Below are 72,089 nucleotides of genomic sequence, written 5' to 3'. Positions count from 1 at the left end.
CAGGAGGCGGTTATCTGGTCCTAAAGTAGTAAAGATGAAGATGTTGGGAGAGATGCAAGAAAGAGCAGCAAGGAGTAGAAGGGGCACACTGCAAAGTGCGATCCCCACATACCTAAGTTAGTATCAATAAATACTAACAAAACTCGGCCAAAACTCTTTTGCATTCGTTTTGTTTCTCTCTTTTACCCTGATTATATTAAGAAATACGACAGGCCTGTGACTCACTGATTAGACCACCTTAGTCACTTTGGGTTGTCCCAGCAACAGGGGACTTAACTCTGACCGTAGGTAAGGAGCCCAGAGGATATGAGAGCAGGGATTTCTGAGGATTTAACAAATGCTTATAAACACATGATATCACTTTGAACAAAGTAATCAAAGTATCAAATGCTATAAACACCACAGTTAGGGCAATGTGTGAATCATGCTTGTGGTGAGGCATACATAGGTCAGCTGCAAAGAGGAACTCAATTCTACAGAACCTCAGCTGGAGTAACTGACATGAAACATGGACAGGGAAATGAAGGAAGTCAGTGGACACGGAAACTCTAGGAACTGAGCTTTGACAAGGAACGCCCTCCATAACCCCAAGTCATATGTCCTCATAGAAGAATAGAAGCCTAGTGGAGCAGAACAGGGCCTCAGAGACGGGCTGGGGCCTCCCTGAGGGCTGGGGAGTTCGAGAGGGCTTCCCTTGCTAGTAAGGAACAAAACCGGGTCTGAGGTTCAAGTGTGTAAAGCTAATTTCATATATTTGCAGCAGATGCTGTCGGTGTCCCTTCCAAATCCCCTTAGCACTCAGGATGTTCATAGACATCCTCATCTTGCAAACAACTGAGTCTCTCTTGATAAGGGTTCTGTTGGCCTCAGAGCAGACCAGGGTACCAGGGAGCACAGCCCTCAAAGAAAGATGACGGGAGTTGGTGTAAATCTCATGGCTTTCATGCTACTCTTTGGGGGACCAATGCTGAGGCATGCTCAGCATGATCCCCTGTGAGACTGCACCTCAGGTATCTGCGGCCACCGCCTGTTCATTAGTGTGACATGCACGGGCTTCCTTCCGTATCCCGGCTCCCTTCTCTACTTCCCAACTGTGCTTCCTGAGACATACTCAAATCCTTGTCTCACAGTTGGCTTCTGGGAGAATCCAGTTGCGAATGATATGTTTTATTTTTGTATTTCTGTATTTATTTGGAGACAGGGTCTCCCTCTGTCACCCAGGCTGGAATACAATGGCACAATCCTAGCTCACTGCAGTCTCAAACTCCTGGGCTCCAGTGATTCTCAGCCTTCAGGAGCTGGAACTACAGTCAGGCACAGCAATGCTAGCTAAGGTTTTCTTCCAATTTTTTGTAGAGTCAAGATCTCACTATTTCAGTCTGGTCTCGATCTCCTTTCCTCCCAAAGTTCTGGGATTACAGCACTTGGCCTCCCAAAGTGCTGGGATTATAGGCGTGAGCCACTGCATTTGGCTGTTTATTCCATTAAAATGATTTAAGGAGTCTCTTGCTTCGGGAATTTTGCTCTTGTGGTAAGAACACTATGGGAATGACATCTCAAGTATGTGGCTCCTTCGAGTGAATTTAAAATGGTCTTCTATTTCTGTCCAGTGGTTACAATAGCTGATGGGCTTGAGGCAAGGAGATGCTAGGCTGCCACTCTCCTTCAATCCATGGCATTTACTGAGCTTCTAAACCAGTCAGGCCCTGGGCTGGACCCTGGGCATGCAGACTGAATCAGAGCCTTCAAGACTAGCAGGAGAGACAGGTGTATATAGTGGCAAGGGCAATATTTATTCACTCATTCATTCTTTTTCCTTTTTTATGTGCCAGATCTTTAATGAGGGCCTACCTTGTACTCAGGAATGCCAGGAATACAAAAGAAAACAAAAGATATCATTTCTGGACTCAGTTCACCATCTAGAAAAGAAAAAAGACCTGAAATGGACAAATACAGTACTATTTAACAAGTGTCACGTAAGAAGAAGCCTGTGGTACTGAGGATGGTACAAGAGGGGTTGTACCCAGGTTGAAGGGGTCAAACATGACAGCTGCGGTGAGAATTACAATCAGAAAACCGTGACCAGGATGCTTATCCTATTCATTGCTTGAGCCTGAGAACACAAACACATAGGGCATGGCTGAAATTCCTATGAAATTGTATTGATTTGAGAAAACTGCAATCTTGTGTCAAAACGTGAATCATACACAAGGACGCAAAACAGTTACCATTGACCATAAATCTAGGCTATCAGAATGGAATCTGATGGCTTGTTTACCAGACGGCATTGTGAAACCAGTCAAATGGGAGATAGACTCACCACTTACCAAGTACCTCTGAGACACCAGGCACCCTGTGGGGTGCCCTACTCATCATCTTGTTTAACCAGTTGATTGGGAATGGCTCCATTTTACAGAGAAAGACTAAGATGGCCCTAATTATTCCCTCCTTCTGGTAATCCCCTTCCTTTAAATGTGGGCTACACTTAATTACCTGCTTTTAACAAAGAGAATATAGCAAAAGTGATGGGATGTCAGGAGACTGAATCAGTAACCAAAAACCTCCAAAGAAAAGCCCAGGGCCAGAGGGCTTCACTGGTAAATTTACCAAACATTTAAAGAAGAATTAGCACCAGTCTTTCTCAAACTCCTCAACAAATTGAAGAGGAGAGAACGCTTCTAAACACACTTTATGAGGCCAGCATTACCCTAATATCAGAGCCAGACAAAGACACAAGAAAAGAAAACTACAGACTATTATTTCTAATGAATCTTGATGCACAAATCCTCAAAAAAGAAGAAAACATACTAGCAAACAGAATTCAGCTGCACATTAAAAAGATTAAGCACCATGACAAAATGGGATCTATTCTTAGTATGAAAGGATATTTCAACATAAAAAAGTCAATGTAATATTTCACATTAATAGAATGATGAGAAAAAAATCCACAAGATTATCCCAATTGATGCATTTAACAAAATTTAATACTCTTTCACGAAAAAAAACACTCAACAAACCAGGAATACATGAAACTACCTCAACATAAAACACAGATGAAAAGCTCACAGCCAACATGATACTCATGGTGAAAAGCTGAAAGCTTCCCGTAAGTTCAGGAATGAGAAAAAGATGTCCACTTTTGAAACCTCTGTTCAACATAATATAGGAAGTCCTCACCAGAATTTTCAGGAAAACAAGAAAAAAAAAGAAAAAAAAAAGCCAGTCAAATTGAAAAGAAAGAAGAAAAATTATCTTTGCTCATAAATGACATGATCTTATAAAACTCCTAGAATTAATAAATGGATGCTGCAATGTTGAAGGATACAAAAACCAACACACAAAAATCAGTTACGTTTTTATAGCTAACAATGAATGAGCTAAAAATGAAATTAAAACAATTCCATTTACAATAGCATCAGAAAGACTAAAATACGTAACAATAAACTTAACGAAGGAGATAAAATGCCTAAGTATTTAGACATTAAAAATTATAAGGCCTGCACGGTGGTTCATGCCTGTAATCCCAGCATCTTGGGAGATGGGTGGATCACTTGAGGTTAGGAGTTTGAGACCAGCCCGGACAACATGGTGAAACCCTGTCTCTACTAAAAATATAAAAAGTAGCCAATGTGGTGGTGCGCACATATAATCCCAGATACTTGGGAGGCTGAGGCAGGAGAATCACTTGAACCCGGGATTCTTGGTCACTTGAGCCAAGATGTCACCACTGCACTCCAGCACAGACAACAGAGAGAGACTCCATCTCAAAAAAAAAAAAAAAAAAAAATTATAAAACATTGCTGAGGCCGGGCGTAGTGGCTCACGCTTGCAATCCCAGCACTTTAGGAGGCCGAGGAGGGCGGATTACGAGGTCAGGAGATCGAGACCATCCTGGCTAACACAGTGAAACCCTGTCTCTACTAAAGAATACAAAAAATTAGCCGGGCGTGGTGGCAGGCGCCTATAGTCCCAGCTACTTGGGAGGCTGAGGCAGGAGACTTGCTTGAACCCGGGAGGCGGAGGTTGCAGTGAGCCGAGATTGCGCCATTGCACTCCAGCCTGGGTGACAGAGCAAGATTCCGTCTCAAAAAAAAAAAAACATTGCTGAAAGAAACTAAAGACAATACTAATAAATATAAATCTATTCCATATTCATACATTGAAAGACTTAATATTGTTAATATGTCAGTACTACCCCCAGACAACCTACAGATTCGATGCAATCTCTATCAAAATCCCAATGGTGGTTTTTTTACTTTTTCTTTTTTTCTTTTGAGACAGGGTCTCACTCTGTCACCCAGACTGGAGTGCTACGGCAAAATCTCAGCTCAGTGCAACCTCCACCTCCTGGGTTCAATCAATTCTCCTGCCTCAGCCTCCCAAGTAGCTGGGATTACAGGTGTGCACCACCAACCCTGGCTAATTTTTTTGTGTTATTAGTAGAGACAGGATTTTACCAAGTTGGCCAGGCTGGTCTTGAACTGCTGACCTTAGGTGACCCACCCGCCTTGGCCTCTAAAAGTGCTGGGATTACAGGCGTGAGCCACCACACCTGGCCCCAATGGTGTTTTTGTTGTTGTTGTTGTTGTTGTTGTTGTTGTTGTTTGTTTTTGAGTCAGGGTCTCACTCTGACACCCAGGCTGGCCCGATCTTGGCTCACTGCAACTTCTGCCTCTCAAGCTCAAAGGACCCTCCCACCTCAGCTTCTCAAGTAGCTGGAACAACAGGTGTGTGCCACCACACCTGGCTAATTTTTGTATTTTTTGTAGAGACAGGGTTTCCCCATGTTGCCCGGTCTGGTCTCAAACTCCTGAGCTCAAGCAATCCACTCTCCTCAGCCTCCCAAAGTGCTGGGATTACAAGCATGAGCCACTGCACCTATCCAGATGGCGTTTTTGGCAGGAATAGAAAAACCCAAAATTCATATGGAATCTCAAGGGATGCAAAATAGCCAAGATGAAATGAGCAAAAGACAAAGTTAGAGGACTCACATTTCCTGATTTCAAAACTTGTTACAAACCTACAACAATCAACACAGTGTTGTACTAACATACAGACAGACATGTAAACCAATGGAATGGGATAGAATAGACAGAATTGAGTCCTCACGTATATGATCGCCCTTCCACAGGGTCATCAAGATTATTTAATGGGAAAAAAGACAGTCTTTTGAACAAATGGTGCTGGGAAAACTGAGTATCCACATGTAAAGTAATAGAGTTAGATCCTTACCTTACATCATAAACAAAATTAACTAAAAATTGATCAAAGACATAAATGTAAGACATAAAACTATAAAACTATTAGAAGAAAATATAGGAAGAAAACCTCATGACATTGTGTTTGGCAAGGATTTCTTGGCTATGAAACCAAAAGCAAAAGACAACAAAAGTGAAACTAGACAAATTGGACTACATCAAAATTTAAAACTTCATCAAAAGACACACTAACAGAGTAAAAAGACAGCCTATGAAATGGGAAAAGATATTTGTAAATCATACATCTGATAAGGAGTTAATATCCAAAATACATAAAAACCCCTAAATTCAACAACAAAAAAACCAAACAATCCAATTGAAAAACGGGCAAAGCCAGGTATGGTAGCTCACATCTGTAATTCCAGCACATTGGGAGGTCAAGGCAGGCAGATCACTTGTGCCCAGGAATTTGAGACCAGCCTGGGCAAAATAGGGAGACCTCATCTCTGATTTTAAAAACAAATTGTTAATTAGCCAGGTCTGGTGGCACACACCTGCAGTCTCAGCTACTGTGGGGGCTGAGGGGGAAGGATCACTTGAACCCAGCAGGTCGAGGCTGGAATGACCTGTAATCACATCACTGCACTCCAGCCTGAGCAGCAGAGACTATCTCAAAATGAATAAGTAAAATAAAATAAAATGCAAATAGGCAAAGGATATGAATAGCCATATTTCTAAAGAAGATATATGAATGGCCAGTAAGCACATGAAAACATACTCAGCATCACTAACCATGAAAGAAATGCACATCAAAACCACAATGAGATACCACCTCATACCCATTAATATGGCTACTATCAAAAAAAAAAAAACACACACACACACACACACAGAAGAAAACAAATGTTGGTGAGGATGTGGAGAAATTGGAATCCTTGTACACTGTTGGCAAAAATGTAAAATGGAGGAAAGCACTGTGGAAAACTAATAGAATTACTGTATGATCTGGTAATACTACTTCTACATATACACCCCCCAAAAACTAAAAGGAGTGTCTTGAAGAGATATTTGCACAGCCATGTTTGCAGTGGCACTAGTCACAATAGCCAAAAGGTAGAAGCAACCCACATGTTCAAAAGGTGAAAGGAATAAACAGAATGTGGCATATACATACAATGGAATATTAGCCTTAAGAAGGAAGGTAATTCTGATACATGCTACAACACAGGTGAACCTTGAAGACATTATCTTCAGTGAAATAAGCCCTTCACAAAAAGATGAATACTATGTGACTGTATGTATATGAGGCACCTAGATAGTCAAATTCAGGGAGACACAGAATAGAAGGGTAGTTGCCTGGGAATCGGGGGAGGTGGGAATGAGGAGCTGTTGTTTAGCAAGGACAGAGTTTTAGTTTTACAAGATGAAAAGAGTTCTGGAGATCAGTTGCAAAACAGGAGTGTACTTAACACTACTAAAGTATACCTTTAACGATGGTTAAGATAGGAATTTTTGTTGTGCGTATTTTACTACAATTGAAGATTTAAACTACATTATTTGTTTTTGAGACAGGATCTCGTTCTCGTTCTGTCACCACCCAGGCTGAAGTACAGTGGCACGATCATAGCTCACTGCAGCCTCGACCTTCCAGGCTCAAGTGATCCTCCTGCCTCAGTCTCCTGAGTAGCTAGGACCACAGACATGCACCACTGTGCCCGGATAATTAAAAAAAAATTTTTTTTTTTAGAGATGGGGTCTTTCCATATTGCCCAGGCTTGTCTCAAACTCCTGGGCTCAAGTAATCCTCCTGCCTCAACCTCCCAAAATACTGGCATGACAAGCATGAGCCACTGCACCCAGCCTAAACAATTTTTAATATAAAAAAAAAGACAACATAAGAAGAAGAAATTCACAGAAAACAACAACAAAACCCAAAAGAGATGGGATGTTATTTCTGAGACCTAAGTTGTAAAAGACTGAGACTTTAGTCTTGCTCCGGCTTGCTTGCACAGAGGAAGCCAGCCGTCACACTGGAGGGGCCCAGGTGGCACAGAAAAACAGGGAGGCCTCCAGCCAACAGTCCTTAGGGAACTGAACTTGCCAGCAGCCACATAAATGAGTCCGCAACCTTAATCCCAGCCTGGGAGGAACCCTGAAGCAGGACAAGACTAAACTGCAAAGGGATTCCTGATCCACAGAAACTGTGAGATGACTGATACCGTCATTTTAAGGTACTAAGATTTGGGGTAATTTGTTACACAGAAATAGATAAGTCGAGGACACCAAGGCTGAAAGAAAATAAGCATGTAGGCTGGGCACAGTGGCTCATGCCTGTAATCCTAACACTTTGGGAGGCCGAGGTGGGCAGATCACCTGAAGTCAGGAGTTTGAGACCATCCTGGCCAACATGGCAAAACCCCATCTCTACTTAAAAAAAAAAAAAATATATATATATATATATACACACACACACACACACACACACAAAAATTAACTGGGTGTGGTGGTGTGCACCTGTAATCCCAGCTACTTGAGAGGCTAAGGCAGGAGAATTGCTTGAACTTGGGAGGTAGAAGTTGCAGTGAGCCGAGATTGTGCCACTGCACTCCAGTCTGGGTGACAAGAGCGAGACTCTGTCAAAAAGAAGGAAGGAAGGAAGGAAGGAAGGAAGGAAGGAAGGAAGGAAGGAAGGAAGGAAGGAAGGAAGGAAGGAAGGAAGGAAGGAAGTGAGTGAGGGAGGGAGAGAGGAAGGAAGGGAGGGAGGGGAAAAGAAAGGAAAAGAAAAGAAAAGAAGCATGTAGCAAATGGGAGGCATCTGAAGCCTGTCTGGCTCCAAAATTCCCCTATACACCACTCATGTCCTTCCCTCAGAATCATCTTCCCTGGTGGGGTAAAAGAGCTGACAGAGATCACATCGCATTCCAACCTGTTCCACACACATGGGTCTGCCAGCGAGGACACACGGTTCCTTGATGTTCAGCTTTTGGCACATCCAAATACCAACAATAATAATAACTCCTCACATTTATTGACAGTGAGGAGTTATCGTTGAGTTGTTATTGCTCTTGGGGGAAGGACACCAGTGGAGTAGGAAGGGGACTTTGGAGCCTCAAAGGCTTCAGACACCTCCCACTCACTACACGCTGATGCCCTTTCAGCCTGGTGTCCTCGCCTTAGTTATCTATTCCTGTGTAACAAATTACCCCAAAACTTAGGAGCTTAAAATGACCCTAAGAAAATCCTGCTACTCAGAAGTTTAGCCTTAAATTTTTTTGTTTCAAAACAAAAGTGAGGACTACCCACTAAGGACAAATAGAGACAAGCATGCTGCCGGTCATCAGCACACTGGCCAAAGCTGTTCCCAGGCAGCTCTCAGCAGCACTGGCAAAAGACACCTGATCACATCATCTGTGGGCTGGTAACACTGACCGTGGTAATGACGATCATAACCACCCTGTTCCAGGCACCTCAATGTACCAGGTTTTGTGTCTGGCCGTTGTGTGATTTGACCACTGTGCTGTCAGAGGCAATGCAGTGTCATAGTTACAAGTGTGGGCTCTAGAGTAAAAGACCCCAGCCACAACCCAGGCTTTGCCACTCCCAGCTGTGTGACTTTGTTTTGACCCTTCTTTGTTTCCTCACCTGCAAAATGATATTACAGTAATTACCATCTCATAAGGTCATTATGAGGATTAAATGCGGTAAAGCACATAAATCACACAGAACCATGTGCAAACAGTCAATAAATGTGAGGAGCTATTATTGTTGCTATCATCACTACTGCCTTTGTTATCCTCTATAATCAGGACAATAATGGTAGCTAAGATTCGGGAACTGGGTTTTCTGTGTTCCAGATGAGGAAATGGAGACTCAGAGGGCCCACATAACCATTTCCAAGGTCACATAGCCTCAAGGATGACTGCGGATCCACTCTGGGTGTGTCTGTCTTAAGGTCAGTGTGATATTTCCAATATCCCAGGCTCAGATGCCCACATCTACCATTTCTCCTCACTCACCCGGATCCTGGTCCTCCTTGTTTTAGGATATCACTTGACACATGTTGACTCTGGAGGTCCGCTGCCTTGTGGCTTAACGAGAAGTCAACATGGGGACAAATAAAGGGTTTTAGGAAACCTGTGTAGTGGGAGGAGGAGGGATGCTTTGTGTGATACAGGAACAGCTATTTTACAAATGGCTTGCCTTTAAATAAAGTCTACGTATGGATTTGTGAACCTTCATAACAACCCAAGGAAATGTAAATTATTATGCCTAGTTTAGGGTAAAATTTTCTCATTTGAGTGAATGAATGAATTTTCCAAGGCACAGAGAACTCCTTTCCCAGAGTCTCACTATTTTGACCTAGCAAAACTTGTGCTTGAACTCTGCTCACCTGACTCCAAGCCCAGGGTGCTTTCGTTCATACTACAGCTGGAGTTAATCATCACAGTGGCTAAATGTATTGAATTTCCATTACCTGCAAGTTTCATAGGCATTATCACACCCAATCCTCATAACCAACCAATCAGGTCATTATTGTATTAGGTTGGTGCAAAAAATAATTGCAGTTTTTGCCACTTAAAAGTAATGGCAAAAACCACAATTACTTTTGCACCGACCTAATAATTATTCCCCCATTTTACAGAAGGGAGAACAGACTGCAAGAGGTGAAAGGACTGACTCAAGGTCATGCCACTGGAAAGCAATAAATACAAGGTTGAACAAGTTACCCCAAAACTTGTATTTATTGAAGCAATAAATGCAAGATTGCATGTATCGAAGACAATAAATACAATTGTCTGGCCCCAAAGGTATTGCTCCTTATACAACACCCAGTGGAAGACATTTGGTTAAGTGGAGGTTCCTTCCTTCTGATCTTCTGTCCTGTTACTCAGACTCTACATCTGGCAGCATCTCTACTTAGGGGCCTTCCGGAAGCCAGCAAAGCTACTTGCCAGGGCAAAAGTCCCTTGCCCATCAGAAGTTGGTGAGAGTAAACGCATATGCACTCTGACTTTGGACGGCTTTTCTTTCTTCTTTGCCTTCGGTCATCATCATCTGAAAGGATTACTTGTTTGTTTGTTGTCTGCACCTCCTCCACCAAACCCCTGCAAATGAAAGTTCCATGTGAACAGAAACTGTGTTCTGTTCATTCCTGTATCTCCAATATCCAAAGGAAGCCCTGACATTTAGGTGTTCAATACATTTTTCCTGAATGAATGAATGATGAATTTACATGAAATTCCATGCCAGATGGAAAATTGTTCAATATAGAAAGAATATATTCTAGCTTTATCTGTGGTATGGATTGTCTCAGCACTGCCAATTCCTCTGGCTGGATGGGCTAGCTCTGCTCCTGTCATCTGTCTCTCTGCTTAACTTGGCAGAGTCCTTAGACAGAGATTTGAAGAATGGTCAGGGCTTCCCCCAAACAATACACAAAGACACCTCTAGTGAAGTGTGGTTTTGCCATAGTGGGCAGTTTCCACCTTCATTTGCCTCCTATAAATTGGAGTCTTTGCATTTCTTTCTGTAGCCTTTGAGGCAAGGCTGTATCTAGCCCCTGTGTGACTTGGGGCTGGAATTTGTTTCACCTACATATGACTTTAGGGCTGAAAAGCCCTTGGAGGTTATCTAATCACAACGTATCACTTTGCAAATAGGTAAACTGAGTTCACAGAAAGGAAAGCTGAACTCACAGAAAGGAAGATACTTGCCCAAGGTCACTGTTAGCGGTTGAATTGTGTCTTTTCCAAAATTCATACTTTGGAGTCCTAATCCCCAGTATCTCAAAATGTGGCTTTATAAAGTCTTCATAGAGGTAATCAAGTTAAACTGAGGACATTAGGGTGGGCTGTAATCTAGTATGACTGACGTCCATGAAAAGAGAAAATGCGGACGCAGACACGCACACAGGGAGAACACCGTGTGCGGATGAAGACAGAGATCCGGTGATCTACAATCCAAGGACTATCAAAGATTGACACAAGCTACCAGAAGCTGGGGGAGAGAGCTAGGGGACCTGTCACAACCCGCAGAAGGAGCCAACCCTGCAGATACCTTGCTCTCTGCCTGCTGCCCTCTAGGACTGTGAGGCAATAAATGTCTGTGGTCTAGGCTGCCCAGCTGGTGGTACTTTCTATAAGGACACCAGTCATATGGGATTTGGGCCCAAAATGTCCTAAGTTTAACTTGATGACTTCTGCAAAGACCCTGTCTCCAAATAAGCTCACATTTCGAGGGACTGGACGTTAGGACTTCCATATATGAATTTAGCAGGGGGGACACGATTCATCCCTTAACTGTCACTCAGCAAACGGTGAGAATGGAGAAGGCAGGGACCCACTGTCAACCTGGCTTCCATGAAGATGCTTCCCCCACCTGTACTCCATACCCTCCCCGAGAGAAGGAGGGCTCTGGGGGCCTGCAGTTCATCTCTTTCCACTTGTTTAAGGATGTGACATTGTGGCTCCTTGGTCTTTTCTCATTTCCTCTCTGTCTTGGATAGAGAGGCCTGGCACACAGATCTCAGGGCCATCGCCCTACACCCCACCTCCTGCCCCTGCCTCCCACCGCAGGTTCTTGGCAGGACACGGGAAGTCCAAACAACTCCCCAGCTCTCTTCAAAGCATTTTTCTCCCACCTTTGATTTTTATTGGTTTGTGTCTTAAATGTTTTGTCTGTAATTACACAGTTTGCTGCATGTCTTGTTTCATAATGACTAACATGAAGTTCATATACAGGCAAAGGGAAGCACATAACTAAATGAACATTTAATAATTAGTATTCATTAAGGCAATTATTTTAATAAATTATGCTCAGTTAAGTATAACCATTTTGTCTTGATTTAAAAACAAAACAACAACAACAAAAAAAACACTTGCCTAGTCTAACATTGCAGCAAGGGAAGAGAAGTAGGTGAATGAGAGGAACCAAAAGCTAGACAGAAACAAGAAGGGACTGGAGAGAGTAGAAAAGATGCACATGAATGTCTGAAGAAGTTTAGAAAATCTAGTTTATCCATTCATTATGTACCAGGAATGAAAGGAAACACTTATAAAGTGCTCACTAAATGCTAAGTTATTTGCCTGTGTTACCTTATTTAGTCTTCATACCAAAGCAATGAGGCAGAGTCTTTTATTCCTATTGCCATTTTACAGATGAAAGCTGAGGTCTGCCCAGGCTCACACACCTGGTAAGTAATGGAACCGGATGTTGAACCTAGGCAGCCTTATCCAGAACCTGTTCTCGCAACCTCTGGACTCAAGACCTTTACATTTCAGGCGTTAGAAAACAGGAGTGAACCATCTCCCTTGCAAGGCTGAAAGATGGGCACATGACTTTGTACTCTGCTGTCACTGTCTTGAAATTCTTTAATCATTTTTTTCTTTTTCTTTTCTTTTCTTTTTCGAGATGGAGTCTCGCTCTGTCATCCAGGTTGGAGTGCAATGGCGCAATCTCGGCTCACTGCAACCTCTGCCTCGCGGGTTCAAGCGATTCTCCTGACTCCACCTCCTAAGTAGCTGGGATTACAGGCACCTGCCACCACACCCAGCTAATTTTTTTTATTTTTAGTAGGGACAGGGTTTTGTCATGTTGGCCAAGCTGGTCTTGAACTCCTGACCTCAAATGATCTGCCTGCCTCAGCCTCCCAAAAAGGTGGGATTACAGGCATGAGTCACCACACCCAGCTTAAATTCTTAATCCATTTCTAACAAGAACCTCCATATTTGCATTTTGTACTGGGCCTTGGAAAATAGGTAGTCAGTACTAGGTACAAGTTTTGCTGTTGTAACAAAGAGATCTAGAAATACGGCGACTTAAACAAGAGTGAAGTTTTTTTCTCTCTTACCTAACAGCCCAGAAGTAGGCAGTTCAGGTAGTAAGATATCTTTTCTATCTTCAGCATACAGTTTCTGCATTTGGGTCCAAGAGGACTGTCCCATTCTCACTACCTCCTAGTCAGTGGCAGGGGAAAGAAGGCAGGGAAGCATATACCTAGTCTTTAAGATCAGGGCCTGGAAGTGGTACCTGTCACTTCTACTCTATCCCATTGAGCAAAACAAGATCACATAGCTACACGTATCCCCCAAGAGAGTTCAGACACATACCCTTTAGCTGGGCAGTTTTGTGCTGAGATGAAACTCTGTGATAACCAGTACTTTGGCACACTACCAAATCTTCCTTAGTTCTGACATTCTCAGGCTGATGCTCTTATGCCAACCAGTTGTACCCATCTCTGCAGTTTCTAGAAAGCCAAGATGCATTCATGGAGCTCTTAAGAATGGAGAGGTTATATGTCCACAATGCCCCAGAAGCGTGTGCAAAATTGTTTGCACATTTGCGTGCCCTTGTGAGAGCGTTTTTGGGATTCTCATTGGGCTATGTGCCTTCCTCCTTCTCCTTACCCTCAGTCCCTGCAAAAAGGTAACAGCCCCTGAAGTAAAGGCCTCTATGTTGAAATGTGTTTCAGGCAAATTTTGCAGCTAAATCAGAAAGGGGCTGTTGGCTGGATATATGACTAACTATAGCAGGGGTTAGCAAACTACAGCATGTCATTGTTTTTTATAAATAAGAGTTTTATGAGAACACAGCCACTTCCATCCATGGGTGCATTGTTCTGTGGCTGTTCATGCTACAGCAGAAGAGGTGAGTAGTGGCAGCAACAGAGACCTGCAAAGCCTGAAATATTTACTGAAAATGTTTGCCCACGCCTGAACTAGACATAGCTAGATGATGAGAGTTCATGGCTTCCTTCTGAAAACCCCAGGAAACCTCCCCTCTGAATCAGACAACTGGAAGATCTCTGCATGTGTTCAGAGTTGAAGTCCAGTGGGAATTTAGAACTCCCCCAAAATGATGATAATGTTGGGAACGGCAGCTAACAGTTTCATATAATCCTCTCCCATCCACCTAAACGTGGCAAGAGGTATATAAGGGACATCTTGTGTCATGGGGATCTGTCCGAGCTGGATTTGAGTCCCACCTCAGTTCCTGCCTAGCTTGCAAGTGTTCCTTGTTTTGAGCCTCAGTTGCTTGGTTTTTAAAATGTAGCACCTAAGTCAGACCTGGCGGAGTAAAACATGTAATATGTAGCACAGAGGGCCAGGCACAATCCATGTAGCCACCTGAGGGGAACCTTTGAAGGTCACCCTGAAGGTTGGTTGAAGGTGAACATAATGTCTGAGTCTCCAACTGAGGCTTCTGCAGTTTTCTTCTTGAGCCTGATTTTTGCCCAGTGGCTTACATCGAGAGAGCTGGATCTCACCCCAGCTCTGCCACCAACTCACTCTGTAGCCTTAGACAAGGTGTTAGCCACCCACCCCTCTCCGGGGCCTGTTTTCTCCTCAGTGTCATGAAGGGTTGATTAGCTAGTTTCTAACACTGTAATATTCTTTGATTCCCACCCTGTGATTACAGTGGCTGTTTTTCTGTTTTGTTTTGATTTTCTGAACTCTCTCCAAGTTTTTCTCATTCCTCAGAAAGAATACCTCCTGGTGCCTGGAAAAGGGCCTGGCCGTATTTAAAGGGCATATGACTCCATGGGTCCCCAGGGCTCTGTTCCTGTCCACGATCACAGCAGTGGAGCCAGCGATCTGACTCAGAGGGCTGCGCTGCCCAGACATCAAGGGATTTCAAATTAGAGGATAAGACGTGGGTATAGTTTAATAGGATGAAAGAATAATGTGGCTTTGTTAGTAATACAGTAAAACTAAGCTTTCCTAATGCTTAGGGTACACTGGCTAATTGGACATCCTAAGTATCTGAGAGCTAGAGTAGTGGCCAGGAACACAGACATTCTGTCAGGCTGAGCTAGAATCATTTCTCTTTCTAGCGCTAACTAGCTGTAGGATGTTGGTCTTCACTGAACCTGTTTTCTCAAAAGTGAAAGAGTAATAGTACCTAACTAATAGTGTCAGTGCAGGAATTAAATTAAAGAGAATTACATGTTGCAAGAACAGAGTAATAAGCAGCTCCCAAACTTTCTCTGTTCAGTGCCCTGAGCATTTCAGCATTTCATGGTGTCCCTAGGCAAAAAGAAATATCAAAAAGTTCTATTCATTAAGCAATTAGCTCCAAAGGAGTTAGTAAGTATCCATATCCTAACAATTTAGTAGCAATCTAAAAAAAAGTAGCACACATAAATACAAAGAACAATAATATGTTTGTTTCATTCTTCAATAGCCATGACTACTTAAGAACAAAATAAATGACATGTATGCTTGCTGGGTACCCCACAGCTTCCCAAGCCTTGGGAAGCAGAGACACCACCATCCTCATTTCCAATTCCACATTGATTTTCCTGCTCTACTTGTGTTTTATTACAGCAACTGCAGAAAACCAAAGCTACTATGTCATCAAAAACAATGCAGCACAATCTAACACTGAAACTGGGAGCTACCTAGGGCTTGCAGTGCACAGAGTGCTGTAAAAATCAAGGATCAGGGCCGGTGAGGTGGCTCATGCCTGTAAGCCCAAAATTTGAGAGGCCTAGGCAGCTCACCCGAGGTCAGGAGTTGGAGACCAGCCTGGCCAACATGGTGAAACCCCGTCTCTACTAAAAATACAAAAATTAGTCTGGCGTGGTGGCAGGCACCTGTAATCCCAGCTACTTGGGAGATTGAGGCAGGAGAATCGCTTGAACCCAGGAGGCAGAGGTTGCAGTGAGCCGAGATCACACCACTGTACTCCAGCCCAGGTGACAGAGTGAGACTCCATCCCCCCCAAAAAAAAAAAAAAAAAAAAAATTCAACTATCACGTGTTTTTCCTTGAAATTTAAAATAGCCTAGAACATCCTTAGAGTTCGCTGCAGCAAACTAGGAGGATTGGTTCACAGTTAAGGACCTGTGGGAGTAAGCACTGGGAAATGTTTGCTCTTCCTTGAATCTACTCTTCTCCTTCATCCTCTCTCTTTTCTTCCCTCCTTTCACCTCGATTCCACTCCTTACCACCTTTCCTCCAGCTTCCTCTCCTTCACTTCTAATAACTACCAACTCCTAGAGGCTACATCAGATTCATCCTGAGTCTCCAGCGCCCAACACATGCTGAAGCAGAAGGCAGGTTTTCTAGCTGTCAAAAGGAAATGAAGTGAATGAAAAGACTGTCTCCTCCCTTAGTGACCATTATTCTCAATGTATCACTCTTTTCCCTGGACCAAGTCAGTACCTTCCAGAGAACACTGAACTGAATCTTACACATGTCTAAGCCATCACCTGACCATGTGACTTGCAGAATTTGACACTAGCCTTCCCAATCGTGAGCTCATTTTCTTATTCATTTCTCCTTTCTCGACTACAGGAATAATTCCATGTGACAATTATATTAGAACTAGCTGTGCCTCAATTAATAGAACTTTCTAATAGAGCTGTGTCTCTCCCAGTGGGGTCCTCAGACCAACCTGCTTTCGGTTTTCCTGGTGTTTGTCCACAGGCACCAGCTCAGAGCAGCTGACTTTCTTCTTTACGTTTCTTTACATTTCCATTTATCCAGGTCATTCTTGTGCCCACTCCCTTTGACATCCACTGACATTTAATTTGGAGAATTAATATTGAGCATCTGTTGTACAACACATCGATACTATTCAACCTCTGGCTCAACATAGGCCCGAAGGACCCAATATTTTCAGAAGACAATGCTTTTAGGATGATGCTTTCTGAAGGCGGAACCTGTTGCTTAAATCCTCTGGGGGTCGATGGCCTTCCAGAAAAGGTCTTAATCCAGGGAACTTTCTAGAGAGAGAGAGAGAGACCTACTGCCATCATCCAAATATCCAGGATCTCCCAAGTCTGTGTGCAGGCTTTTACTAAGCTGGGCTCTATTTCTGAGTCTGCAGCTACTTCCTCTCTCTGAACCTCAGTAATGTTCTCGGCAAAATGGGCGTAAGCACCTGCATATGTCTGTAAGTTGTCCTTCATGATCCCTAGAATGTAGGTAAGTACTTCATGACTTTTTTTGAGACAATGGGGAACTTTTGGAACTTTCGCAGAAAAGTAACTTGATTATTTCTTTTGCTTTTGACTGAGAGAAGGAAATTTTTTTTTCTTTCATCTTTTTGAGACAGAGTCTCCCTCTGTCGCCTGGGCTGTGAGAGAAGGAAAGTTTTCACAGACTCTCAAAAGAGTTGTGGAGACTTAATCCTCAGCCGAATCCTGGCATCCTTATCCCCTTTACTCATGCCAAGAGAACTGGATATTCTTTCTAAATCGCCACACCCAGGTCTCCTGAGAGCACCATACCAACCCGACTCCATCTGGGTTCGCCCTCATAGTACACTGGGCCTGCTATGCAAATAGACCAATAAAAAATATGTTACCAGAGTTACACAAAACATGAAGATGATGCTTTTTTAAATATTGCAAGTTTTTGAGAAAATCACATAGATAGGGAATCTCAAAATAGTAGGTAAACTAAGCTATTGTTTGTCCAACCTACTCCCTAAAGATCTCTCAAAAGCATTCCCTCATCTGGAGTCGCAAAACTTTCCCTTTCTTCAAGTCTCATCATCTTCCTTCAGCGCTGTTACTGTATCCCCTCACCCAATCTCTCCTCTTCTAGCCTGTCTGCATTCTGCCAGAATGGTGCTTCTTAAAAAGAAATTTGATTGCATTACTTTCCTTAAAACCCCCTCAATCTCCCAAGGGCCTCCAAGGAGCTGCCCCAGCAGGGCAGCAAGATGTCCAGGCACTCCCAGCCAGCCCAGGTTGCCACCCTGCTGCCTTACTGCTGTCTCCTTGCACTGAACACTCATGTTCCCTGGTGGCTCCCTCCACACACCAGCTTGCCATGCCTGGACACAGGCTGTGCCCCCTACCGGGGATCCTGTTCCCTCGCATCCTTCTAGGGTCAGGGGTCCACCTGATCCACCTGCAAACCTGCTAGGAAACCCTCCGTGCCCTGCTCAGCCATCACTGGTTGTTGACAAGGGTCACACACACTTCCTGTTTCTTGGAAAGGCAACATGGAAATATCTATCAGAATCGCAGGGCTGGGTGTGGTGACTCATGCCTGTAATCCTAGTGCTCTGGGAGGCCAGGGCAGGAAGATTGCTTGAGGCCAGTAGTTCCAGGCCAGCCTGGGCACTACAGTGAGACCCCAACTCTACAAAAAAAAAAAAAAAAAAAAAAAAAAAAAAAAAAAAGTTCATGAATAGATATTTCAATCCAGCCAAATCTACTTCTGGGAATTTTCTATATGTTTTTATGCACTTCTCACATAAGCGCTCTAAGCAATTACTCATTGAAGCATGATTGGTTATAGCAGGAAAAAGAAAACAACAACAGGAAATGGCCATTCTGTCTCTCTCAATGGAATCTGCTCATGTACGGTTAATTGTAATAATAATAACGGAGATGAGTGTAGACCGATGAAAACCCATCCCCAAGTTATAAATTAAGTGAAAGCACGTAGTGTGCTGGGGGAGAAGTTTATAGAAGGGATGTCTGTGCTGAGATTTGCAGGTAGAAACCAGAAGCAGTGGGGCCCTCTGGGAGGAAGCCTGCAGGATTGGGAGGAAGACTTACTTTTCACTCTCACCTATTTCAGAACTATTTCAATTTTTGCCATTTGCATGTTTTACTTATGTTAAAGCAATAATGTATAAGCATGTTTTGATAAACCCCATTGAAGTATCAATTTCTGTAAGGCTCTCCTTAAGGCCTCAGTTGGTGAATGTTTTACCCTACGAGAACATTGTCTGGGCTCTTTGCCTTCCACCCAGGGTAGGACCCCCAGGAGCAAGTTCTAAGAATGCTTCCCACCCAGCCGCGGCCCTGAGTGGGTCTCGAGACATGTCATTTGAATGAACTGAGCCCTTGAGCTCTTACCGCGGGCAGAATAAAAGCTCTGGAAGCACATTCCCTGCCCTCATGTCACTTGCAGACTTGTTGTGGATGCATTTCCAGAAGGAACACCAAGACAGGCAAGGTCCTGGGTTTAGGGAGCAGAGGCAGCGTTGCAGGCCAAGCAAAATACTTAAGATCACCCCAGCAGTGACTTGGACAAGATTCCTCGGCAAATTAGTTAGCAGTTGCCTTTAGAGGGCCAGGGATGATGTGGGGCTTCTGGAGACCTTCTCAGCTCTGTAGTTCAGTGTGAAAGTAACTGCAGTAATTGATGTTTCTGCACATGCCATACGTCAGGCAGCACTAGGAATTTACACGCAGAGCTCATTTAATCTGCGCTACAACTCTGATCAAGTAAATGCCATTATTATCCTCCCTTTAGAGATGAGGAAACTGCTTAGACCTTATAAACTAGGCCGGGGGTCAGAGATACCAAGTGACAGCACTGAGTAAGGAATACAAGGCTGTTTTGCCCCAAGTGTCTCTTCTCAACCACTGCTAACCCAGACGGACATGTAAAGATAAAAGTTGGGGCTGGGCATGGTGGCTTACATCTGTAATCCCAGCACTTTGGGAGGCCTAGGTGGGCAGATCACCTGAGGTCAGGAGTTTGAGACCAGCCTGGCCAGCATGGCGAAACTCCTTCTCTACTAAAAATATAAAACTTAGCTGGGCATGGTGGTACACGCCTGTAATCCCAGCTACTCAAGAGGCTGTGGCAGGAGAATCACTTGAATCCCGGAGATGGAGGTTGCAGTGAGCTGAGTTTGTGCTACTGCACTCCAGCCTGGGCAACAAGAGCAAAACTCCACCTCAAAAAACAAAAAACTTGGATATAGGCAAGGAAAAAAAATAGGAGGTCATCTTTTCCTATGTTCCCACCAGACAGATGAAAGAGTGGCTTTGTGATGGTGGCTGATCACAAAGCCACCACTACTTTGGCTCCTTCCACTACTCCATGGCCAGGACAGAAGTAAAGGGGAATGGAAAACCCATTCACGATTTGCCCTTGCACTTAGGGTAATATCAAACCTCAGAACTGAAAGCAACCTAATTCCCTGCTACTGTGTTAATACTAGACTGGGGCATTATTTTCAGTCCATTCTTTTTTTTTTTTTTTTTTTTTTTTTTCGAGACAGAGTCTCACTCTATCACATAGGCTAGAGTGCAGTGGCATGATCTCGGCTCACTGCAACCTCCACCTCCAGGGTTCAAGTAATTATCTTCCTCAGCCTCCCGAGTAGCTGGGATTACACTTGTCCAACACCATGCCCAGCTAATTTCTGTATTTTTAGTAGTGACGGGGTTTCACCATCTTGGTCAGGCTGGTCTTGAACTCCTGACCTCGTGATCCACCTGCCTCGGCCTCCCAAAGTGCCGAGATTACAGGCGTGAGTCACGGTGCCCGGCCTTCAGTCCATTCTTAAGCACTACTGAGGGTAAGTAAAGATCACCCAGCTATGCACTGTAAGAAAGACCTGCTCCTTGGAGATAAGTATTTGAACCAACCGAAAGAGCTTATTTTTGTAAGAAGACAAATGACAAACCTCACTTTAAGACTCTCTCCTCGGCCGGGCGTGGTGGCTCACACCTGTAATCCTAGTACTTTGGGAGGCCGAGGTGGGTGGATCACTGGAGGTTAGGAGTTCAAGACCAGCCTGGCCAAAGTGGTGAAACCCTGTCTCTTCGAAAAATACAAAAATTAGCTGGGCAGTGTGGTGCATGCCTGTAATCCCAGCTACTTGGGTGCCTGAGGCAGGAGAATCATTTGAACCTGGGAGGTAGAGGTTGCAGTGAGCTGAGATTATGCCACTGCACTCCAGCCTGGGTGACAGAGCGAGACTGTCTCCTCACTGAGTCCACAGATCTGAGGCCACTATGGTATCAACTCTGCCTAATCCCAGCTAATTCTCAGCCTTGTAAAACCAGCCTTCGGTCCTCCAGCCCAAGCTCTAAAATTCTATAACTATCCTCCCCTGACCTTTCCCTTTGAAGACATTACTAAAACTCTGTTAAGGGTGTGTTCTCCATTATTGCAGTAGGTCTGGTAAACCTAGCTTTGCTGGATGAATGTGCCTTTTGTTTTGTTTCACTTGGATTTTGTTTTGTTCATTTTCTTGGTGGTCTTCTGGGGAAATTGACAGTTGGCACTTCCTCACCATGGCCTGTAATGAGTCATGTGTCTTGGTCGCCACTTATCTTGCTGGTTTCTCTTCTCCTTGCTGTCTGAGTTCCAGCCCCAGAGGCCATTGGTCAATTCTTCCATTGCACCATGCTTCCCCCAACCCCCGCCATCACGCCTTTGCACATGCCATCCGTCCTGCCTGAAATGCTCCCCACCTTCTTTACCTAGTTAGCGCTTGCTCTTCTTTCAAATTTCTTATCACCTCTGGGAAGCTGTCCTTCTTTGTATTCATTATTAAGCCAAATCTCCCCATGATTTGCTGTTTACAGGCATTTATTTTGCCTTTATAGCACTTACCCCACTTGCAATTTTACCTTTGGTTTCTGGTAATTTGACCATTGTGTCGATTGCTCTGGAATGTAAACTCCCTGAGGGCAGGCGTTGTGCTTGTTTTAATCATTTAATCCTTGCACTTCACCTGAAACACAGTAGGTGTTCAGCAGAGAGTTCTCGGATAGATAAAAGCATGGATGGATGGATGGGAGCAAGATTTCTCTTCAAGTCAGGCATGGTGGCCCACGCCTGTAATCCTAGCACTTTGAGAGGCCAAGGCCTGTAGAACAGCTGAGGTGAGGAATTTGAGACCAGTCTGGCCAACATGGTGAAACCACGTCTCTATTAAAAACACAAAAATTAGCTGGGCCTGGTGGCCCACACCTGTAATCCCAGCTACTCGGGAGGCTGAGGCAGGAGAATCACGTGAACCCGGAAGGTGGAGGTTGCAGTGAACTGAGATTGCACCACTGCACCCCAGCCTGAGCAAAAGAGTGAGACTGTATCTCAAAAAAAAAAAAAAAAAAAAAAAAAAAAAAAAAAAAAAAAAAAAAAAAATTCACTTCTAATGCCTCACAGTTGTGTGTAGGTGTCAGTGTGTGTGTGTGTTTTACTTGTTTGTAGCTTAGAAAGGGGAATGTGAGGGATGGGGACGCCCTCAGCTGCAGGGAGAAGGCAGGAGCCTGGAGTCCTCCTATGAGCTTGGCGCTGGAGCCCATCCACACTGAGACACCAAATGTCTCCCCCAGTCCTCTGTCCAGCCTCCCAGTGAGAGCTGAAAGGGCTCCAGCCCCACATATTTCCGATCAATGTCAGGCTAAGCTGGAAAATCACCAGCTCAATCAAGGAAGATTTTTTTAAAACTTTAATATTCTATTCAAGTCAACAAATATTTACAAGCTTCTCTAGGGCACATCATTGAAACTGGATTTCCACCAAAGGAATCCACACATTGGATTATCTTGGCACCGGATTTTCTAGATTAAATTTTTTTATTATTAATTTTTTTTTTTTGAAATAGGATCTAACTCTGTCACCCAGGCTGGAATGCAGGGGCAAAATCACAGCTCACCTCCTTCTGCCTCCGCCTCCTGAGTAGCTTGTACTACGGCCATGTGCCACCGTGTCTGGCTAATTAAAAAAAAAAAAAAACTGTAGAGATGGAGTCTCACTATGTTGCCCAGGCTGGTCTTGAACTTCTGGGCTCAAGCAATTTTCTCCCTTTGGCTTTCCAAAGCACTGAGATTATAGGCATGAGCCACCATGAACAGTCTCTAATTTTTTTTTTTTTTTTTTTTTGGGACGGTGTTTCACTCTTGTTACCTAGGCTGGAGTGCAATGGCACAATCTCAGCTCACCACAGCTCTACCTCCAAGGTCCAAGAAATTCTCCTGCCTCCGCCTTCCCAGTAGCTGGGATTACAGGCATGCACCACCAAGCCTGACTGATTTTGTATTGTTAGTAGAGACGGGGGTTTCTCCATGTTGGTCTGGCTGGTCTCAAACTCCTGATCTCAGGTGATCCTCTGGCCTTGGCCTCCCAAAGTGCCGGGATTATAGGCGTGAGCCACTGTGCCCGGCCCAGTCTCTAGATTTTTAAGATAACCCACCTCTTGAAATCTCAGATAGGGGCTGGAGAGCTCCTCCCAGAGCATTGCCCACACACACAGTTTTAGGGAATGCACAGACAGGTAGGCATCCCTATTCTTTTCACTGTTAAGACATATAAGTTACATCAGGACACCCAGCTGTTCTTTCTTATCGGCTGATGACCGATCTTACGCTCCTACATTTCAAGCTGGGACGTATCCACCATCAATTGTTTAAAAGATAGCATTAAAAAACAGGGAAGTCATTCATTTTGTTATTTACAACTTTTTCAAGGTGTAACTGACAGCTAACAGCTACACAGATTTAAAAAGCACAATTTGATGTATTATCTGTATACCTGTGAAACCCTCAATATCAAGATAACAAACATATCCCCCTGCAAAAGTTTACTCAAGCTTGTCTATAATTCATCTCTTCCCTTCCCCCAACCACACACCATCACTGATCGGCTTTATACCACCATAGATTAGTTTTGCATTTTTTAATGTGGTAATTTCCATTCTAACTTAGAACATCCTTTCCTTCCTTCCTTCCTTCCTTCCCTCCGTCCTTTCTTCCTTCTTTTCTTCCTTCCTTCTTTCTTTCCTTCCTTCCTTCCCTCCTTTCTTCCTTCCTTCCTTCCCTCCTTCTTTCCTTCCCTCCTTCCCTCCTTTCTTCCTTCTTTCCTTCCTTCCTTCCTTCTTTCCTTCCTTCCTTCCCTCCTTCCTTCCTTCCCTCCTTCTTTCCTTCCCTCCTTCCCTCCTTTCTTCCTTCCTTCCTTCTTTTCTTCCCTCCTTTCTTCCTTCCTTCCTTCTTTCCTTCCTTCTTTCCTTCCTTTCTTCCTTCCTTCTTTCCTTCCTTCCTTCCTTTCTTCCTTCCTTCTTTCCTTCCTTTCTTCCTTCTTTCCTTCCTTCCTTCTTTCCTTCCTTTCTTCCTTCCTTCTTTCCTTCCTTCCTTCTTTCCTTTCTTTCTTCCTTCCTTCTTTCCTTTCTTTCTTCCTTCCTTCTTTCCTTCCTTTCTTCCTTCCTTCTTTCCTTCCTTCCTTCTTTCCTTCCTTTCTTCCTTCCTTCTTTCCTTCCTTCCTTCTTTCCTTCCTTTCTTCCTTCCTTCTTTCCTTCCTTCCCTCCTTTCTTCCTTCCCTCCTTCCTTCCTTCCTTCCCTCCTTCCTTCCTTCCTTCCTTCCACTGCAGCCTGGGCGACAGAGCAAGACTCTGTCTCAAAATAAAATAAAATAAAAATTTAATAGTAACAATCTTTACATCTCATATCAAAAACTTGCTAAGAATTTAGGGAAGGAAGCTTCTCCTGTAAGTACTCTGGTAACTGGCAACAGCAATTTGCAAGCAATTTATGGCTCTGTATTTGCATGATGTTCACATGGGAAATAACGTGTTGACTGTTGACATACTTCTTGGCGAAGGCTGTTTGAACAACTCATTCTTTTTTAAGAAGTTCTCAGGAGGCTTTGGACCCCAAGGATGTGTCATGACCTGCCAAATGCCAACCAGATTTGTAACTAGGCTCCTAGCAAGCTTAGCTTTCAAAAATATGCATACTACACATAAACATACCTATTTCTCCAGTGTTACCCTGTAGCAAAACGCCCCTTTGTGCTTCAGAGGAATAAGCAATCCTTCAGCAAAAGATCAGAACCCCAGCTCGGCAGAACCTTTTCTAACTTGGGACCTGTTAGGACAGCAGCAGTGGCAAGAAGTGTAAAAATAGCTGTCAGGATTTACCAAGGGCCAGGCATTATGCTAACCTCTTTCACTTGCATTGTCTTGCTACATCCTAACAATCCTGGAAGTTAGAAATTCACATTATTCCCATTTTGCAAAAGTGGAAATGGAGGCTCTGTAAGTTAGGTGACTTGCCTGAGGTCACTTGCTCTGAGCGGAGGAGGTAGGATTTGACGTTGGGTCTATCTGCTGAGATGATAACCTTTAAAGCTCTGCCTTTGATGGTCAGCAGGTATGTGGCAGATACTGTCAGTGTCCCACCCAATACCCTTGGAGGATATCTGCTTCCTTTTCCTAGGGATTGCCTTGGGCTGGGGGTTGCCCTGGGCTGACCAGAGCTGCCTCAGAGTTTCACCACCCGTCAGCCATCCCACTGGCCTTGCACTTTCCTGTGGCCAGGACTGACAGCCAGTTCCCTTGCCTTTGGATGGGGTAAGCCCTGGAGTGCAATTCCTGCTCCAGAGTTCCTCCCGGGATCAAGGCTCTCTGGAAATCACAATTTTAGTTATCTTCTCCCCCTGCCCTATCCTGCTTCCACTGCTGCTTCCCAGATTTTCTGGCAGAATACTTTCGCAATAATTTATTTGCACAAGAATCCTTATCCCAGGCTCTGCTTCTAAGGAACAAACCGTAGACAAAGTTATTCAGGGAAAGGAAGGTTTACCATGATGGAACAAAAGGAAGGATAGTCCTCCTGAAGGACCTCTCCCCTCTGGGGCAGTTCAGGGCCCCAGAAGCACTGTGGGTGGCATAGGGTTAGTTCACAGAGTGCAAGACAGTAGAACCATGACAGGTGTTGGGAGCAGACACAAGGTCTCAGATCTCAGCCTTTAGAGTAAACAGAGGCTGGCACTCGGCACTCATAGCACCTGCCTCATGAGATGTGGTAAGTGTGATGGAAAAGCCTTCTGGCATGGCACAGGCCTGGTTCAACTCACTGACTGAATGATAGATGGAGTTGGGGATTTCAATAGAGGAAATAATGTTTCCTGCCCCTCACCCTCACCCCCAACCTTAAGAACTGAGCAGATTATATAAAATCATGACCCTAAATGCACCAGACAACGTAGTAGATACTGATTGACCGCTTTGCTCCTAACCTCTAAATTTGAGCTAATAGGCTTAAATCAGGGAAAGGCTGACATAATCTTTTGAATCCAAATAGCCTAGAACCTTTTGCTCTGCTGAAAAACGCAGAAGAGGTGGATATGTTTCTGGGATTTCACTGGAAGGCCCAGGAGTTGGATTTGAGATTCTTTGAGATCCTCATTACAGAGCCTATGTGGTCCTGAGGATAGGATAAAGCCAGAGCCTGTTCATACTCGCTCACCCAACCAACCCATCTCTACCGTCTCCACTAATTTGAAACCACTATCAGATAGATCCCTTCCTCTCCATCCTCACCCCAGCATTCCAGTGCATTCAAGCTTGTTTCGATGCCATATCTACATCACAGCTAAAGCTTCATTCCTTACTCCTCCACGTACTCATTTAACAAACACTTACTGAATTACTGAATGTCTAGCTTTTGCCAATCACTGCTGTAGACTCTGGGAAAACAGTGAGCAAGAGGTAGCCCATAGTCTAGTGAGGGAGCCTTGCCCATGTTTGTGCTCTGTGCTCTCCTATTTTTGCACATTCTATTCCCTCCACCTCTCAATACTTTTTCCCTTGAAGGCTGACCCACTATATTCACTATGTAAGTCCCTGCTCGTATATCACCGCGTCTTTCTCAAAACTTCTCTGACCTTCACCGGGTGCGGTGGCTCACATCTGTAATCCCAGCACTTTGGGAGGCTGAGGCAGGTGAATTACAAGGTCAGGAGTTCAAGACCAGCCTGGCCAACATGGTGAAACCCCGTCTCTACTAAAAATACAAAAAAGTAGCTGGTCATGGTGGCAGATGCCTGTAATCCCAGCTACTAGGGAGGCTGAGGCAGGAGAAATGCTTGAACCTGGGAGGCAGAGGTTGCAGTGAGCCGAGATTGCACCACTGCACTCTAGCTCAGGCAACAGTGTGAGAATCCATCTCAAAAAAAAAAAAAAAAAAAAAAAAAAAACTTCTCTGACCTTCCCCCTGCTGGGTCAGGTACCCCTTCCCGTAATTTCTAGAGTCCCTTGTTCCTTCCCTCTCAGAGCTCCTGCTGCAGAACATTGCATTGGTATGTTTACAGAGGGTGAGTTCCTTGAGGACAGAGATTATGCCATTCACTCATTTAACCCTTCCTTCCTTCTCTGATGAGCCAGATACTGTGTTAGATGCAAGGGGTTGAGCAGCAGTTAATTACAGACAAGCTGTCCCGCCTTCACGACACTCATTCCGATGGGAGTAGACAGGTGCTAAGGAACTCATTTTAGGATTTCCACACTTTAGCACGTGGAGAATAGTTCCTATGTGCATAAAATGTAGAATGAAGGCTCCTGGTGCTGCTTGTGTGCTCATTTGGTGCGGACCTGGTACCTCTTTAGTGAAGCGGCAGCTGAGGAGACTCCGGCGCTGGCCATGGCCGACGAAAAGCCCAAGGAAGGAGTCAAGACTGAGAACAATGATCATATTAATTTGAAGGTGACAGGGCAGGATGCTTCTGTGGTGCAGTTTAAGATTAAGAGGCATACACCACTTAGTAAACTAATGAAAGCCTATTGTGAACGACAGGGATTGTCAGAGAGGCAGATCAGATTCCGATTTGAGGGCAGCCAATCAATGAAACAGACACACCTGCACAGTTGGAAATGGCGGATGATGATACAATTGATGTGTTCCAACAGCAGGCGGGAGGTGTCTACTGAAAAGGGAACCTGCTTCTTTACTCCAGAACTCTGTTCTTTAAAGACCAAGATTACATTCTCAATTAGAAAACTGTAATTTGGTTCCACCACATCCTGACTGCTATCTTATAGTTTTCTCTATTCTTTCATTTCCCCCTTCCCCATTCCTTTATTGTACATAAAGTAACAGGTATATGTATGTGCACAAGCATATTGTATTTTTTTTTAACTAAACAGCCAATGGTATGTTTTGATTGACATCAAGTGGAGACAGGATGGAGAAAAACACTGATTCTGTGAAAATATCCCTTCTCCATTAGTGGCATGCCTGTTCAGCTCTTATCTTTATATTCCAGTACATTATTTTGCTTTCACTGTTAAAAAATAAATAAATAAAAATCCTTGCATACATTGTTCAACTGGAGAATTTTAATGTTTTTCATTTATCACTGTAAAACCAAGGATGATTTTATAACTTTTTTGTATGTAGCTGTTACATGTGGGGCAATCTGTCTTTAAGTAGCGATAAATAACTCTAAAACAAAAAAGAATCCTAGATAGTTTTCCCTTCAAGTCAAGTGTCTTGTTGTTTAAATAAACTTCTTGTTTAAAATGAAAAAAAAAAAGTAGAATGAAAAGGCCAAGAATGTCCTTTATTTCATGTTAGGGATCAGGGACTATGATTATGTCACTACAGAATAAAATAAACTGAAATGGAAATCTGACAACTGTCTGACCAGATCCAAAGTGCCCTCAAAGAGAGTGCCGCCCCTGCCGTTCGGGCTGCACAGGCCAGGGATCCAAATCTCAGTCACCCACAGGGCCCAAAAGGCAATACGCACCTGTGATTCATCTAAGACCATCGTCTTTCACTGCCCATTGTTGAGGCTGTGGTCAGGAGGAGAGTGGACCCCAGGCAAGACCAGGAGGCCCCTTCCCAGCACTTTCACCTGTTTCTCTGTAGGAAAGTAGACCAAGAGTTGCTCTTTCTCCCAATTCCTCAACAGCAGCTAAAACTTTGACATTGTATGTATGATCTCCAGATTTTCAAACAACTGATTAGTGAAACTCTGGAGATCATACTTACAATGGACTCAATGATCGTACTTACTTTTGGATTCAAAAGATTATCTCAGCAGTTTCAATAGAAATAGTCTAGCTGGGCGCGGTGACTCACGCCTGTAATCCCAGCACTTTGGGAGGCCGAGGTGGGCGGATCACAAGGTCAGGAGTTGGAGACCAGCCTGGCCAACGTGGAGAAACCTGTCTCTACTAAAAATACAAAAGTTAGCTGGACTTGGTGGTGCACACCTGTTGTCCCAGCTACTCGGGAGGCTGAGACAGGAGAGTTGATTGAACCTGGGAGGTAGAGGTTGTAGTGAGCCAAGACTGTGCCACTACACTCCAGTCTGGCAACAGAGTGAGACTCTGTCTCAGAAAAAAAAGAAAAAGAAATAGTCTGAAGTTATTTTATCTCTATCCTGCTCCTTAGCACTGACTTAATTCAACTCATGCTTATTGAACAACACAGAAGAATAACACAACAATTAACAACACAAAAATGAATAAAACATTTACGTTTTCACCCCACCCTAAGGAATTCATACTCAAACAAAACAGCATAAGAAAAGTATTAATCGCCCACGACTTCTAGAAGTGATACAGCCCCAAATCAAAATCCTCAACAGGAGACGCTTCTCTATATAGTTAATGCTTCTTGCCTGGATAAACCCCAAAAGGAGAAAGAAAAACAAATAACAACGGCCAAGAGCAAACAAACAAGAGGACCTGGATGAGGCTGAGAAACTGAGATCTCTTAAAATGAATGTCCGTAGTTAGAAATCTCCACCCCCACCTTGTAAAAGCCCAGGTTGTGGGACTGGAGTGGAGGTGGGATCTGTGTGACCAAAGAAAACCTCCTGGCTTGAGGGAAGAGCCAGGCCTGGCATCAATGATCTCCCCCAGACGGCCACTCAAAGCCATTAAAGCAAGGGGAAGTCCCCGTGCCTCCGCTGCAGGCCGTTTCAATGAAGAGGAGCCTGCCAGGAAGCAACCGGATAGCTTCCTGGTCAGAGGGCCTGCTGGTCTCGCCTCTGCATTTCTGGACAGTATTAATTTACACAGGCCCACAAACCAGCCGGGTACTCTCCAACCTATTGGGTTACATGCAAAGCAGAAATAAACTTCCTGGGATAACTAACAGAGGAAATTGGAAAGGAAGGAACAATCTATCAATTATCAATAGGCAGCTCACAGGAACTTGGCAAATTAAGTAGTTAAAATGGGTAATAGAGATGGAAAGAAAACGACGGGATTTTTAAGAAGTATCCCTCCATAATGCAGGAGATTAAAGGACTCGGCTGCTTTCCTTGCTCCCACAATAATGTCCCAGATCAAGTAAGGTGGAGGAGCAGGGAGAGGGGAATACTGAAGAGGCTGGCTTTGCCTAGCTGCAGGCATCGCTAGGGCCTGGGGAAATGGCCTTGCAGCTGAGAAGCAGGAAAGCCTGGCGTGGTACTTCCCACAGTAGGGGTGGGGGCGGTGGGCCGGGGGTTCTGCATGGTATGTTTCACACAGCATTTAGGAACACTGGATTGAAACATAGAGAAATGATTCCCTTCTCAGTTCTATTGAAACATAGAGAAATGATTCCCTTCTCAGTTCTGTTTCTGTCTAGTGCTACCCCTCTGATACCTCTCCGAAGCCTGAAGACCTCCCTCTTTGACAACAAGGGACTGGGCACATGGCTTTCTGCAGGCAGCCAGGCTTTTATTTTACCTGTCTTACATTAATTTTTTCAGTTGCCTTCCACGTCTCACAGTTGTCCTGGCTACCACATCACCATTGCAGTAGCCGTCTGAAGTCCTTTTGAAATAGATTTACTTGAGTTCTATAAGGTGAGGTGATTTTAAAAGTTATATTCGGGAAAGAGCAGCACCTAGTTTAAAGAGAGGTGATCATGAGAGTCTCAGCCCTTTATAAATGCATGGAACTCTTGGAAATGGCTTTGGAATTCCATGGGGTATCTCACTACATTAAGAGCTGACATGATTGACCTCTAAGGACGAAGGTGGAGGGACTACACATGAATTAGATGCATTCTCTACTTGGGCTCTTTCCATTCCTTCGTGAGGTAATACTTTGGAGGCCCTTTTTACAAACGAGGCAACTGAGGCACAGGAAAGCTAAGTCACTTGCCCAAGGACACCTAGATATGAAAATATGGAGCCTGGTTTGCTCCCTAGAGCCGGGCGATTCAGAACATAAGAGGTAGGGTACCCTGGCTGCCCTCTGAGTTACTGGGATATGTTTACCAATCTCAAGAGTTCTTCTGAGGATTAAATGAGATCACACAGGGAAAGCCCTTGGCTCAGTGGTCTGGCATGTAATCTGTACCCAATAAATTCTCTCTTTTTTCCCCCAGTGATATGCACAGAGCTCTGGGAGACTTCAAGGTTATGTTTCTCAATTTCGTTGTGTAGAGGAACCTGGAGATGGTAAGCATCTTCTAAGATCATGTAGCAAGTCACAGCAGAATTGGGTCTTTGAATGAAATCTCTAGGATGTCTGAGTTCAACCAAAAGTTCTTTACAATTCCTCCCAGGACGGGGCACTGACTAGCCTTCTCAGCATCTGGCCATGTTTTCAAGGCCTAGAGATGATTCTCAGTGCTCCAGAAGACACGAGTCAGACCCCAGCTCTCTGACTTCAATTTCACCTTTCGATAACTATTCACAGAGCATCTCCTATCTGGGTGGTGAGGACTCACAGCAGTCTCTAAGACAGACTCATGCCCCACTCATGGAGCTTCCGGTCTAGACAGGAAGGCAGGCATTAATCAAATGACTGACCAAACAAATATAAATCTGCAATGATTTCAGTGCTATGAACGAACAGCTCACAGCGCTAGGGGAGCATGCACCCCTTTTCTAGTCTATTGAACAGCTGACTTACTGGTGCCATACCTCCTGTCTCCCTTTCCAAAAAATCTCTGCATGGCTGCTGGATTCATCTATCTAAATTCCAATTCTAATGTCACTCTCGGCTCTCAAAGCTTCAGTGGCTCCCTACTTTCCAGAGAGTGAAATGTACATATCTCAGCCTGGCAGACAAACCTTCCACCTAACTTTCCAAACTTCCTCTTAGCTCCATTCCCAGGACAAAAGCCAGGGTTTCCCACTGCACTACCTAATACCCCATCCACCTAAGACATGAGGCTCATAACGTCCTAATAATAGAAACCCCGACCCACCACTCTCCAAGGCCTGTGCCAAATGCCTCCTCTTCCAAGAAGCCTTTTCTTTATTCCCCATCACTTCCGTCGTCCACCTGCATGATGCCTTTGTTTCATCGTTGCCTGAGAACCCTCATACTTCTCTTGCATCCAATCATGTAGGGACTCTCCTTATGTTTCCAAATTGAGTATGGATTCCTTAGAGTAGGGTGGGGGCATGAATGTTTTACTCGTTCTTGTATCCTTCATTGTTGTGTTATTCTTCTGTGTCGTTCAATAAGCATGAATTGAATTTAGTTAGTGCTACAGGGCACGATAGAAATATGAACAAAACTCTAACAAAGGATAATTAATTTTATTATTAAAACTTAATCACACTCTGGGAGGCTGAGGCAGGTGGATCACAAGGTCAGGAGATCGAGACCATTCTGACTAACACGGTGAATCCCTGTCTCCACTGAAAAATACAAAACATTAGCTGGACATGGTGGCGGGTGCCTGTAGTCCCAGCTACTCAAAAGGCTGAGGTAGGAGAATGGCGTGAACCCAGGAAGTGGAGGTTGCAGTGGGCCGAGATCGCACCACTGCACTCCAGCCTGGGCGACAGAGCGAGACTCCATTTCAAAAAACAAAACAAAACAAAACAAAAAAACTTTATCAGTGCTAATATCAGGCCACCTGGTGAAGACTGAAGACAGAAAGTGAATGAAACGTGGCCCAAGTGCTTGAAGACACAAAGGCTGGAGGGGGAGGCCAACGCCCAAACACGTAACTATTGCCAAGATAATGGTGACGGTGGAGATAGTAAGAACAGCAGCTTGCACCCATTATGCCAGGACTGTGCTAGGCTCTTTATATCCATTATCTCATCTAACCCTCAGAGCAGTCCCATGAACTAGGTTTTTATTTTGTAGGTAGGGAAACCAGAGCTAATAAACTTTCAGTTGATTTGTCTGGGGTCTTAGTGAGGGGTGGCATTCAGTGGTATATTCCTGAATCCACCAACAAGCAGCCTGGAGTAGGGAGTCCAAGGCTGGAGTCCACTGACCTCCTGATGCCATCCAAGCATCAAGACAAGACTGCTTGTCTCTCAGTTCACACATTCCCAGTGTGGGATCTGTCTCTCTCACTAGCCACCTTGTCGTTGGGAGATGCCCGATCCACACCCGGCAGAGCAGCTATGATGTACACAGGGAGTAAGGAAAGGGCAGAGAGTAAAAGTTACAGGCCAGTTTGTCTGCATTTTACAGTCTCTGGGAAGTCCTATCCGGTAAACTCCATCTACATGCCATTGGCCAGTGCTCATTTGAGCACTCTAAACTCCGAGACAGGTGGGAAATGTGGCTATCCTGTGGCATTCCCTGCCAGGCCAAACAGGAAGAATTCCTTCAGTAAGAAACAAGGGCAGAATGGAAATTGGGTGAGAGTGAGCAGGGTCTGCCACTCACCCTAGTTTCAAGCCTGTACTTGAACCAGTGATGTGTTACTCAGTCAGCTGGCAGAGGTGGAGGGAAGCCCTGATTGGTGGCATTTGCCAATTTTTGCAGTGGAAATACTCTCATCATAAGTAAATTCAAGCTACCAACAGGACTGCAAATGGCTCCTAGAATTCCTGAAGATGTAACCGTCAGCTCTCACAGCTGGTGCAAGCTGACTCAGAACGTCATTGACGTGAACCTGCCTAACTCCAGGTAAACCCTCTTCACTATGATGTGCTACCAAAGGCCATGCAACACAGAGAAGGAGGCATTAAGGAGCTGCCCAGAGACCATGCAATTCTTGAACTTCGGGAATCTATGAGTTCAGATGTATCAAGTACGTAATCACTCAGAGACCATTGAGAGCTGCCCTTTCCAGGTAGACGTGCAGCAGCAAGCAGGCCTGAAGCCCCTGGGAGCAAAGGCAGGTACAACAGATGATAGACGATACCTGTTCCACCTCTTCCCTGGGACGCCTAAGGAACTGTTGGATGATGAGCCAGAACCTCAAGGCGATAGATCCTGAGGATGGCAACTAGTACTTGAAATTGACAGAAAAGGGGAAAAAAAAGATATATATATATAAATATATATTTTATACACACACACACACACCACCCTCAACCAGGGGTAATCCTGCCCCCAGAAGATACTTGGCAATGTTTGGAGACCCTTTTGGTGGTCACAACTCAGGACAGGGATGCTCCTGGCATGCAGTGGGTAGAAGCCAGGGATGCTGCTGGGCACCCTGCAAGGCACAGGGCAGCCCCCACGATGAAGAATTATCTAGCCCCAAATGACAGTGCAAAGGCTGAAAAACCCTGCTCTGTAAAATTAGCCAACAAATGTTGCCTCCGTGAGTTCTGTGAGCCACAGAAAAGACTTACTTTTTACGTTTTGGGGAGTACTGAGGAAGGGGTGGGCGGTGAGTGGAGAAGCGAAGATGCTGTTTATTATTCAACTCTCGCCTCCACAGCAGGGAAAACACTGTTTATACAAAACATCAAAGGTCGCTGCCACAGATATCAGTTCCATATTTCATGAGCCTTTGCCAAATCAAATTAGCTTATTTTCCTTGATATTAAGTTTGACAAGCAAAGAGACTGTGAAAACCAGTATTTTTAACTGGGCGTGCCCCTGTAATTCATTTTTGTTTTGTTTTGTTTTGTTTTGTTTTTAGCATTGAGATTCCAACAGTAGCCTTATTCTTCATGTAAGGATTGTATTACTGGCTGTATTCCTCTTGTCTGGAAATTCACCTCGTGTGTTCTCAATTTCTTCTGCTATTCGCATTCTTCAGGAATGTGACTGCGGCAGCCAGCCGATGCTGTTGGGACTCGCAGCAGATGCCAAGGGCAGGTGACCGAGGTGCCCCAGGAGGAGAGCGGCCCCTGCTCCGTGTGAACCCACTATTAAGACGACTTGGTGTGGGGCAGTGTGTGTCAGCATGGTGTCAGTCAAAAGAAAAAAAAAGCAAGAAAATACCCCCAGGCCAGTTATCCTTAATGGTTTTTGGTTCCGGACAGCTTTGAAAATCGGATGAAAGCTGTGATCTTACTTCTGCAAATGTGTGCACATTTTGTAGGGAATCCTGGAGTGTTCACAGGTTTCCTTCGGCTGGGATTAGGGACTGCAGCTACAGGTCAAAGCATGTGACAAGAAGACGCCCACTGAATGTGAGTCTTCCATGCTGCGACTTTACACCTGTGACCTGAGGACTCACCTGCTAGAATCTGAGTTTTCTCTGCTGTAAAGTCGATATTAACATCTCCTTCAGCAGGTGGTCCTACCAGTTAGGATGGGATGAAAGTCAGTAGGGAGAATAGACCAGATGGGAAAACAGATGAAGGCAAAGAAACGACTGATTCACGTAATTAGCAATTATGGAGCACCTACTGCATACAGACACCACATAAAATGCTGGGAATTTACAGATAAGTAGACCAGAGTCCCTGCCCTCAAGGAGCTTGCAGAACATTTCAAATTCACAGGAGTTAGGGAGGCTTCAGTTGATACTGCGGCACTGAGGTGGACTCACGGGAAGGGATTCAGGAGCTATTAAGGAGAGACCACTGGGTGAATAAGACGGGGTCTGGCCTGCTAAGGGAGGACTGAACCAGAGTGGAATTCTCCTGCCGCACAAAATGTCTGATCTCAGGATCATGCAATTTTAACACAGACCTGGAACAAAGCAGCTTCTAGGTCTGGTAACAGGGCTTAGAGTCCCTTTCAGGGGGTTGAATCTCACGTGTAATTTCCCGTAAGTTACTTAATGTTTTTGCACCGCGGTGTTTGCAATGCATGTTAGACTAGTCATCTTGGCTTTCATATTGGAGTCATGTGGCGTGAGATGCAGCCTGTAGGCTCCACAGGGACGGGGTGCATTTCTTGTTAATTGTTCTATTCCCAGCATCTAGAATGGGGCCTGACACACAGGAGGTGCTAACTCAGCATTCACTGGAAAAATGAAAGGAATCATCTGGTGGGAAAAACAGGCTTCATCAGGGCTGCAAAAGAAGAGAACAGGGGGCCAAGAGCAGTGTATCCGAGGAGGCTGCCTTGGTTAGGAGGGCCCTTGGGAAGGGTTCCTTAACTGGAGGCCCTGGAGGTGAGATCTGAGTGGGAGCTTATGGGGTGAAAAGGGAAGACAGAGGACACAGTCCATGCTAAGTCCTGATGGCAGGCGGAGACCGGCAAGTTCAAGGAGCTGAGGTCTGTGTGGCGGGAGTGCTGAGGATGTGAGGGAGGGGTCCGGGGTCTGGAGGGACAACTGACCACATCACACAGGACTTTGTAGGTCATAGCCAAGACTTCTTTGTCTCAAGAGCAGTGGGAAGTCATTGAATATCTTTAAACACCTTGGGCAATTTTCTTTCCTCTATTTTCCATGTGAACTCCAGCATGAGGGAGCATACTTTGTACATTGGTCATTTTCCTCCCCTACATTCATCTCTCTCCTTTCTTCCTAGAAATAGTGCCCTGATTTCCCTTGGTAATCTATTTCTCCCCCTTCTCAGCCAGGAGGCCTGAGTGGGATTGGCCCTACCTCAGTTCCAGTGGGGGCTTTCATTGCCCTAAGCCAAAGACTCCATCTCCTGCCTTTTACCCCTGGAACTGGTCTGCTGATGGTCACAAAACACAAACAGTGCAAAGGAGTTGAGAGGAGAGGTTAGCCGGGGCTCACAGAATGTGAAGTTCTGTCTTCTCTGGGAACTGCCAGGAGAACCTTTCCCTTCTCCCCTGGATAGTTGCACAAAACTCCCTTCTTGCCTCAGGATTTGCAGCAGGGGAAGAGCCTGCAACTGCTAGGGGCCACCACTGGGACTTAAAGATGAAGCTGACGCCTTGAAAGGCAGAGACAAAATATATAACAAACTAAGCCTTGATAATACTTTGTGAGCACCTGGATCAAGCCTCACCTGATGCCAAAATACCTCTGGACCTTTCTGATTCCTGAGCCAATTATTCTTTTCTGTCTTTTTAAACCATTTTGAGTTGGTCTTTGGACATGGACGTACTTAATCGACGCAGGCGGCTGAACCAGTGATCTAATGTTGCTGATTCTGCAGAAGCGTTTTTACAGAGACTTGTAGAAAGACAGGGGCATCTGGGAGGTAGAAGCTATGTGGAAACTATAATCCAAAAGCATGAAATCTCATATTTTACCCAAGTATTATGATGGGCCGTCAGTCCAAAACTTCACACCACAACATAACCAAATTCACAGTGAGTGGTCTGAAATGCATGTGGACACAGTTTCAAAGATTCAGGATTCAGTTTCCATTTGGAGGAGAGCCTAGAATTTTTGGATGTTTCCCCAAGGATTCAAGCTGGTGGATCTGAAAAGCCAGCAGGGGGATCTCCTGAGAAGTGTTTTCACGGCTCTCCAGGATACTTCCTCTCCTAGGATAAGCAGACACTTTTCTGCTGGGCCTTAGGCCCTTCCATGGTGGAAAGTTGGCTGGGAATCAGAAAGGATGAGTCATGAGGAAAAGTTTGCAGGCTTCAAAGAGCAGCGTTTGGTTTGAGCTGGGTTGAAATCATCGGTCCACGGGCTGGTGCATGTGATCACATTTGTGGAAGCCCATCTGTCCCTCCCCAGCGCTGTACGCGCTTGCCATCTCTTTCTTTTGAACTCAAGGCAGATGATAAAGAACGAGTCATGAGCCTGCTGTGTTGAAGCCCGAGTATCAGCTGGCGGGATCAACCCTGCAGAACCGACTTGGCCATTATCCTGTCAGGACAGCTCAAGCCTCAGCACCCTTTCTCCTGTGTGACCTGCTCAGAGATGTTTCCAGAGAGGAGAGAGAGAGAGGGACCATGGTAAAGAGGTATAGAGAGGAAGAATGAACATACACTTGTGCACACTCTTTTGGAATTTATCTTTTATAGTTAATATATTTTTAGCTCATCTGTAATTTGGACAATTTCCTAATCTCTCCGAACTTCTTTCCTGTCTTTGGTACAATAAGGATCATGTCTCCTATTTCAACAAGTTGCTCTGACAATTTTAAAAAATAGTATGTGGAAATTACCTTAGCATAGTCCATTAATGAGCTCCAAAATTATTGATCGCCATAGGCCAGTTCCAACTGAGGATGGTACCAAAGAAGCAAATGGTAGAACAGTGTCGTGAAAGGTTACATTGCCACAAAGAGGAAAAATAGAAATCTAATGAAAGAAAAGCGAACTGCTTCCCAGTGCCTGCTCGCATGAAAACACAGTGATAAAGTTTTGCCTTTTCAGTGGAGGGGTCACAGAGTTCAGCCCTCGCCTCGGCATGTGAACTTGTGGTTTCCGCCCAGTGAACCAGCTGGTGATGGGAAAATGAACTGATTTGAGCAGAGTGATGTCAATGTCACTGGGAGGAAGGTGCTGGTACAATGCACAGTCACTACAAACGTCCAACATTAGAAGACTAAATAATGCTGTCTAGGGGGCTTGCTGACGTGTCGTTCACATTTAAAACCCTGATGTTAATCTAAAGCATTTTGGGTTGATGATGGGGCAAGGGGAAGAGCAGAAGGAGAGAGACTTACGTTCCTATGGATAACAAGTAGGCCGGGACTGAATGTCATCGTCCATGCCCGATCCCAGGGGCACTGGTTTTGAGGTGAGTCCCTTCACCAACTACCCAGCAGCCATGCGAGTTACGCGAAGCCGACATGGGGTCCTTCCCCTCACTTTCTCATCAGTGCTGGGCCCATCCACCCACCTCAGAGCCAACAGCCCAGAACAGCTGTTTGGACATGGATTGTTCTCTCTTTTGCTTCTGATGTGGAACTTTCTTTCCAGCAGGGATCTCTGGTGACTTCTGCTTATTTCCTATTTGAGTCAGAAAAGCAAGTGCAATGTGAAGATAGGAGAAGTCAGCCAGGCTCCTCAGTACCCCTCTAACAGCTTAGATTGACTTTCGCGGTTTGGAGAACGTTCCCATTTTTCCAAACCAGCTCCTCCATCACTATCACAGCCAGACCGTCTGGGAACACTGCCTGTCTTTTTACAGAGACTATTATGTTAAGAGATAGATTAAAAATAATAGGACGAGGTCAGAAACTTTCTTGCTGTGAGAGAAGAAAATAGAGCGCACAGTGAGTGATCACTATCTTGGCTGGACCCAGACAGCCAGGCTGCGGTGGGCCAGCGGAGCTGCTCCCGCCCCAGAGGGCGGAACTGGGGCACATCAAAGACCCACGGAGGCTGCTTGTGGGCTTCTCAGCAGAAGCAGCATGCGATGCTAGAAAGACTCTTGTTCTCCATTCTGAGGATAATCCTTCTGGCAAGGGATGCATAAATGAGGTCTGAATGGGAAGAGGGGATTAGAGCAGAGAAGGAAAATCTCACCACAAGGACTATTTACAAGCTATAAATCCCGTTGTTAATTTCAAGCCATCAAAATCATTCTTCTATCTCCAGCCTGAAACAACAACGGAGGGTCAACACAATCCACCAGAGGAACGCTGAGCGGAGCTGCAGCGCCCCGGCCACATCAGCTACTGCCTTTCTTGGTCCATAAAATATGACCTTAATTACAAGTCAACTTATTCTCATTAAGAAGGGGGTGGGGAAGCTAAGAAGACTGGTTGAGAAATGAAGGCTGGTCTCAGGGAGCAGAAATGTGCATGCAATTTGCAACAGGAAGAAAGGAAGGCTGACTTTTATAAAAGATGTGCCAAGAACACTTCAGGCTCCAGAAAGACATGAGCCTGAAGCAGGCAGAGCTTTGTGGATCACACAGAGGTTGAGATCCAGCACCATCATTCATAACAAGGGCTTCCTTTCTCGTATGTGAAAAGGTTACTTCAAAACATAAGTTTCTCATAACTGTCCTGTTACATTATATTTGGGAGAAGGTATGGCTTCACTACTCACCCCTAAGAAGGAGTGATTGATATTAATAACTTCACAAAGCTATCATCACATCTATTGCCTGTTTTCCTTGTATGACTTACATTAATGTGCATTTATTATTTGCTTGATACAAAGTTAATTACGATAAGGTAAACATTGTCATTATCCCCTCTATAGATGAGGAAACTGAAGTGCAATAAATCGCAGAAAGATACACAGCTAGTGTACGTTAGAATCAAGATTTGAACCCAGATTTATGTGGCTCCGGTGGCTCCGCTTATATTTACTTCACTAGAGGAGCTTTTTTGCTTTTCATAACTATTCTCCCTAAACCTCAGGAAGTGTCATCTTCCCCCACTTAACACATGAAGAAACTGAGGCTAAGAGAAGTCAAGAGTTGCCCTAAGTGACTCAGGCCCTTGAGTGCTGAGGCTGGAATTCTGTAATGTTTCCTGAAAAGGGCTGGGCAAGGTGTCCCAGAAGTCAAAGATGAATGCAGCTTGATGATTCCAATTAACCGAGAGAGGAAGCGTGCCAGGGTAAGGACACTGAAGAAACTACCCTCCTCTTCCTGTGCCCTTGATCCTCGGAGGTGTTTGGCTCTTATCCTTTTCAGAGACTGTTTCTTCAGCTTCTCGTTCAATTCTGTGAGTTTCCCCAATCCTTCCAATAAATCTTGTTTTGTTGTGTAAGTCAGCTGGAATTGGGTTTCTATTGCTTGCAACCGCAAAATCCTAACTACCATAGTAAACATCCTAAGTATGAAAGAGCAAAGCTAGGGCACCCAGTTCTGAGGCATGTCCAGGGGAGACACAGGGCAAAGAGAGACGGACAAGCCAGATGCATTACACTCGTGAAGGTAAAAAGTAAAATGCTCATAAGGAGAGAGGCCTCAGGACAATGGAGGAAGTAGGCTGGACTACCAGAGGCTTGGATTTTACTGACATCTGATCTCAGGGTATCACACATGGGTTGGCCATTTCAAAGAACTCCAAAAGCCTACGCCATCGAATCACATCAGCTTTTTACAAGTTGTGATAAGCATGCTTCTGGCAGTACCAAGACAAACTTCAATTCAAAAAATATTTATGTTTTCACTTTTATATTTATCTTACATTTACATGATGATATTGCTCTCCATTTACACTGGCAATATAAAGCTTATTTTCTCAAATTAATTATGTAAAAAAACTGAATGAATTTAAAGAAAAATCTTAAATAATATGGCAAAAGTCATAAATGCATAAAAATAAGTGAGATTTAAGAAGCTACATAGCATTGTTTATTATTTCATAATACAGCTTTTGTGACCTGCCATTTGATGATGAAGCTAAGTAAAAAGCTCAAGTTAAATCTGGATAAACCAAGACAAAATGTTGCCACCAACTCATTACCTACATATGTAAATTCTGGAGAATTTTAACTGGATTGTCCAGAGTTCAACTTTTTTTTTTCATTTTATTTTTTAGAAAGACGCAGAATCTGCATCCCGATTGATCTCTTAGATTCAGAAACCATATGTGTTACTGTCGGGTCAAAAATACAATAAAAAACATGAGAAATGAAAAAGAAAATTACAAAACCAAGCCTATAAACTTGCCAGCCAACACAGCACGTTCCAGTGGAGAAATTCACCAAGTACTCTGTGGGAAAACTCAGGGCTCTGTAAGTTTTAGAAGTGGGGAGCTCCTGATGTTTAGTCTAATTTATCATGGAAGACTGGCATTCTGATGGGATAGAGGTAGACCAGAGGTCTGAAAACAGCAGACTAAACCAAGTCTTGTTGTCATGCATCAGGAACATCTTCAGTTACATCCATCAAGGGTCTGAGACACAAGCGTCACTCAATATTTGTCAGAGCCAATCGTGCTGACACACGACATTCAGCTTTGCTCTTCCTTAGGCAAGTACTGCCATCCGTGGAAATCACCCTCCTCTTGGTTCTCCCTTTTTCTGAGGTAATAGATGAGAACATAAAGGATAAGCAATTTATCAGGTATTTGGGTCCACACTGCTGATTTGGCTTCAGTGCCATTGTCCCAGATCTCATTGTGTTCGTTTAAGTCTCTTAAGTCTCCTTTATAAATAGAGTCAGCTAATTAGCTGGGCGTGGTTGCGGGCACCTGTAATCCCAGCTACTTAGGAGGCTAAGGCAGGAGAATCACTTGAACCTAGGAGGCAGAGGTTGCAGTGAACTGAGATCAAGCCACTGCACTCCAGCCTGGGTGACAGAGTGTGACTCTGTCTCAAAAAAAAGAAGGAAGGAAGGAAGGAAGGAAGGAAGGAAGGAAGGAAGGAAGGAAGGAAGGAAGGAAGGAAGGAAGGAAGGAGAGAAGGAAAGAGAGAAAGAAAGAAAGAAAGAAAGAAAGAAAGAAAGAAAGAAAGAAAGAAAGAAAGAAAGAAAGAAAGAAAGAAAGAAAGAAAGAAAGAGAAAGAAAGAAAGAAAGAAAAAGGAAGGAAGGAAGGAAGGAAGGAAGGAAGGAAGGAAGGAAGGAAGGAAGGAAGGAAGGAAGGAAAGGGAATCAGCTGATGTATGAACCAACAAGAGGGTGGCTGGGAAACAGCATTTAAGACCTTGTTAACAATATACTTGACAACAGCAACAACCAGGCACAACATGACTAAGAGTAACATGCTCTAATCAGCCCCTATAGAGAAAAGCCCAAGTTACGAGAAAAGAGTCCACTGGTCAGTTCAACCCATTTTAGACAAAAAATTTCCTGTTCTTAAATTTTATATATAAACTTCTCGACTCACCCCAAAACATTAATCCAAATCTCACAGGAGGTGTCAGCCAGTGCACAACTGCCTTGTTTGGTCAGTAAAGAACTCACGTGTGATTCTCTTGTTGGACATCATTGCAGCCAGTGAGTGAAGGTTTCACAGTTCAGTTGGACCAGCAGGCACATTCTGGACAATTTCATTGGTTGTGATTGCCAATGTTAGGGGCACTTTCTAATGCAAAGTCTTAATCAGGAACCCCAAGCCAAGGAAGAAACCCATGTATAAGGTGATGAAACCAGTATCCCTGTGACCTCTAGGCCATTCACTCTTGGATAGGCAGGTCCTTTGGGTGATGGCCAGTATGTAAACACTGAAACCCCAATCTGGCATGCAAATCCACCCATGCCTACCAGAATGGGAGACTCTTTCTCTGCTCCAATGTCCACATTGGATGATGATATCATCTTAGCAGAAATACACAAAGCCACAAGGAGTACCACCTGGTAATTGATAAATATTGTTAAATAGACGTCTCAAGTGTTTAAGCACCATTAAAACCAAATATACCTAAAGTTTAACAGAAAATAGTATAATTAATTCAACCAGCACAAGGACATTTTCCTTGATCTCACGAAAAGAGTTCAGTAAAAAAGCTTTATTATACTTCCTGTGGAACAATTTACCATTAGCAAAATTTTACACTATATGACTTAGAAAAAGTTTTGACCACTATAGCTACTCTTCTTGTTCTCAAAAGTTGGTTGCTGACCATTAACCTGGAAGGTGTCATTTTTACAGATAAATGTATTCATTGTAACCCAGTTATGGAAATTAACTTCAGTGAATGTGTCCTGCCATAACTACAGCTAGTAGCATTTTCGGCACAGCACCTTAAAAGAAAACTCCATGGAATTCTCTGAGAAGGATGACAAACTCAAACTGAGTTTGGTAACTAAATTCCCATGGTAATTTTGATTGACTTAAAATCTGGAGAAAGGCAGACAGACATAATTATTTTTATTGTCTTTTCTTTTTATACAGTGAGAAAAAAAAAAAAAAATCCCTGTGTTTACTCAATTACTGTCCAGGAAAACCCAAAGGTATTTTGAGTTTAAAAGATATCCTTGGCCGGGTGCGGTGGCTCACATCTGTAATCCTAGCACTTTGGGAGGCCAAGGTGGGTGGATCCCTTGAGTTCAGGAGTTTGAGACCAGCCCGGGCAACATGACAAAACCCTGTCTCTACAAAAAATACAAAACTTAGCTGGGTGTGGTGGTGCACACCTGTAGTCCCAGAGGAGGCTGAGGTGGGAGGATTGCTTGAGCCTGGGAGGTCAAGGCTGCAGTGAGCCACGATCATGCCACTAGACTCCAGCCTGGGCACCAGAGTGAGATTCTGTCTCAAAAAAAAAGAAGAAGAGGAAGAAAAAGAAGAAGAAGAAGAAGAAGGAGAAGGAGAAGGAGAAGGAGGAGAAGAAGAAGAAGAAGGAGAAGAAGAGGAAAAAGATATCGTTAGAGTTTTATGACTCTAAGTTTAGGGCCTCATTTTGGGGAAAGCAATAGGAAAAAGAGTCTTCAGAATAGATTTTCACAAGAACAATGGTGAGTTGTCTTGATTACCTCATTAAACAGAGGGACAAATTAAGAGAAGTTACATAATAATAATTACGAATGTCAATTCTGGCTGGATGCAGTGGCTCACACCTGTAATCCCAGCACTTTGGGAGGTCAAGGTGGGTGGATCACCTGATGTCGGGAGTTCGAGACCAGCCTGGTCCACATGGTGAAACCCTGTCTCTACTAAAATTGCAAAAAAATTAGCCAAGTGTGGTGGCAGGCACCTGGAGTCCCACCTACTCGGGAGGCTGAGGCACAAGAATCTCTTGAACCCAGCAAGTGGAAGTTGCAGTGAGCCAAGATCGTGCCACTGCACACTCCAGCCTGGGCGACAAAGCAAGACTCTGTTTCAAAAAAAAAAAGTCAATCCTTCCTGAAGAATCCTTATTGCTTCATTTAAAACAACCTAGAAGCATGGTAAGAAGGAACACAAAAGGAAAAAAAAAAAAAAAGACAAACTTAAGAACTGGGAACTGGCTCTATATCAAATAAGAATAATGCCTTATTTCCTCATATGGAAAGAACATCTATAGTCCAAAGTCATAACTTGTTGATAACTATTAGACATCTCATTTCTGTCATATTTGAAGCTTTTGCTTATTGATGTTTCTATACCATTGTGTTTATACATTGAAACATACGTAAATAGGTATACTCCATAATTTTTTACATTATTAGTCTTAACATAAGATGATATATATGTCATATTGATTTTACCATTTTTATTAAAGTGTTATAAAAGGGTAAATGCATTCATGTATAGGCAAGAACATAAGTTAAACTAGTTACATGAGATGATAGACTGAATAACAGTCCCTCAAAGATGTTCATGTCCTAGTCCAGGAACCTGTGACTGTGTTGTCTTAACTGGCGAAAGGAATTCAGCAGATGTTATTAAGTTGAGGATCTTGAGATTATCTCATATTATTTGAGTGGATCTGATTTAATCATAAGGGTCCTTTTAAGAGGGCAACAGGAAGTCAGAGAGGAGAAAAGATGCTTAGCTGCTGGTTTTGAAGATTGGAGGAAGGAACCAAAGAATGCAGGCAGCCCCTGGAAGCTGGAAGGGGTGCGGAAAGAGATTCTCCCCGAAGTGTCCAGCAGACATGCAGCGCGGCCAAAACCTTGAGGTTAGACTTCTGACTTTAGACTTACGCTTCTGACCTCCAGATCTGAAAGATAATACGCTTGTTTCTTTAAGCCATTAAGTTCATGGTAATTTATTACAGCAACAATAGAAAACCAATACACTTGAAAACTCCACACATCTTTTCTTCTCTTAGAAATTTGAAATAAAAATTATTGATTGCTAACTTTTATGATTTCAAAGTCAATTGGAGATCTTAGAAATTAAATTCAAGTCACCTTTCAAAAAATAATAACTAATAGCAAAAGATCACTAATGATACTAAAAGCATCAGAAAAATACCACTTTAGAATTTACATCAATAGTTTCTAACAATTCTGTAGATTCCCATAATTTGTTGCATGATTGAAGTTGCAATAACCAATGTCTTCTTAAAAGATATTAGATTAGATTAGAAGACATTAGATTAGAAAACACTGGACTAATGTCTTAGAAGACTTGGTTCTAGAAGACACTGGTTATTGTAATTTAATCTAATTGAATACATATATTTACATGTTTATAATTCTAAACATTTATGAAAGCAACGTTAGCTTAAGACAAATCTAGGAAATTTAGGAAATTCGAATTATTTAAGCTCTCTGGTGTAAACTAGAATATTATGCTAAAATTATTTTTATATCATGTTAAAATCAGAAAGAAGACTATCAAAATAGGCTAATCCTCAAATATTTCTTGAGGATAAATATTATATCCATAATTACAAATTTCTCCTATATCATATAACAATAATTAACCCTCTAAATTGTATAAAAGCACCAAATGAACTCCATTTCATCTTAGTGTACAACCAAGTAGCCAAAATCATTAACTTAACTCACAGCTAAACCTTTCTTTTTCAGAGGTGCAGGTTTGGCAGGAAAATATCCATTAAAAGAACCAAAATGTTTAATAACAATAGAGGTTAGGTTGTTTTTGGAAATTCTCGAGTCCTCTTATTTTAAATTTATATAAGTGCTTTTAAGTCTCTACAAAGCAATTAACTTAAGGGCTCCCATAGAATTTGAGAATTTATAATCGGATTCATTAGTCTGCTTCTATCTGGATCCGTTATCCCCAGAGTGTGATACAATAACAGAGTTTACTACCAGCTGAAAAGGTTGCCCATTGTAGAACTGAAATAGTTTATGTTGGGTTGAAGGGAATGTGTTAACCATTTTTGAACTTGGGAGCTCCCATGCTTCACAAAAACACAGGTGTAGAATGGGTTCCTTCATCAGCCAAAAGACAAACAAGTAACCCCAAGGAAAGACTGTTTGCTTCTCTTCCCCAGACGAAACATAGACAAACAAGTACACAGCAAATCGAGACTGAAAGTGCCACTGGAAAGGCTCTAAGTTAAAACCAAGTCTTGCTGGAGATTGCTGACCAGAATGACAAAACAAGTCAAAAGCACGGTAACTCAGGCCACCTAGATTAAATAAAGTAAGCTCGGTGTCCATGCAAGAAACATAATCACACCATCTGAGCTTGATGGCTACCCGGAGACCCTGTCTCAGTGCAGGCCCAGCAGAAGACCAAAGCTGAGCACAGAGGGACCCGTGTTGTCTGGCCGAGATGTTCACCAGCACCAGCGAGTGAGGTTGGTCAAGGCCATTTCGGTAGAACCTCTATTGTTTCTGCAGTACAAAAAAACAGAGAGTTGACATCAAAAATAAAACAAAACAAAAACCATAAACACGAGAAACAGAATGAGGCTATTAACTCTGCCAAGCAAGGCCGCACATGCCCATGAAGAAATTCACTTAGTAGTTCTCCAGGGCGAGGGAAGTCAGGGGTTTCTGAGTGCTGAAAAAAGGAGAATTCATGATGGTATTAAGCCTTGAAAATGAGCCCTCCGGACAAGACAGAATGAGCCCTAAGTCTGTATGTTGTTTGTAGTTCGGGGCTGTAGGGGTCTCAGGTACTGTGATTACTTAAAGTTCATAGCTTCAACTGTTCAGAGTCAGTTGTGATGAAATGCAATGTTCAGCCTTGACAGCCCCCAGGCAAGTGCTTCTGTAAGTAAATCATAATCTTCTTACAGATGGCATGAAAAGCAAGGAGCTCTGAACGACACCGCAGCTCCAGACTCACTCAGAGGGTGAGGTGGTCTTCCTGAACTGTCCTGGTCTGGGTCCAGCAGGGGTTCTCTTCCTAGGAAACGGTGCTGTCCTTCGAAGTCAGAGACAAAGAGATGACAAAGTAACCGGGAAACAACAGAGGGCGTGCTTGCTGGGAGGCGTTTTCAGGCTGCCAGAGGGGATCCCGGGAGAGGAAAGCAGTTGTGACTGACTTCCTGGCATCTGCACTTGTTTCTAGTTTAGTTCTTTTTCTTTGTTATTTGAGTGTATAGCAGTTACCACACACACACAAAAAATCTTCATTAACAAAATTACTTTTATTTGGATTAATCACAGTCCCAATAGAGTCATGTTAAGGTTAGTTATTAATGAACCCAATAATAATCAAGCTTCTTAGAAACCTTCCATCCATTCTGGCCATTAGGAATGAAAGCATCAGCATCAACTTAGCTGCCCTAAACAATGCTTGATGCTAGTAAATCTATTCCTGGGTGGCTTATGTTCCAGCCAATCAAACATGTTATGTTTCCCAGTCAAAATAAACTGTGATTCAGGAACCCGCTGAGGGAGGACGTTTCCTCTTCTTCTGTTAATGTCACTAAGAATTGCAAAACACTGTGTATTCATTCATCTAGTTAATTCTGGAATATATGTTTTTAAATTAGATAAAGAAATGCCTGAAGAATTGTCTAAAGAATTTGGGTTTGCCAAAACTCAGAACGATACTCTAAAAGATTAATTTTACTGTATGTAAATTTTACCTTAAAAAACCTCACCCACAAAAAGGAATTTGGATTATTTCCCCTGACAAACAAATAACTGATAACTTGATTTAAAAATAGCTTGCAGGCTGGGCGCAGTGGCTCACGCCTGTAATCCCAGCACTTCGGGAGGCTGAGATGGACAGATCACAAGGTCAGGAGTTCGAGACCAGCCTAATCAACATGGTGAAACCCTGTCTCTACTAAAACAAACAAAAATTAACCAGGCGTGGTGGCACGTGCCTGTAATCCCAGCTACTCAGGAGGCTGAGTCAGGAGAATCGCTTGAACCTGGGAGGCGGAGGTTGCAGTGAGCCGAGATCAAGCCATTGCACTCCAGCCTAGGTGACAGAGCAAGACTCTATTTAAAAAAAAAAAAAAAAAAAAAAATTGCTTGCAATATCTGTGGATAAAATGATGCCCAAGTTTGCTTCAAAATATGACAGATTTGGGGAATAGGAAAAGGGCAAAAATAAAACAAGATTGACCAATGAGTTGACAAATATTGAAGCTGGGTGCTGGGCCTACGGGGATTCATTAAACTGTGCTCGCTCGCTCTCTCGTGGTTTATATGTTTGAAAATCTTCATAATAAAAATCTTTTTTTTTCTTTTTTTTGAGATGGAGTTTTGCTCTTGTTGACCAGGCTGGAGTGCAATGGCATGATCTCAACTCCTCCCGGGTTCAAGCGATTCTCCTGCAACCTCCGCCTCCTGAGTAGCTGGGACTGCAGGCACACACCACCATGCCTGGCTAATTTTTGTATTTTTAGTAGAGATGGGGTTTCACCATGCTGGCCAGGCTGGTCTCAAGCTCTTGACCTCAGGTGATCCACCTGCCTCGGCCTCCCAAAGTGCTGGGATTACAAGCGTGAGCCATCGCGCCTGCCCCATAATAAAAATCCAAACTGATAACTTGCATTTAGGAAAGGCTTTTACACAAAATATGTCGCCCTAATGTTCCAGTGCCCAGCAGAACGCTCAAAATGTGAAACATCAGATAATGAATGTTTACCATGTGCCACGTTCTCAGCTACGTGCCTTACACACAGCTTCAGTCCTAGTAACCCTGCAAAGTAGATAGTATTATTCTCCTTTTATAACGAAGGAAACCAAGGCTAGGGACATCAGAGTACTAGCTTCAAGTCCCAAGGCTTGGAGGTGGAGAAGCCAGGATCCAGGTTAATCTGATTCAAAGTCTAGTTTTGGTTTCGATTTGGTGTGGTTTTTGTTTTTTGGTGTGTGTGTGTGCACACGCACACACACATGCACATCTGTGTTTACAGTGCTTCAACATTAAGAACTATTGTCTCACGATACGGCTATTCAGCTTTGAAAAAATTGACCAGGCAGGGCAATCAGATGTTTCTTCCATGCAAGATGGAATATGTGTTCGTTTTTCTGGGATGCTTAAAAAACCCCATGCTAGCTTCTGTGAGTGCCCCTTGGTGAGCAAATGATGTTGCTGTCTTGAGTCCTCTTTCAGCATCTTGGGAAGCCTCTCCTGATCCCACGGCCCTCCGCAGGTGTTCCCTCAGTGATGAGCACCGAGTTTGAGGTTCTGGAAGTTGCTGACTTTCTGTGTCTGCTCCTGCCACTCAGTGGATGGTAACTTGTTCCAGCCCATCAAAGATCACAGCTCAGAGCCTCTCTTCCATTTGGTATTCCCCTAAAGCTCCAAGGAAACCCTCTTACAAGGCTAAAGCAATACTAATACGGCAACTGAGGTATGAAAGAGACATCACACCAAGCAGGAATATGCCCTTTCTTGAGCACCTACTATGTGCTTTATCAGTGGGCAATGAAAACACATTATTATTTTCATGGGAATAACCCCAACAAAAGAGGGATTATTATTTTCATCTTAGAAAAACTGGAGCTCCCAATGTTTGAGAGTGTCTAGGAGGAATGCTCCACTGTGTGTGCTGTTTCTAGTATGTAGTTTAATTATTCTCTAGCAGGGAACTTTCCAGCTTCCCCTCGCTGAGCCTCAGTGTCTTCATGCGCAAAACAATGATAATCATGCCAATGGGAAGAATTCTAGTGAGGATTAAATAAAAATGCCTAGTGCCTCCATATACACAAATACATATTCTCATTTGCCCCAGAAATTGTAACACCATAGTCATTTTCTAGGGGTCTCCTGCACAGCTGTACTTTTTTCTAATTTGTGATAATGTCAAGTGGCATCACTGCTCTCACCCACGTGGTGTCTTCTCTGCTCTCCCTTTCCACAACTCCCTTCCAAACAACTATGGATTCACTCCATTCACTCCGTCGTCATTTCAATCTTTGGAAGACCTATATGCAGAAGGCGCTACATTCTGTCCTCACCTTGACCTCTCAGACACCACCTCTGAGTCAGGCACAGCGTTCTGATTTCATCCTTGCAGGTTCCTGGAGTCATTACCTTGCTATGCTAAGTGTCCCCCACCCACAGGCCCCGGTACTTCTCATACTTCTATGTAGTCTGGATCATCGCTGAGGTCAAATAATTAATTGTGTAATTGGTTGTTATGATCAGCTTTGCTGGACAATGAAAGCAGGAACTGTGTCCTATTAACCACTGCATCTCAGCATCTTGTAGAGCACCAGGCACAGAGTAGAAAATTTATAATATTTGTTGACTGTAAGAAGAACAAAACATTTTAAATGTGTGCTTGACCAGGCACAGTGGCTCACACCCATAATCCCAACATTTTGGGAGGCCAAGGCAGGAGGATCGCTTGAGGCCAGGAGTTCAAGATCAGCCTGGGCAACATACTGAGACCATCCCTACAAAAAATAATTAAAATTAGCCAGATGTGGTGGTGCTGCTTGGGAGACTGAGGCAGAATTGTTTGAGCACAGGAGTTCAAGGTTATAAGCGAGCTATGATCATACCACTATACTTCAGCCTGGGTGACAGAGTGAGACAGTTTCTCTGGAAAAAAAAAAAAAAAGATGTGGTTTCCTCTCTCTACAAGGCCAGATTCCCTTTTTTTTTTTTTTTTTTTTTTTTTTTTGGTCCTTTTAAAACTTTTATTTTAGATTCAGGGGATACATATGCAAGTTTGTTACCTGGGTATACAGCATGATGCTGAGGTTTGGAGTACAAATGATCCTGTCACCCAGGTACTGAGCATAGTACCCAATAGTTAATTTTTCTACTCTTGCTCCCCTCCCTCCCTTTCTACTCTACTAGTCCCTAGTTTCTATTGTTGCCATCTTTCCATCCATGAGTCTACTGTTCGGCTCCCACTTATGAGTGAGAACAAGCAGTATTTGGATTTCTGTTCCTGCACTAATTGGCTTTGAATAATAACCTCCAGTTGCATCCATGTTGCTACAAAGGACATGACTTCATTTTTTATGGCTGCATAGTATTCCATGGTGTATACGTACCACATTTCTTTTATCCAATCCACTACTGATGGGCCCCTAGGTTGATTCTATGTCTTTGCTATTGTGAATACAGTTGTGATGAACATGTGAGAGCATGTATCTTTTTGGTAAAAAGATCTGTTTTCTTTTGGATATATATCTAATAATGCGATTGCTGGGTCAAATGGTAGTTCTGTATTAAGTTTTTGAGAAACTTCAAACTGCTTTCCACAGGGGCTGAATTTACATTCCCACCAGCAATGTATGAGCCTTCGCTTTCCTCTGCAGCCTCACCAGTATCTGGAATTTAAAGTATATGGAATTTAAAGAGCTGAACAACCAGAAAACAAATAACCTTGTTAAAAAAAATGGGCAAAAGACATGAACAGAATCTGTTTTTTTGCTTTTTAGTAGTAGCCATTCTTACTGGTATAAAATGGTATCTCATTGTAGTGCTTTTGTTGTTGTTGTTATTCTTTTTGAGACGGAGTCTCGCACTGTTGCCCAGGTTGGAGTGCAATGGCACGACCTCAGCTCACTGCAACCTCCGCCTCCCGGGTTCCAGCAATTCTCCTGTCTCAGCCTCCCGAGTAGCTGGGATTACAGGCACCTGCCACCATGCCCAGCTAACTTTTTGTATTTTTAGTAGAGATGGGATTTCACTATGTTGGCCAGACTGGGATTTCACTATGTTGGCCAGACTGGTCTCAAACTCCTGACCTCGTGATCTGCCTGCCTTGGCCTCCCAAAGTACTGGGAGGACAAGCATGAGCCACCACGTCCGGCCCTCATTGTGGTTTTGATTTTCATTTCTCTGATGATTAGTCACAAAGAGCATTTTTTCGTATGTTTGTTGGCCACTTGTATGTCTTTTGAAATGTGTCTGTTCATGTCTTTTGCCCATTTTTTTTTAACAAGGTTATTTGTTTTCTGGTTGTTCAACTCTTTAAATTCCATATAGATTTTGGATATTAAACCTTTGTCAGATGCAAATTTTGCAAATATTTTCTCCCATTCTGTAAATTGCTTACTCTGTGGATAGTTTCTTTTGCTATGCAGAAGCTCTCTAGTTTAATTAGGTCCAACTTACCATTTGTTTTTGTTGCAATTAAAGCTAGACTCTATCCCCACCATTTTGATGTACTATTTTAATCACAGGTGAGTTTAACTATTCTGTTTTCACTGTGATATTGGCTCTTTGCACTAGTCAATTATGTGACTAGTTAGGAGGCAAAGTGATGACAGTTTATGGAAGAATCAGATTAGTAATGAGATAAGCAATAAAATTTTGAGATCACTAATGAGAATTATATATGGCTTTATCTTGTATTAGTCAAGAAATGATTACAGATCATTTTTTAAAAATCCAATTCAAGGCCGGGAACGGTGGCTCATGCCTGTAATCCCAGCACTTTGGGAGGCCAAGGCGGTTGGATCACGAGGTCAGGAGTTCGAGACCAGCCTGGCCAACACAGTGAAACCCTGTCTCTACTAAAAATACAAAAATTAGCAGGGCATGGTGGTGTGTGCTTGTAGTCCCAGCTACTCTGGAGGCTGAGGCAGGAGAATCACTTGAACCCTGGAGGCAGAGGTTGTGGTGAGCCAAGATCATGCCACTGCACTCTAGCCTGGGCAACAGAGCAAGACTTCACCTCAAAAAATAAAATAAAATAAAATAAAATCCAATTCAAATGAATATTACCACTGGAAAAATACCTATGTAAATTAGGTATTTTTGAGACATAGAAAATGAGGAATAGAATTTAAATCAATGAAGAATACTCAAAGCTATGATTTCTAAAACTTGATATGACTGGGCGTGGTGGCTCACACCTGTAATCCCAGCACTTTGGGAGACCGAGGCGGGCGGATCAGGAGATCAAGACCATCTTGGCTAACACGGTGAAACCCCGTCTCTACTAAAAATACAAAAACAAAATTAGCCGAGCGTGGTGGCGGGCGCCTGTAGTCCCAGCTACTCAGGAGGCTGAGGCAGGAGAATGGCGTGAACCTGGGAGGCGGAGCTTGCAGTGAGCCGAGATCAAACCATTACACTCCAGCCTGGGTGACAGAGCGAGACTCCATCTCAAAAAAAACAAAACTTGATATGAACAAAATACTCATACATTAACCAAGGCTCTGTTGTATTAATAAAATGTGCTCAGAAAATAATTAGGGTGATTTATTCCAGTTTGCCCCAGACTTTCTCCATTTTAGCACTGAAAGTTTCATGTCTCAGGAAACCCTAAGTTCCAGGCAAACCAGAATGGTTGGTCACCCTAAAAATAATTGGCCCAGTTGAAAATAATGTTGGCTCTATTACTTACTAGGTATATCAACTTGGGTTCTTTTTCGTTTTGTTTTTTTTAGACAGTCTTGCTCTGTCGCCCAGGCTAGAGTGCAGTGGCACAATCTTGGCTCACTACAACCTCTGCCTCCCAGGTTCAAGTAATTCTCCTGCCTCAGCCTCCCAAGTAGCTGGGACTACAGGTGCCCACCACCACGCCTGGCTAATTTTTGTATTTTTAGTAGAGACAAGGTTTCACCATGTTGGCCAGGATGGTCTCCATCTCTTAACCTCGTGATCCACCCCCCTCGGCCTCCCAAAGTGCTGGGATTACAGGCGTGAGCCACCACGCCTGGCCTACCTTGGGTTCTTAGTTCTCTGTTTTCTCATGTATAAATTGGAGCTAACAACAATATGTACTTCATAGATTCTTGTCAGGATAAACTGAGATAATGCACAGAAAGCATCTCATGTGTAGTATATGTGCAAAACATTTGATAGGTATCGCATTATTATTATTACTAATGGCAGAAGTGAAATTTCAGAATGAGAACTTTCTCCTCTCAAATCTTCTCTTTATCCACCTTCTACACTATGCATGTTTAAGCACATTGAACTGAATAATCAGGAACTTCGAAGGCTAGTGGTTGGTTCTGTGGTACCTGTGGTTAAAGCATCTTTTGCATGTAGACAGATAGGCCTGACCCCAGGCCTTGAAAGAAGCAAAGTTATAAAGAAAGCTTCAGCCAGGCATGGTTGGTGATGCTGTAATCCCAACACTTTGGGAGGCCGAGGTAGGAGGATTACTTGAGGCCAGGAGTTTGAGACCAGCCTGAGCAACATAGCAAGGAACCACCTCTACAAATATATATATATTAGTTTGTTTTGTTTTGTTTTTAGAGACAGGGTCTCATTTTGTTGCCCAGGCTGGCAAGCAGTGGCGTGAAATTGGCTCACTGCAGCCTCAACCTTGAGCTCTCGGGCTCAAGACAGCTTCCTGCTTCAGTCCCCCCAAGTAGCTGGGACTGCATGTGTGTGCCACCATGCCTGGCTAATTTTTGTATGTATTTTCTGGTAGGGATGGGGTTTCACCGTGTTGCCCGCGCTGGTCTTGAACTCCTGAGCTCAAGTAATCCACCCGCGTCAGCCTCTCAAAGTGCTGGGATTACAGGCATGAGCCACGGTTCCTGGCCAAAAAAAAAAAATAATTGTTTTTTAATTAGCCACGTATGGTGGCCTGTAATCCTACCTATTCATGAGGCTGAGACAGGAGGATTGCTTGAGCCCAGGAATTCAAGGCTACAGTGAGCTATAATAGCGCCACTGCACTCCAGCCTGGGCAACAGAGTGAGACCCTATAAATTACATTTAAAGTAAAATAAAGTCCTTGATCACCTTCAGGTGTCCATAATGCAGAAGATGGTGAATGTAGTACAAACACCCAAAAACCATTAGGCAAGGTTAAGCGCACACCCAGCTGAGCTCATGGACTGCATACAGCCTGGCGCATTCGAGGCGCTCAGTAAGCGGCTGCCATCTCAAGCAGAGAGTAGCTGCTGTGTGCCTCAGGCCCATTCCAGCTAGGATGAGCAAGAGACGCTGGTTCTAGAAAGGAACTCTTGTGAAAACAAGCAGCCAAGCAAGGTGTCAAGGACTCTCCGATCTTGCTGTGTCATCGTTTGCACTTGAATCATAAAGGTGTCTTTCCATCTGATGCCATGGCTTAATTAATCCCTTACGTTGAGTCATAGCTCTGCCATTGCTTTGCTTGATTCCTGAGACACAGGATGGGTTCTAGACCCAGAATGATCCTAGAATTAGGAGAAGAAGTTGTAGGTTTGGGAGGGGTTAGGGCAGATGGAAATGGTTGCCAGAGGGGTCTTTATCCTGCCTCTGTGTGGTCCTTAATAATGTTTCACCTCCTGCTTCTACCTATTTCAGTGTCTCCCTCATGCCGTCTGCTCTGCCTGGGCTGGCTTTGTTCTGTCTGTGGAGAGATTGAGATAATGTCTCTAAGAAATCTCCGTCTTTCAGCTTCGGATCTCAGAGCACTCCAGGCGTGTCCGTCACTAATCCACAGGCAGGGCTCTGAAACAGGCGCTTTAACACCAATTCTGAGGCGGGGTGGATACCTGCTACAGTGCAGAGTTAAATCTGAGAAGCTCAGAAAGGCGATCGGGGCGGCCTCTGAAAGCAATTACAGGGCTGAGCCTTTACAACTAAGGCTAGTTGACCCGACTTAACCAAGAAAGCCTGTATCACCCTACCTGGAAACCTGCCAGGCGTCCGAAAGTTAAGTACTTCAAAGAATGCACCATCCCTCTGGCTGCTTTTCTGCTAGCAACCTCTCCTCTGCCTCTGATAGGAGAGCTGACTTTCAGCCACGAGTGAGAAATACCTTGGAAAAGAAAATGCTTATAGAACAAATGATTTTGTGAACACCAATTCTGGGATAGCATTAAGAAAATTAGGATGCATAGGCTCGAAAGGGAAGGTGGAGGGGGGCATTTATAAAGTGGCAAATGAGAAATTGCGGTGTTGTATCTTCTGCAGTTTGTTCAAGAGAACAGGAAGTCACCTGCTGCAGGGGTGGGCAGGTGGAGTCTGGTAGACAGTGCTGGTGTAGGTGATGAAAATACTTAGATATGAAATGGTGGCAGCAGTGTAAAAGGGCAGGAGCCTTTTGGAAACTCCCTTATAAATTTAAAAGAAAAATGTAGGTCGGGTGTGGTGGCTCACGCCTGTAATCCCAACACTTTGGGAGGCCAAGGTGGGCGGATCACTTGAGGTCAGGCATTGGAGACCAGCCTAACCAACTAAAAACACAAAATTAGTCAGGCGTGCTGGTGCATGCCTGTAATTCCAGCTACTCTGGAGGCTGAGGCAGGAGAATTGCTTGAACCTGGGAAGCAGAGGTTGCAGTGAGCCAAAATTGCGCCACTACACTCCAGCCTGGGCAGCAAGAGAGAATAAAAAACTGTCTGAGAGAGAGAGAGAGGAAGGAAGGAAGGAAGGAAGGAAGGAAGGAAGGAAGGAAGGAAGGAAGGAAGGAAGGAAGGAAGGGAGGGAGGGAGGGAGGGAGGGAGGGAGGGAGGGAGGGAGGGAGGCAGGCAAGGAAGGAAGGAAGGAAGGAGAGAGAGAGAGAGAAAGAAAGAAAGAGAAAGAAAGAAAGAAGAAAAGAGAGAGAAAGAAAGAAAAAGGAAGAAAGAAAGAGAGAAAGAAAGAAAGAAAGAAAGAAAGAAAGAAAGAAAGAAAGAAAGAAAGAAAGAAAGAAAGAGAAAGAAAGAAGAAAGAAAAAAAGAAAAAAGTCAATGATTAAACAAGCAACACTTGACTATTACAAAAATTGTGTAGGTGTCTATGAATGGTGGTAACTTGGGAAACCTTGTCTTTAGAAATCACCCATTCCCCTTGAGGTCTCCTAGATCAAGTCCAAATAGTACCATATTCTCCACATTAGGACTGCCTTTAACTTCAGTTCACTTGATTTTCCAATCCCCCGGCCCATTTTCCGCCTGCCTTCTCTCCTCTCCACTGTCTTGGTGAAGCAAGTCCTGCTCCTGCCTTCCTCTCCTTTCTCCGCCCCCCCACAGCATTGGGAGTCTCGGGGTTCTGACAGGGGTCCTGTGAGGTCCCAGTGCTGTAAATAGTGCCTGCCATATCACGATGGAATGTTCCATACGAGCTACTGTTATTAGGTGTGTTCCCCTTATGGCTTTTCAAAATAAAGTAAAATAACACCGGCTTAGTTCTGAAAGGAACCCAGCCCTCCTTCTTTCTTTCCAATCTGACTTGTGTGTCTACATTTAATTAATTGGGCTTGTAGCTCATAGATCCTCTGATTTGCACAAACAATTAAGTGTAATTACTTGGGAACACCCATAAGGACTCTAATCTATTATGCTTGGCAAATTTGGCCCAACAAAATCAGAGATGCCGTTTCCAAATCTGGTTCTGCTATGTCTACTGTGCTCATTCTTGGAATAAACATGCAGTGCAGAGTTGATTTACACGTTCGGCCTTTGATGACGTTGTGATGTTGCATCATTTCTTCCAGGGCTAGATGCCTTATTTTCAGAAAGACTAAAACCTTCTCTGTCCAATTTTACTCAATTCATTCCACCAGATACGTGGGACACCTTCAAGGGTCATACTTTGTTTCAAGCCCCCTTCCCCAACACACCATGTACTAAGCACTCTGCAAGGTGCTCCATGGGGAACGATCTTGTCCCAGCTTGATCACTTCCAGACGTTCATTGCCCAGGAGACAATTTTCAGCTTTACATTTTTTTGAAATGAGTATGTGGACACTTCTGAAATCAGTTTTTCTTGTTGTGATCGTTGCTGATGTTATTGCATTTTATGTGCTCTGCTTGGTTTCCTGAAGAATTTATTCTTTGCACTTTCCTTGGAATTTCTGAGTCATAAAAATTAGGGACCCCATATCCCCAGAGGTGATGCCTTATCAGACCTGTGCTGAGGACACTGGCCTTGCCTACATGTGTGGAGAGTGGGTTGGGCTTTATGGAGAAGCTGAAAACGTGGGAGAAGGGGCTGGTAATCTAGATCTCTAGGCTACAGCTCCTAATATTGGGGGTTGGGGATAGTTTATGGCTCCTTTTTTAAAGTTAGATATTGGGCCAAAGATAGAAGTTTGTGGAAAGCACATAAAAGGGAGCAAGAGGCCAGGCGCGGTGGCTCACACCTGTAATCTCAGCACGTTGGGAGGCTGAGGCGGGTGGATCACCTGAGGTCAGGAGTTCAAGACCAGCCTGGCTAACATGATGAAAACCCATCTCTACTAAAAATACAAAAATTAGACAGGTGTGGTGGCAGGTGTCTGTAATCCCAGCTACTCAGGAGGCTGAGGCAGGAGAATCACTTGAACCCAGGAGGCAGAGGTTACAGGGAGCCAAGATTGCATCACTGCACTCCAGCCTGGGCAACAAGAGCAAAACTCCGTCACAAAAAAAAAAAAAAAAAAAAAAAAAAAAAAAAAAAAAGGTGGTGGGGGATCTAGCAAGAGTTGGCAAGTGGTTGTCTTCAGGGAAACAGAGGACTGCTATGTCTTCATCACCTCAGGGAAGAGAGTCTTGGAGCAGGGGACAAAAGCCTTCATTAAAAAAAGAATTGGCCAGGCGTGGAGGCTCACGCCTGTAATTCCAGCACTTTGGGAGGCCAAGGCAGGCAGATCACAAGGTCAAGAGATTGAGACCATCCTGGCCAACATGGTGAAACCCCATCTCTACTAAAAATACAAAAACTAGCTGGGTGTGGTGGCACACACCTGAAGTCCCAGCTACTTGGCAAGTTGAAGCAGGAGAATCGCTTGAACCCAGGAGGCGGAGGTTGTAGTGAGCCGAGATCATGCCACTGCACTCCAGCCTGGGCGACAGAGCAAGACTCCGTCTCAAGAAAAAAAAGAAAAAAAAAAAAGGGCCGGGCATGGTGGCTCACGCCTGTAATCCCAGCACTTTGGGAGGCTGAGGCGGGCAGATCACGAGGTCAGGAGATCGAGACCATCCTGGCTAACACGGTGAAACCCCGTCTCTACTAAAAATACAAAAAAAAAAAAAAATTAGCCGGGCGTGGTGGTGGCGCCTGTAGTCCCAGCTACTCGGGAGTCTGAGGCAGGTGAATGGCGTGAACCCGGGAGATGGAGCTTGCAGTGAGCGGAGATCGTGCCACTGCACTCCAGCCTAGGCAACAGAGTGAGACTCCGTCTCAAAAAAAAGAATTAATGCAGATCAGATTAGGCAAATCAGTACAGATGGGGACAGCCACACCTAACCTGTAGAAGCTAAGGGGACACTGTCCTCTCCTCCACTCAGGGACCACTCCACATTTAGTACAAAGCACTTGCTCCAGTCAGTCAACCTTACCCGGTAATGACGGAACTCCAAGCAAGTCACTTAGCTTCTGCTAGTCTCAGTCAAGCCATCCGTAAACTGGGAACAGTCAGAGCCAGGCTGCGTGGAGTCATTTCCAAAGCCCCTGCTGTCTCCCCTCCTCCCAGTTCTACCAACACTAATTGCTTTTGCCCCATTTTACTTTCAAAATGTAAATCAATTTAACAGTTATGTTTTAAAATTACTATGAATTCTACAATTACACAAATAGCACGCACATATATTCTCCACGTAAAAACAAACACACATTACAGACAAAGCTGAAGTTTCCTTTGGTCATTGTCATTAATGTGTTGTGGCCTTTCAAACTTTTTTGCATGTGATAAATATAAATGTTTATATTTAAAGTGTAATTGATATCAAATGGCACATATTTTGCAAGATGCTTTTTGGTTCATTCATCATGCCCTAGAGATCTTTCCCTGGCTGTAATTTCATATTTATATCATTCTCTTTAACAATTTTATGGTATGCTTGTGCCATAAATGTTTTATTCCCACTGATGGACATTTAGACTGCTTTCCACTAATTTGGAAGACCCTTGTTGTGAGGGGGTGGGAGGATCGGGACAGGAGGAGTCTGTCCCCTCTATGAGCTTATTTACAAGAATTTTGTCTCAACCAAGTTTATTTCCCTGGCAGACCCTTCTTCGGGAGACTGGCAAGAGAAGCCCAGCTTGAGTACGGTGACAGGTCTGAGACAGGATGGCCCTGTTTTTAGGAAACATGCAGTAGAAGACCTTAGAATGCATGAAAACAATGAAACAACTTAGATCCTTAGAATAAACAAAGGAGACAAAGACAAAATGATCTCTTTGCTCCTTGGACAGATCCTAATTAAGTTAAGGTAGATGAAGAAATTAGGATCAGGAGATAAACGGGATAAGGCCCTGCCCTCAACATGCTTGCCATTTAATGAAGAGGAACCCAGGGAGATAAGATATGTAGACAGAGGAATGTGGGCCGTGCGCTCAGAGCAGCAGAGGCACAGAGCTAAGAGGGATCGGAATGGGGAGTGATTGCTTGCAGAGATGAAACTTGCAAAGAAAGGAAGCTTCAAACTGAGTTAGAAGGGAGGGAGAGAAGAGATGGATGAAGGCTTGCGGAGCTAGAAAAGAGAAAGATTCCAGGAAAGAAGAAAGTGGTCTAAATGAGCACTTCTCCAACTTGAATATGCACGGGTCATCCCAGGGATCTTAGAAGAAAGCAAATCCTGACCCAGTTAATCTGGGATGTGGCCCAAGATATTCTGCATTTCTACAATGCTTCTGGTTCCTGGACCCCGCATGGTACAGAGGGAGGACACCCTGGCTATATTTAGGCCTCCGGCTAGAACTAAAAATGATAGGAATTTGACTAAAATTGTGATCAAATTCCAGAGGGACATGAACATCAGAATGACTTGATAGCATTGCTTGTTTTGAGCTTTTCCTTCAAATTTAGCCCCTAGTGTGGTTTGTTTACAGTAACAACAACAGGAATACTTACTGAGCTTCTACCACGTACAGGCACTTTGCTCAGTGCTGGAAATACAGCAGTGATCCATAGACCAAAATCCCTGTTCTAGTGCAGAGGACATTCTTTCTAATGAGGTGAGAAAGATAATATGCAATACAAATCAAAAATAAGTAAGTGATGCAGTGTTAGTGATGAATACTTTGGGGGAAAAAAATAGAGCAATTAAAAAGGAATAGAATGACCAGGATGAATTTTATTTTTAAGTAAAGTGGTCAAGGTAGGCCTTAGTGACTTGCATAAAGATGTGAGGGAGATAAAGGGGTTAACCATGTGGGTCTCAAGGTAACAGCATTACAGGCAGAGGGAACAGCCAGTGCAAATGCCCTGAAATGTTACAGATGAGGGAAGTAAGACACAGAGAGGTTCGGTAACTTACCCAAGATTTCCCACCCAAAATGCAAACCCAGATCAAACTCAAGTTCATGATCTTAATTAACCACTATTCTGCCGCCTTTCTTAGTCTAGCCTCAGATGGTCTGTGGCATCACAGATGAGTTCCTGAGAGTAAAAATGTGCTGAGTACTTCCACCATTGTGCGATGGACAGTTACTCCTCCTGCCTGAACAGGAGTAAGGGAGTTGGGTGAAAGGGCTCTGCTCCATCCGAGCTCCTTCCAGGGCCCCGCTTACTCCTAATTCTCCACTCTACTCTTTTTTCTTTTCTTCTTTTCTTTTCTTTTCTTTTTTTCTGAGATGAGATCTCCCTCTGTCGCCCAGGCTGGAGTGCAGTGGTGTGATCTTGGCTCATTGTGACCTCCGCCTCCTGGGTTCAAGTGATTCTCCTGCCTCAGCCTCCCAAGCAGCTGGGACCACAGGTGTGTGCCACCACGCCCAGCTAATTTTTTGTATTTTTAGTAGAGACAGGGTTTCACCATATTAGCCAGGATGGTCTCGATCTCTTGACCTCATGATCCGCTCACCTCGACCTCCCAAAGTGCTGGAATTACAGGCATGAGCCACTGTGCCCAGCCCTTATTCTCCCTTCTTTATACCTGGAAAAACCTCTCATTTTGTTCCTACCTGTGCTTCCTCACCATCTAGCAGTGTGACTATGCACATTTACTTAACCACTCTGAACTTCACTGTTTCCTCATCTGTAAATGGTGTTACCTCATGGAGCTGCTGGGAAGATGAGAGGAGAAAATGTACATTATAATAATAGCTACTATTTTTTTTTTTAGTCGGAGTCTTGCTGTGTTGCCCAGGCTGGAGTGCAGTGGCGCAATCTCGGCTCACTGCAACCTCTGCCTCCCGGGTTCAAGCGATTCTCCTGCCTCAGCCTCCCAAGTAGCTGGGATTACATGCGCCTGCCACCACGCCCAGCTAATTTTTTTTTTTTTTTTTTGTATTTTAGTAGAGATGGGGTTTCACCATGTTGGTCAGGCTGACCTTGAACTCCTGACCTCGTGATCTGCCTGCCTTGGCCTCCCAAAGTGCTGGGATTACAGGCATGAGCCACTACGCCTGGCCAACCATAGCTACTATTTATTGGTAATCTATCATATTCTAGGCACTGTGATAAGCACTTTACACATGTTCTCTTAGTCCTCATGACAACCACATGGCTAGGGACATTAGCAGTGTCCCATTTTAAAGACGATGAAACGGAGACTCAGAGGTGACTTGTCCAGGTCTACCATTAAGAAGTAATACAGTTCAGAGAGGAAGCTAGGAAGGTCTAATCCGATGGCCCAAGTTCTTAACCACTTAGGCTGCCTTGTGGCTCCACACTCTGCTCTTAGGATCAAACAACTAAGAAATGCATGGAATTTGAACTTTCTCAGCTGTTCGTGCAGAATAATCGTTAGGAGTTTTAGAAGTGGATTTCTAGGGCTTCTCTTGGTCAATTTGTATCTAAGGGTTTAAGTGCTCAGAATGGTGGCAGAGAAGGAAGAGCTTACCTTCTAGTAGGAGACAGACAGCTGGTATTTAACACCTAGTAAGCATTTTTACAAGGAAACAAATAAAGGAAGCCTGGAGCAGCTTACTGTGCCGGAAAGTAAGGTAAGACCTCAAAGACGATGAAGACAGGTCAAAAGAACATAGACACCAGCTTACAGGAGACCCCACTGACCTGATCTAGATACATTTTAAGATCAAAGTGAATAATCACAGTAATGGATGATAATACACTGAGTGAAATCTCGAGTCCATTCTAATTCAAACAAACAAATAAATACATTCATATAAAAGGAGGAGGGAAAGCTTTTCTTTAAAGTGGAATGCCAACTAATAAATTTAGAAGGAAATAGGCCGGGCATGGTGGCTCACACCTATAATCCCAGTACTTTGGGAGGCCGATGTGAGCGAATCACCTGAGGTCAGGAGTTCCAGACCAGCCTGGTCAACATGGTGAAATCCCATCTCTACTGAAAAAAAAACACACACACACACACACAAATTAGCTGGGCTTGGTGGGCACCTGTAATCCCAGCTAGTCAGGAGCCTGAGGCAGGAGAATTGCTTGAACCTGGGAGGTGAAGGTCGCAGTGAGTCAAGATCGTGCCACTGCACTCCAGCCTGGACGACAGAGCCAGACTCTGTCTCAAAAATAAATAAATAAATAAAAATAAATAAATTTAGAAGGAAATAAAGAGAAAAACACATTTTGCAAGGTCCACAGCAATAACTGACTCAGGTATGAATCCATGAATGTTAAACTATTGAATGAAAACTTGATGAGAAGCAGAATATTCGCAAAGGATCTTCCTATGTATTTGTTATAGTTTGCCAAGGGGAAAAATAGTGCCTTCACAATGGAGTGCTCTGGGAGGATCATCTTTGATAAGTGATCAAAGTGAATATTATCAATAATAGGACAGACCAACATCGTGTGCCTCCTGATACAACAAACTGAAAAGCCTACCGCATCACTAAGTACTTCTGCTCAAAAACACAACCCCTACATTCAGTCATGAGGAAACAGGAAAACAAAACAAAACCGAAGGTGTTTCTAAAACAATTGTCCTTGCCGTTCAAAACTGCCAAACTCATGAAAGAAAGAAAGGCTGAGACCTGTTCCGGATTCAAGGACAGGAAGGAGACAAGAAAACACAATATGTGATTCTGAATTGCATCCCAGATTGGAAGAAGAAACTGCCACGAAAGACATTCTTGGACAATTCGTGAAAGTTGAATATGGACTATATACCAAACAACGGTATCTATCAATATTAGATAGAAGGATTGTGTGAGTGTTACATTTCTTGAATGTGATAACGGCATTGTGGTTATTTAGGAGAATGTCCTTATTCTTAGGAGATGCATACTGGTGTGTTTAGGGTGGTGCTATGATGTCTGCAACTGACTCTCAAATGGCTCAGCCAGCCCTTCAAAAAGATTATATATGCCCACATAGAAGATAAAACATACTTTATCTTCTTTATACTTTTTTAATGGACAGAAATTGTATCTATTTATAGTATGCAACATGATTTTTTGATGTATATACATACATTCTGGAATGACTAAAAATCAAACTGATTAATATATGCCATACTCACATACTTTTTTTGTGAGAACATTTAAAATCTACTTTCTTAGCAATTTTCAAATATACAATACATTGTTATTAACTATAATCACCGCGTTGTACAATAGATCTCCTAAACTTACTCCTCCTTCTCACCAAAAATAAAGCATATTTGACAAAATGTTAACAATGAATGAGCCAGGCACAGTGGCTCACGCCAGTAATCCAAGCACTTGGGGAGGCCGAGACGGGTGGATCACCTGAGGTCAGGAGTTCGAGACCAGCCTGGCCAACAAGGTGAAACCCTGTTTGTACTAAAAAAATACCAAAACATTAGCCAGGCATGGTGCCACGTGCCTGTAATCCCAGCTACTCTGGAGGCTGAGGCAGGAAAATCTCTTGAACAGGGGAGGTAGAGGTTGCAGTGAGCCAAGATCACACCACTGCACTCCAGCCTAGGTGACAGAGTGAGACTCCATCTCAAAAAAAAAAAAATCCAGATGGATAGACACAAGTTGACACTAGCAATCGGGCCATTTTTTATAGAATTACGTTTGTCATAATAACTAGTTAAAAACATAAAATAAATTAGATACCTATAGATAACAATACCGTATTACATACCTAAAAATCTGTAAAAAGGGTAGATCTCATGTTAAATGTTCTTACAGGAATTTTAAAAATATGTAAATAAGATAATTGTGAATACTAATAACTGTTATGAAGAAGACAAGATGTAACTGTACATTTTTTTTTAGGGAAGGGGAGACGGAGTCCCGCTCTGTCACCGAGACTGGAGTGCAGTGGCACAATCTCGGCTCACTGCAACCTCCGCCTCCTGGGTTCAAGCAATTCTTCTGCCGCAGCCTTTTGAGTAGCTGGGACTACAGGCGTGAGCCACCACGCCCAGCTAATTTTTGTATTTTTAGTAGAGACAGGGTTTCACCATGTTAGTCAGGACGGTCTCGATCTCCTGACCTCGAGGTCTGCCTGCCTCAGCCTCCCAAAGTTCTGGAATTACAGGCGTGAGCCACTGCTCCCAGTCAGGAATTGTACATTCTTAAATAACTGAAAGACTATAATTGGATTATTTGAAACACAAAGGATAAATGCTTGGGGTGATGGATACCCCATTTTTTCTGATGGGATTATTACCCATTGGATGTCTGTATGAAAATGTCTCATGTGCTTCATAAATATATATCTCTACTATATACCCATGAGAATTAAAAATAAAAAACTTAAAAACCAAAAATAAAAAATAAAATAAGATGGAGTAATAGGATAGAGCTGATCTCTCCAAATGATAGCAACTAGCTACATTTCTTTAGCTACTTAATTTTAACTTTCAATTTGTGAAAATTAAATAAAACTTAACATGCAGTTCTGCAGTCACACACTTGCCACCTTCTGAGGCTCAGTAGTCTCATGGATAGTAGCCACTGCATCAAATGTTACAGATAAAGAACATTTCAATCGCTGCAGAAAGCTCTGTTTGTTGCACAGTCTGGTGAGAGTTGCAGGAGTGGGAAGGCAAGAGGAGACAGCGAAGCCCCTCTGAGAGGAAGACGTCTGCCTGAGACTTGCAGGGTGGGAAGGAGGCAGGTCTGTGGGGCAGGAAGATGTGCTTCAGGCAGAGGGGACAGAAGGTGCAGACACCCTGAAACAGGAGCACATCTGGAGTCTGAGAGAAAAGAAAGAACAGGGTGGCTGGAGGACGGTGAACAAGAGGGAGGGTGTTAAAGGATGAGGTTGATCAGGTGGTCAAAGTAACACTTTGTACTTCTGCCAGATCATTAAAAGGACTGCAACTTCAGCCTGGTGCTCCTTAACGCTCTCTCCTGGAAGGCAGCCACTGTGCTGCAAGGAAGCCGTCTAGGGCAGCCCGTGGCAAGATCTCTATGGAGATCCCTACGACTGTGCCAGAGCTCCCAGGTGAAAAGCAGGTGGCTTGAAAGAGGCTCCTTCAGCCTCCAGCAGAGAACCCCAGTTGACCCTGCGTGGAGCAGAGACTCACCATTCCCATCAAGCCCTGCCCCAATTACAAAATCATGAGCAAAATAAACGACTGTGGTTGTTTCAAGATAAATGATACAGAGAAACCCAGCTAGAAAGTGTTGGAGGTGAAGCTAGTCCTGTAGCTTTCAGCTGCACTGCATCAAATAGCCCAGCTTTGCCACATCACAGCTAGGAAACTCAGGCAAACCTCCCTGCGGGTGAGAGCACTGAGCACAACTACAGACACTTAGAATCCGCAAATACTACTGCTGGACTGTTAAAACTCCGCAAACCCCACTTGAAGTGTAAACACATCTTCCTGTATCAACCTGAAGAATTCAACTTGTCCCACCCGATCTAATTTGGGGGTTTCTTCTTTAGTAGGTCTCACACTTTACAGAAGCCACCTGATGAGCCTGTTAAACTGAAAACCCAGAATCCCTCTCAGTTCTCCCATTTCCCAGTTTTGGGGTCAAACTCCAGAGTTTGTATTTTAAAATATTTTTCATCTTTACTGAGATACAACTGAAGTACACTAAATGGCATATATTGAAAGTGCACAGTGTGGTCAGTTCTGACACATGTATACCGCCATGAATCTAGCTTCACAATCAAGATTATGAACATTTCCTTGACCAACCGGGCGCAGTGGCTCACACCTGTAATCCCAGCACTTTGGGAGGCTGAGGCGGGAGGATCACCTGAGGTCAGGAGTTCGAGACCAGCCTCACCAACATGGTAAAACCCCGTCTCTACTAAAAATACAAAAATTTAGTCAGGCATGGTATTGGGTGCCTGTAATCCCAGCTACTCTGGAGCCTGAGGCAGGAAAATCACTTGAACCTGGGAGGCAGAGATTGCAGCGAGCCAAGATCATGCCATTGTACCCTAGCCTGGGGGACAAGAGCAAGACTTCTCCTTAAAAAAAAAAATTCCTTGACCACCAAAGATGACTTTTGTACCCTTTGTAATCCAGTCTACCTTCCATCCCTTTACCCGACCACCACTGATATGTTTTGTCACTCTATTTATGCATACTTTAAAAACAAAAAACAAAAACAAAAAACAAAACACTGCACTCCAGCCTGGTGACAGAGCGAGACTCTGTCTCAAAACAAAACCAAAAAAAGAAAAACAACAAAAAAAACAAAAACAAACAAAAAAACCTTTATATATTGAATCCTATCTCATGAACTCTTTTTGTTGTCTAGCTTCTGTCACTCAACACAATGATTTTTAAATTAATCCACATAGTTCACATATCAACAGTTCGTTCCTTTTTATTGCTGATTAATACTCCAGTGTATGAATGCCACAGCGTCCAGTCACCTGCTGATGGACATTTGGGTTGTTTTCAATTTTGGCTAGGATAAATAAAGCTGCTGTGAACAGCCATGTGTAGTTGGGTACACTTGGGAGTTGAATGACTGAGCTGCATGGCAGATGATGTTTAACTTTTTTTATAAACTGCAAAACCATTTTTGCCAAGTGGTTTTACCTTCTTACGTCCCTTACAGCAGTGCATGAGAGTTCTGGCTGTCCCACATCTTTGCCAACACTTGGTACAGTTTTAAAAATTATAGCCAGTGGTGTGCTGGACCCAGCTTGCACCAGCTTGTGGGAGCCAACTCTATGCATCTTTTCCCAATTCTGGGTTCAGCGACTTCTTGTTGATAGCTTGAAGTCAACCACGGTGGAAATATTTACTCCATCGAAATTGGCAAATGCTACCAATCAGACTTCCTTCACCTCTACTCCACCCAGAACAGCTGTTAATCATTTACCAACATTGATTGCAGCCATTCTAGTGGGTATTTAGTGGTATTTCATTGTCATTCAATTTACATTTCCCTGATGACTAATGGTGTTGCGTAGCTTTTCGGGTCATTCTCACATCGTCTTTTGAGACGTATCTGTTGAAATCTTTGCCTATTTTCTCACTGGGTTGCAGACCCTTTCCGCTTTCTTAACGGTGTATTTCAAAGCACAAAAGTGTCTTATTTTAATTGAAGTATAATTTATCATTTGTTCTTTTATGATTTGGGATTGTTGTGTTTTATGTAAGAAATGGGATGCAAAAATATTTTCCTACCATTTCTTTTTAAAGTTTTGTGGTTTTGTTTCTTTTTTAAGTTTTGTGGTTTTAAGTTTTACATTTGAATCTGTAATTAATTTTGATTCAATTTTTATGCATGGTGTGGGTTATGTGTTAATATTCACTTTTTTCTTGCATATTTATCTAGCACCATTTGTTGAAAAGTCGTCTTTGCTTACAGAATTGCCTTGGCTCCTATGTCGAAACAACCGACCAAAGACATGTGTGTCAATTTATGTACTTTCTAATCTGTTCCACTGAGCTGTATGTTTATATTTTCACTAATACTGAACTGTCTTGATTACTGTAGTTTTATAGTAAGTCTTAAAAGAAAATAGGGTAGATTATCCAACTTTTTTTTAATTGCTTTTGTTATTCTATACCCTTTGCTTTTGTTATTCTACACCCACTTTCTCGTGGAAATCAGTTTGTCAATTTCCACTAGAATACTTCCTAAAATTTCTGTTGGGATTGCATTGAATCTGTAGCTTAATTTGGAGAAAAGCATCATTGTAACAATATTGAGTCTTCCAAACCAAACAGGGCATATTTTTTTCATTTATTTAGGTCCTTCTTAATTTCCCTCAGCATTGCTTTGTAATTATCAGTGTAGAAGTCTTGCATGTCTTTTTTTTTTTTTTTTTTTTTTTTTTTTGAGATGAAGTCTTGCTCTGCTGCCCAGGCTGGAGTGCAGTGGCACAATCTCAGATCACTGCAACCTCTGACTTCCTGGTTCAAGCGATTTTCCTGCCTCAGCCTCCCAAGTAGCTGGGATTACAGGCACATGTCACCACACCCAGCTAATTTTTGTATTTTTAGTAGAGATGGGATTTCACCATGTTGGCCAGGATGGTCTCGATCTCCTGACCTCATGATCTGCCCACTTCAGTCTCCCAAAGTGCTGGGCTTACAGGCGTGAGCCACCACACCTCTTGCATGTCTTATGTTAGATTTTTTTCCTAGTTATTTAATGTTTTTGTACTACCACACACAGAATTGTCTGCTTAATGTTATCAGTTGTTTGATGTTCCAACATAAGGATTATAATTAACTTTGTATATTAACCTTGTCTTCTGCAGCATTGCTAAATTCATTTATTAGTTCCAGTAGTTACTTTTTAGACTCCCTTGAATTTTCTGCATAAATTATTATAACACCTGAAAGCAGGTATAGAGTTATTTCTTCCTTGCCAAATGTTATGCCTTTTGTTTCTTTTCCTTGTTTTATTGCATTGGCTAGATTCTCTAGAATAATGTTGAATACAAGTTGTGAGAGCAGGCGTCCTTGCCTTTTTCTGGATTTCAAAGGAAACAATTCAATCTTTCATTATTAAGAATGATGTGGCCAGGCGCAGTGGCTCATGCCTGTAATCCCAGCACTTTGGGAGGCTGAGGCGGGTGGATCATGAGGACAGGAGATCAAGACCATCCTAGCTAACACGGTGAAACCCCATCTCTACTAAAAAATACAAAAAACAATTAGCCGGGTGTGGTGGCAGGTTCCTGTAATCCCAGCTACTTGGGAGGCTGAGGCAGGAGAATGGCATGAACCTGAGAGGTGGAGCTTGCAATAAGCTGAGATTGCACCACTGCACTCCAGCCTGGGCAACAGAACAAGACTCTGTCTCAAAAAAAAAAAAAAAAAAAGAATGACGTTCGCTATAGATTTTTTTTTTTTCTTAATAGATGACCTTTAGCAGTTTGAGGATATTCCCTACTATTCCTAGGTAGCTATAAGTTTTTATTTTGAATGGGTGGAATTTCTTTTTTCAAAAGCTTTTCCAGAATCTATTGATCATCCTATGATTTTTTTTACCTTTATTCTGTTGCTTTTTGGTATTACATTGATAGATTTGTTTTACTTTATTTTATTTTATTTTTGAGACAGAGTCTAGCTCTGTCACCCAAGCTGGGATGCAATAGTATGATATTGGCTCACTGCAACCTCCGCCTCCCAGGTTCAAGCAATTCTCCTGCCTCAGCCTCCCAAGTAGCTGGGATTATAGGCACCTGCCACCATGTCCAGCTATTTTTTGCATTTTTAGTAAAGATGGGTTTCACTGTGTTGGCTGGGCTGGTCTTGAACTCCTGACCTTGTGATCCACCTGCCTTGGCCTCCCAAAGTGCTGGGATTACAAGCGTGAGCCGCCATGCCCGACTGACAGATTGATTTTCAAATGCTTTCATTTTGGGTAATAAATCCTACTTAGTCATGATATATTAACATTTATATATATTGTTGGATTCAGTTTTCTATTACTTTGCTAATTTTTGGTGTATGCTTATAAAAATATTGTTTATAATTTAAAAAAAAATTTGCAAGATTTTGGTGCTTAGGATATACCAAACTTACAAAACAATTGGGAATGAGTCTGCCTTCTCTAATTTTAAAAATATTTATGAAATATTGTTATTTCTTCCTGAAACGTTTGATGGAATTTACTAGTGAAATCATGTGGTCCTGGAGTATTTTGGGAGGAAAACTTTTTAAGTAACACATCCAATTTTTTAAATAGGTTAGGGCTATTCAGAGTTTATGTTTCTCATGTCAATTTTGATAAGTTCTATTTTTCAAGACATTTGCTCATTTCATCTAATTTATTAGATCTATTGGCATAAAGGTGTTCATAGTATTTTATTTTTCAATTTTTTAGGATCTGTGGTAATCGTCTGTTTTAAATTACTGATATGGATGATTGATTTTTTTCATGACTTAGTCTAGTTAGGGGCTTTTCAGTTTGTTAATTACTTTTAGAGAAAAAGATTTGGACTTTCTAATTTTCTCTATTGTCTATTTTGTTTCATAAGTTTTTGTCCTTTTGATCATATCTTTCCTTATATTTACTTTTGATTGACTTAGTTCTTTTGTCCTATTTTCTTAAGGTAGAAACTTAGGTCATTGACTTTAGATATTTTTTTCTTTTCTAATGTCAGCATTTAAAGCTATAACTTTCCCTTTAAACACTACTTTAGCTGCACCTGACATTATTTTGATGTATTGCATTTGTATTTATCTTTCAGTTCAAAATATGTTATAATCTAGGCTGGGCATGGTGGCTCACACCTGTAATTCCAGCACTTTAGGAGGCTGAGGTGGGTGGATCACCTGAGGTCAGGAGTTCGAGACCAGCCTGACAAACACAGTGAAATCACGTCTCTACTAAAAATACAAAAATTAGTTGTCTGTGTTGATGCACTCCTGTAATCCCAGCTACTCGGGAGGCTGGGCAGGAGAATCGCTTGAACATGGGAGGTGGAGGTTGCAGTGAGCCAAGACCACACCACTGCACTCCAGCCTGGGCGACAGAGCAAGACTCCATCTCAAAAATAAACAAAAAAACCCAAAAGATGAAAAAACAAAATATGTTGTAATCTTCCTTGTATAATTTTGGTTTTGGTCTATAAATTACTTCAAAATGTGTAATTTAATTTCCACACATTTGGGGTTTTCCTAGATATACTTTTATTATTAATTCCTAATTAAAT

At 43.3% G+C, this 72,089-nt stretch overlaps 1 pseudogene; it reads left to right on the top strand.

The window, feature by feature from the left end:
• Positions 1-27,243: 27,243 nt before the first annotated feature.
• On the top strand, positions 27,244-27,771 carry LOC103245007 (small ubiquitin-related modifier 2 pseudogene; annotated as a pseudogene).
• Positions 27,772-72,089: the final 44,318 nt, after the last annotated feature.

This window comes from Chlorocebus sabaeus, chromosome 23 (genome assembly GCF_047675955.1).
Source record: "Chlorocebus sabaeus isolate Y175 chromosome 23, mChlSab1.0.hap1, whole genome shotgun sequence".
NCBI lineage: Eukaryota > Metazoa > Chordata > Mammalia > Primates > Cercopithecidae > Chlorocebus > Chlorocebus sabaeus.
The sequence above is the reverse complement of the archived record's forward strand: the minus strand, read 5'-3'. Positions and strand labels throughout refer to the sequence as shown.